Source organism: Lynx canadensis, chromosome B2 (assembly GCF_007474595.2).
Source record: "Lynx canadensis isolate LIC74 chromosome B2, mLynCan4.pri.v2, whole genome shotgun sequence".
NCBI lineage: Eukaryota > Metazoa > Chordata > Mammalia > Carnivora > Felidae > Lynx > Lynx canadensis.
This window is the reverse complement of record NC_044307.1, coordinates 132,797,352-132,869,440: the sequence shown is the minus strand read 5'-3', so window position 1 is coordinate 132,869,440 and position 72,089 is coordinate 132,797,352. Positions and strand designations below refer to the sequence as shown.

At 39.3% G+C, this 72,089-nt stretch overlaps 1 protein-coding gene and 1 long non-coding RNA gene across 2 annotated transcripts; both read right to left on the bottom strand.

Moving 5' to 3' along the window:
- Positions 1–11,639: 11,639 nt before the first annotated feature.
- On the bottom strand, positions 11,640–14,878 carry LOC115514496. The gene is made up of 2 exons (XR_003968998.1): positions 13,530–14,878; positions 11,640–13,441 (listed from the first exon to the last, which is right to left on the bottom strand). It is a non-coding gene; the product is annotated as an uncharacterized LOC115514496 (long non-coding RNA).
- A 2,635-nt stretch (positions 14,879–17,513) lies between these two features.
- On the bottom strand, positions 17,514–37,670 carry RAB32 (RAB32, member RAS oncogene family). Its single transcript, XM_030316534.1, has 3 exons — positions 37,406–37,670; positions 23,009–23,286; positions 17,514–18,653 (listed from the first exon to the last, which is right to left on the bottom strand). Exons 1-3 carry the CDS (start codon positions 37,653–37,655, stop codon positions 18,504–18,506), a joined length of 678 nt encoding a protein of 225 aa, XP_030172394.1. The 5' UTR covers positions 37,656–37,670; the 3' UTR covers positions 17,514–18,503.
- Between the last annotated feature and the right edge of the window lie 34,419 nt (positions 37,671–72,089).

The window sequence follows — 72,089 nt, the reverse complement described above, 5'->3', positions numbered from 1 at the left end:
AACTAATTTTTGTATATTGTGCATTGATCTTCTATACTGCCATTTTGCTGAGCTAGTTGATTAAAAACTAAAGCTACTAGTTTTTACTGGGTTCCTTAGCATTTTCTATGTATAAGATAAGGTGTTTTACAAACAGAGATAATTTTACTTCTTTTGTTTTTCCAATCTGATACCTTTCGGTCTTTTTCTTGACTAATTGCCCTGGCTAGATCTTCCAGTATAGTGTTGAGGAGAAGTGGCAAGAGCAGACATCCTTGTCTTGTTTCCTAAAAGCTTTTAGCTTTCACCATAAATACGACATTTGCTCTAACCACTTTGGAAAACAATATGGAGGTTCCCCAAAAAGCTAAAAATAGATCTAGCATAGGATTCAGCAGTTCCACATCTGGATATTTGCCCACAGGAAACGAACACAGGAGATCAATGAGGTATACGCATCCCTCATGTTTATCGCAGCATTATTCCCAATAGCCAAGATATGGAAACAATCCAAATGTCCAACAAGAGATTAATGGATAAAAAAGATGTGGTACATACATCTAATGGAATATTATTCAGCCAGGAGAAAGGAGGATATCCAGCCATTTGCAGAATGGACCTTCCATGAATGGACCTTAAGCACATTATGCTAAGCAAAGGAAGCCAGACAGTGAAAGGTAAGTACTGTATGATATCACCTGTATGTGTAATCTAAAAAGTTAAACTTATAAAAAACAACAACAACAACAACAACAACAGCAACAACAATGCAGAGTAAAATGGTGGTTACCTGGGGATGGGGTAGGGAGTTAAGATTGATGATGTTTAAGGGTACAGACTTGTAATGAGTACTAATGAGCCACAGAGAGCTAATGTATAGTATATTAAATGTATGTGAAAATACCTTAAGTATGTAATGTAATCAATATTGTTACAGTGGCAACCATATTGCAATGTATAAATGTATTAAAGTAATACTGTACAAGAAAAAAAAACATGATGCTTGTTTGCTATGGATTTTCTTTCTTTTTTTAATTTTTTAATGCTTATTTATTTTGAGAGAGAGAGGGAGAGCCTGCCAGCAGGGAAGGGGCAGAGAGAGAGGGAGAGAGAGAATCCCAAGTAGGCTCCACACTGTCAGGGCTGAGACCTATGCAGGGCTCAAACTTACAAACCTCGAGATCATGACCTGAGCCAAAATAAAGAGTTGGATGCTTAACCAACTGAGCCACCCAGGTGCCCCACTGTGGATTTTCAACAGATGACCTTCTGTTCCCAAATACACTTTGTTGAGTATATTTATTAAGAAACGGTGTTGAATTTTGTCAAATGCTTTTTCTGCATATATTTAGATGATCGTGTATCTTGTTCTTTGTAGTCTATTAATATTGTGCATTATATTGATTATTTGTGTAGGTTGAACCAGTCTTGCATTCCTAGGGAAAATTCCACTTTTCATGGTGTCTAATTATTTTTATATACTGCTGGACTTGGTTGGCTAGTATTTTCTTGAGAATCTTTGCATTTATATAAAGGATACCATAAAAGATAGTGGTTTGTAGTTTTCACTTCTTGTGCTACCTTTTACTGCCTTTAACATTGGTGTAACATTGGCTGCATAGAGTAAGTTGAGAAGTGTTCCCTTTCCTCTGTTTTTCGGAAGGGTTAGTGAAAATTGGCATTAATTCTTTTTTAAATGTTTGGTAGAATTCACCAGGGAAGCCATCTGGTCCTATACTTTTTTTTTTTTTTTTTTTTTTTTGAAGTTGATTACTAATTCAATCTCTCTACACTTGTTTTAAAGTCTGCTCAGATTTTATATTTCTCCTTTAGTTGAGAATAATGCCAACTTGATTTCAATAATATATAAAAATGCTCCTGTATATCTCTGCCCCCCCCACTTTCATGCTGATATCATCAGAAATTACACCTTTATATACTGTGTGTCAGTTAACACAGATTTGTAATAATTGATTTGTTCAACTATCTTTAAAATCAGACAGAAAGAAATGAATCAAACAAGAAATACATTTATACTGTGTTTATGTTTACCTAGGTAGTCAGTTATCTCAATAGTGTTCTTTATTTCTTCGTGTGGATTTGTATTACTGTGTGATATCTTTTTATTTCAGCCTGAATGGCTCTAGCAAACAAATGACCAGCACTTGTTATAGGCTAAGACTGCTGGTGACAAACTCTTGAGGTTTCGTTTATCTGGGAATGTGTAAATTTCTTCCTTATTTTTGAAGGATAATTTTGTCAGATGTAGAATTCTTGGTTAAAGTATTCACTACTCGTGCAACTTACTGAAGTTCCCTTGTAAGTGAGATCACTTCTCTCTTGCTGCTTTCAAGATTCTCTGGTTGCTACAAGTCTTTGCTTAGTTTTCAGGGTTCCAAAAAAGGTAAATTCTCATAGTTTTGCCAGGTTTTTGTTCCTTTTGTGGAGAGGTGGAACTTTGGAGTTCCTTACTAGGTTGTTTTGGCTGACTGTAACTTTTTAATGTTAGTAGTTAGTATTTCACAAATTACTACTTGGCCTAATCTAAATCCTTATTATTTTTACTTGGATTTAAAAAAAAAATTAATGTTTATTCATCTTTGAGAGACAGAGAGAGACAGAGCATGATCGGGGAAGGGGCAGAGAGAGGGACACAGAATCGGAAGCAGGCCCCAAGCTCCGAGCTGTCAGCACAGAGCCCTACGCGGGTCTTGAACTCACGAACTGCGAGATCATGACCTGAGCCAAAGTCAGACGCTCAACCGACTGAGCCACACAGGCACCCCTTTACTTGGATTTTTAAAATAGTTTTCTTAATTGGCCTCTTTCGTCCCAATTACAACTCCCTCTGATCCAACTGTAGCACTCCTCAATCTGTAAGATAGTGTCTAAACTTATTAATAGGGTGGTGGGGGGGACAGGAAGGGTGGGGATGCCTTCCTTCTGACTCTTCCCCATCATCCTATGAGCCACAGTGCCTTCAGTACTCAACTCTGAGTATTCTCCAGGTGTCCCACTCTTCTACCTCTATAGCTGTGCTAATGGAGTGCTATTGCCTACTTTCAATTCTGTCCTTCTCCTATACTACTCACACCTATGCGTACCTCCCATCAAAGCCTTCTGACACACACAGGATAATTTAGATACCCTTCCTGGATATCCATACAGGTTCATACCTCTATCATGTATCTAGCTTGTGGAATTATTATAAAGATCAAATAGGTTAACACACATAAAGTGTATATATAAATAATATATATAATTTTTGTCATCACACTGAATCCTGTTGGCTTACTTGTCTACCCACACTAGACTGTGAGCTGCATGAGGGATAAGACTCTATTACTTCTTGGTATTCCAGTTCCTAGCACTGTGGTGGACACAAACTTTTTTCATGTATTGTAATTTTTTTTTTTTTTTTACATTTTAAGATCCCTGAAATCAAGATGTATCTTATAATTTATGAAGTCTTATAATTAATGTAATTGTAATCACACAATGTGATCGTCATGGTCATTGCCTGAACATAGGAGAACATGATCACAGCTTTCCATGATTTTCTCACTTATATCCAAGTTGTATGGGTCGTTGCTACTAAGTGTGCCGAATTTAACCTCTACTTAATATGTCTTCAGAAAGGTTATAACATAATTAGCTTTGAAATAAAAGTTTACTCTGTATGTAAAAAATGCATTGCAAAAACAACAGGGCATAAGATTGGTATTGATGAAGCAAGATATGTCATTTGAGGACTAATAATTCCTTTGTTTCCTTTTCATTTCTTTTACTTTCTTTCTTTTCTTTTTATCATTGTACCTAAGAAAGGAAGACACTCATAAGGAGTTGAAACTGTGTGGTATGATGTAACTAAAATAAATAAAAAAATGATTGCTTATATAATTGAAGCCTCAGAATAGTAGAAACTCTAAGACAGTAAGAAGCTGGTGTGATCAAATTTTGAAGGATTGTCATCAAGACATCAAACATCAATTTGTCAGAAACATTGTTATCCTTTTATTCACATGCAATTTGGTAGAGGATAATATGGTATAATGTGTATGTTATGGTATGATTTGCAAAGTAATATTTTTTCAGAGGAACATCACACAGTGGTGTGTTTTATATTTCACATTTCACGAAATACTACAACAGCTACAATTGTTTTACCACAATTACACTAGCTGCAATCCTTTATGGGATTTGTAAATGAGTGAGTTCATCAGAACTGTCACATACTGAGTTGCTTTTGACAAATGCCTGAAACTATTTGAGCCTCTGCTTTCTCACCTGTAAGGATGTTTGATGTTACGTATCTTATTAACTAGTAAGGATTAAATACATACAAATACACACACTTAAAAAATAAATAGTGTGCCTGCTATGTAGTTAAGTGCTAAGTGTGTTGGTTTCCTTCCTTCTGCCTATGCAGGAAGCCTGTGCAATGTAATCATGCCTGAGTGATGTGCACCAGTTCATTCACCAGTGGTGAATTATTGACTTATGTACCTATATGTTGTTTTAAAATGCATGAAAATTTAGCTGACATCTGAGAGAATTTCTAAATTATTAAGAGCTATATCACACAAATGAAAGGAGAGGATGCTTAATTCTGTTTTAGTCATTTGCAAGTGTCTGTCTTATAAGTTCTTCAGAAGCAGGAAATTGTTTGTTCATCTTTATAGTGTGGTTTGGGTAGAGCCATGACAGGTACGGGGTAGCACTTGACTGTCCTTGTCTGTTGCTTTGCCAACGTTAGGATGGGGTTGTTTGTTCCACTTGCACGAGAACTGGCAGAGAAAACATCAACCATCTTTTCGGAGCAGAGGAAACTATTTTTACCCAATAGAGTAGAAGGTAGGTTAGCACTTTAGTAACAGGATCATAATCTAGAAAGCAGTTATCCGAGGGTCTGTGTATCTTAAAGGATTTCTTGAAAAAAAAAAAGTACGGAGAGGCACTGGCATTTAAAAAGTCATCTTGTGGGAACATATTATTAAAAGCAGGTTAAATAAATCTTTTAAAATGCTCAGCACAGTGTTTGGCATATAGTCACAACAATGACCATAATGATCACTGAGCCCTCATTGCTAAATCGAGGACACACATTGCATACGATGTCTTATTTCTACCCATGCCAAACAGACTGGAGTTTTAGCACTTAATTTTCAAAGGGCTTTGGATAACTTATGAAATGGTTATGTTCCTATATAAAGGATTTGTACCCTTTCTATATTCACATTTGATTTGATTATGAAAGGAAAGCCACAGCACTGTTCTGCTTCTAATCTGTTCTTTCTAGTAGTTTCTCTCTTCTAAGCATTGCTGGACGGAACATCCTTCCCACGTGAATTATATTTACAAATGTGCAGGCATACCTGTAGAATGAATGTCAATGAGAAAAGGTGATGTAAAATAACATTTATAATTTTCATAGGTATTGTCCATTTGTCCTTTGTATAAATTTTGTCATGTTCCACCCTTTTCAGCAACACGAGACCCTGTTTCACCAAACTGTAACTAATCATTGTAGCAAATACATTTTTGGTCAACCTAATAGATGAAAAATGGTTTCTCAGTGTGGCTTTGAATTCACATTTTTGTGAGTGTGTTTGAGCATCTTCTCATCTGGATAATAATCGTTTGTATTTCCTTCTCGGTGAACTGTTTCTGTTTGTTCTTTGCTCATTTTTCTATTTGGCTGTTGTTTTGTTTGTTTTTTGACTTGTAAGAGTTCTTTAAAAATCAAGGACAATAGCAGTTTAATGATAATATGGGTTACTTTTCCAGAATTATCTTTTGAGTTTATTTATGGTGGGTTTTGGCAATGTATTTACTTTTCCGTAGTTGAGTGTATCAGAGTTTATGGTTTTTGTGTCAACCTTAGAGAGATTTCTCCAATTTTAAGGTTCTTTTAAAAATCCCATGCTTGGGGCGCCTGGGTGGCTCAGTCGGTTAAGCGTCCGACTTCAGCTCAGGTCACAATCTCGCCGTCTGTGAGTTCGAGCCCTGCGTCGGGCTCTGGGCTGATGGCTCAGAGCCTGGAACCTGCTTCTGATTCTGTGTCTCCCTCTCTCTCTGCCCCTTCCCCGTTCATGCTCTGTCTCTCTCTGTCTCAAAAATAAATAAAAACTTAAAAAAAAATTTTTAAAAATCCCATGCTTTACCATAATTGTTAAATATAAATTATTACTCATCTGAAATTAGTTTGAATAAATAACGAGAGGTAGGGAGTCAACATCTTTCCCTGTATAACTATTCACTTTTCTCAACATGTCTTATTAGATAATCAAATTTTGTTTGCTGATTTGAAATAAAACCTCTTCATATTCTACACTTTCAAATTCCCTCACATTCAATTTTTGATTTTTTGATCCTTTAATCTGTCTAGCTATTCTTAAGCTAATACGAAATTGTTTTACACGTAGAGGTACACAAATACTTACCTCAGCAGAATGTTGAATGACTTAAGCCTATTTAATCATCACAGAAGGAATTTTTTGCTTTACAGAAGCAAATAGAAAGCTGCATCAAAAATTTACTGGTCACAATTAAATTATTATTTTCCTAAAAAAATTGTAATGTTTATTTTATTTTTGAGAGACAGAGAGAGACAGCGCGTGAGTGGGGGAGGAGTGGAGAGAGGGAGACACAGAACCCGAAGCAGGGTCCAGGCTCTGAACTGTAAACACAGAGCCGATGTAGGGTCCCAATGCACAAACCACAGATCATGACATGAGCCGAAGTTGGACGCTCAACTGACTGAGCCACCCAGGCCCCAAGGTCACAATTAAATTATTAAAAAATATTTAAGTATCCGAATTTAGAAGTTTAATGTAGAAGTTTATATACGTTCCCTGTCAAAGTCCCTGGAATTGAATGATGAAATTCTATTATAGCAAATATTGCTTAAGAAATATATGCACTCTGGGATGTATTCATTGGTTACTTCATTAACAGGTTCCAGCAAACTAATTACATCCTATACAAGCAATGACTGATGATCAAAAGAACTTACATTATTTAATAATGAAAGATTTTTGTAGTTTTTATTTAGAGTCTCTTTTATATAGAATGGGCTTCTGTTCTACATGTTTAAACATCTATGTTCAGAACAGACAGTTCCAAAATGAAGAGTGTTAACAGTATTAAAACTCTCGTAGTCTCCAACATACTTGTTCTGTTGTTGTCAATGATAATTTTATGGCACTTTTCCTTATAGTTTTCCATTGCCTAAACATATCTTCATTCCCTCCCACTGTGATGATTTCGGAGTGAGACCTAGAAATCTCTCTGCAATTAAGTAAAACGAAACAAGCATTATTAAATTTATTATTAATCTGTCATGCTGTTAAACTTACTATTCCCGCATGTCCAAATGCCTGAAATAAGACTCAGAAGGGTACACTTAACATCACTAACATTAAAAATATATATTGTTTGAACAGCAAAATGTAATTCAGGAAAAAACTGTTTTTCAACTTCTAAAAGGAATTTTTACTACAATTCATAACTTGGGAAAAATCTAAAAAATTCTCTTCATCTATTAAAAATTACTATAAACCCATAGCAATCTTCTTCTCAATGACATTGTCCTTTAAATTCCTAGTTTCCATAGACCCCCAAACAGAAAATTGTCTCATTAGAATACCCTAACCAAGTCTTTTGTTTTGAAGTTTGCGCAATGGAAGGAAATATGTTTTGAATACTTTGCTTTTCTCTAAGATTTATTTTTTCTTATTGTTGCTTAGATGGGTCATTATGTCTGGCTGGAGGGTAATTTGTCACAGATCTTGTACATGATTTTGAAGTTTTTGTCACCTCGATTACAGGAGAAGCAAAATTAACCTTCTTGTTTTTAATTTATCTTAACCAGATTTGAAGATTTCTCAAGAGGAACTTTTTCTTGAAGGACCCTTGTCCTAAAGGGAATTAAACAACTAAAAGTAAAATTCAACCTTTACAGGATAGTTGGTTAATGTTATGAACACTAACCAGTTGGTTAAACAATTCCACAATGACCAGAAGTCTACAGTTGAGAAACCCGCTCTCTTATTAACAGCAATGTTCTTGGGTCCAAATAGAGAAATTGTGAGACAGAATAGGTTTTGAATAACATTAAGTTTCTGTAGCATTAAAAAGGATGTAGGATAAGTAAGCACACAGAGTGCTTGTAAGGTCAAGACCATGGTCGTGTAACTCCCAGGAAGTCTTTGCTATCCCGGTCACTCAGCACTCATAGGATCGTAAGAGAGGAGGTTAGGTGAATCTACTCCATCTTATCTCAGAAAGCCCTTCAGCCTTGATTGCTACCTAGTCATATGGCCCCCTCCAGAGCTACTTTACTAGACCCCATGCTTCCCTGTGGCTGCTTGATCAATATTGGTTACTCTTTACAAAGAATATTGACAATGAAATCTGGTTGCTTGGCCTCCTACATGGTCCTCAGTCTGAGTCTGATTTATCTTGGATCCAGTATAGGCACACATTCTAACAATTTTTCGAGTTAATGTTTCAAGGAGGAAATGACCAAGAGTAAAATCAGGCATCACCGAGGCTAGACAAAAAACTACCAAACCAGAGGTTAACACTTTCCTTCCAATAATCTGCTCAGTTTTATACTAAATTTGTATAAACGTTACATTAATAATTTTTCTGCCTTACATTTCTATAAATACTCATTACTTTAAAAGGACACAACCCTGCTATCGAAACATACCCTCTTAATATTGGTATTAGCTGTCAATGTATTTCTGTATTTAAATAACATTTATTAATAATTGTTTTTCCACATAAAATTGTTCTTATGGTTTTTTATACACTATCTATGAGATGTTTAAACAAGATAAAATGGAAGCTAGTACATGCTAAGAAGGAATCAAGGAAATCACAAAAAACCCTTAAGTATTAAGTAACCTATTTTGTATTAATAGCCAATGCTTGCTTGCAGAGAATATAATTAGTTTGCTGGAACCTTCTGAAAAAGTAAGCAAATATACCAGAGTGCCTATATTTTGTTTATGATATTTAACAATCATTTATCTCTTAACTCCAGGAAAAATACCGTTTTTCAAAATAATAAAATTATCTCAATTTGTATCTGCAGCTCAGGTATACTGGATCCTCACAAATGTTAGTATTTTCCTTGGATGTTAACTTTTGGGCACAATGGATTAACTTTAAAAAAATCATATTCAGGAAATAATAGCCACTTATCCCAAAGTTTGCAAGTCACAATCAATTTTTGTGAAATTGTTTTGTTCAGCATTTATGGAAAAATTACATGGTCCTCTTGATTTGTTTTCATGCGACATTTTTCTCGGCTTTCCTAACAAATCTTAATAGTAAACAACTTTAGAAGCCCCTATTGGGCATCTTACATTGATCTTTATTGTGCTATTGGCTTCATCTGCTAATTATTCATATGGGGTTTTTGCATAGCTATAAGGTTGGGGGCTAGTTTACTATTTTTATGCAGCCTTGCCAGGTTACAATATAAATAGCATGCTAACTTCCTTTAGCATGTTTTTAAATCCTAGAAAAACCTTACCATTTGGCCATTTTTTATTATAAAGGTTCTTTTTTTCCCCAGCAAATAGCATTTCTTTTATGGTTAAGAATTTCAGTGCAATCATTGACTCACTGAACAGTGTGTTGTTTCATTCTTGATAGTAAGCCTGGGATGATGATGAGACACCAGCTAGACAGAGGTCATGGAATTCCGTTTGCTTCTTTTTCCCCTCATTATGGAAAGTCCACTCCCTTCTTATGCCCCCAACATGGTGATACCCTGTGGGTGTGCACAGATCATTGTTCCCTGGAGGCCTTGGGATTCACCTTCTTTGCGTTCCCCAAATTACTCCACAGCACTTCTCAGATCCCTAATCGTGAGTAACTAGCCTTCCTTTAGACAGTATGACAGACCCTATCCATGAACTGGCTGGTTAAGTCAGTCATCAGCTGTGCGACTTGCCAAGCAAGGAGGTGTCTGTTCTACTTCAAGCTAACTTCCTTGAAACAGAGACCTTCCTATTCTCCACGTTTGAAACCATTTAAATAGTATTGGGAAGATCAACTCCTTAAATATTTTTATTGAGTTCCCTGTAATCTATTCCAGATCTCGTGTGTTTTTGATGATTGTGGTTACAAAGAGGGCTGAGCTTGGTAAAGGTGAGATTTTTGACCACTTATTTCTCAGATATAACAATTAGATGATTTTCTCCCTGGAGCAGTTTAAGAAATTTAGGTTTTCCTTTGAATTCATTTGCATGGTGTTGAGTGAAGTTTTCAATTAGGATTTTTTAACTTTCTCATGTAACAGTGATTATGTTCTTTTCACCATAATTCTCAAGTTTATCTGTTGCATCTTCTCCCTCCAAAAAATTTACAATAGTTAATATGTTTTCTAGTAAAGAAACTTCTGCTAGCATTGATTTTTTTTTCCTTCATTGGTCTTTTAAATTCTTATATTGAAGGTTTATTCCATTCCCTTTTATTCTTTAATCATTTAGAAGTAAGTGTTTTGATTTTGGCATTGCTATTTGCAGCTCAGTGGTTTCTATATATGGCATCTTCTTCATAGTGATTTTCCAGACATTCTGTAATTTTAGGTTTGATTTTCTCTTTGGCCTAAGGTACGCATCCAGGTTAGTTTTTCTTTAGTTGGCTTGGTTGTGTGCCTTCTGCTATTTTTTTGAGCTTATTCCTTTGTTATAAATGTTGTCAACTCTTTTTTTTTTCTTTTTAGGAATTTGAGGCTTCTTTATGGCTAGGCCAGGTGACTTGTGATTGATTTTCCCATGATTTCTGGAAAACAAGCTATTTCCTTTGGGAGGGGGGAGGAATCTGTGCATGTTTACAGAGGGCTGTCGTAGACTCTGGGTCTGGAGTTCTCTCTTGTCCAGCAAGAGAGCAGATGCAGGATTAAAATGCGAGAGAGGCTAATGTCCAGGAGGCGACAAGAGCCCCAAGTATGGGTCCTTGCTCCGATTTTGTTAGGATCAAAAGGCTTACAAGCGTGATGGGCGTGCACAAAGAGACAACGAAACTGTGAACATGAACTCATGGGCATGAGGGAAAGGGAGTTTCAAAGATATGCAGTGTTAGGGGTTTGGGTCAGTACGAAACAAAATTCTGGTGCTGGGCAGAAGGTTGTGTACAGCAAACATGAGGCACCACCTGTTTACCTGAACTGACCTAGGGGACTAGAAAGACAGAGCATGCTACCTCAGGGTCAATAAGCACCTTTCTTTTGCTAATTAGCTCAGCTCTGGGCAACTTCACCCTGCTGAGGTCTCAAGTCCCATTTTCCTGTTTTTTGTCCTTCCTTCCTGTGAAAGCAGCTTTCTGCTATTGTACTAAATTGGAGGGCATTTCCGCCCCAACACCTAATCTAGTTTACCTCATTTTTGATGTTTTTCTTCCTGAGGCTTTTCTATTCCTGTATCTTTGTCCTATACTGGGGCCTTTGCCCTGTTTTCCTAATCTTGGATGCGTACATTCTGTGGCTTTCTATTTCTTTATGCCTTGTTAACCCATCGGTGCAAGCTCAGGGAGTTCCTAAACGTATTCCCCAGAGAGGGTCTATCTTATGTTATTCCACATTTGATTGAGGAAAGCTCAACTGAAATCTTATCCTACAATTTTTCTTCCCTGACCTATAAAAGAAGCAGAGCTGATGTTGGGGTGTGTATTCATTTCCTTCAATTACCAGAACTCCAAACGGAGTGGCATAACATAGCAGGAATGTATTGTTTCACAGTCCGGAGGCCGGAAGTCTGCAAAGAAGGGGTCAGCAGGGCCACGCTCCCTCCGAAAACTGTAGAAGAATCCTTCCCTCTTTCTAGTTTCCAGTGGTTTGCTGGCCATCTGTGGTGTTCCTTGACTTGTAGATCCATCACTCAATCCTTTGTCTTCACATGGCATTCTCCCTGTGTCTTCACAAGGCCACCTTCTTATAAGGACATCGGTCCTATTGTTGTAGGAGCCCATCTTATCCAGTATGACCTCATCTTCACTAATTGCATCTGCTACCAATCTATTTCCAAATAAGGTCACATTCTGAAGTGCGGGGGGCGGGTAGGACTTCAACATGCCTTTTCAGAACACCATTCAACCCATGACAGGGTGCATCCACCCTACATTCCTTATTCTGACTATCTCCTGTATTTTAACAATTGTTTCATTTAAAAACAAAGATCTTGGAAATATGGTTGTTTATATAGCCACTCCTTGGTAAAAGTTCTCTTATGAAGTGTTTGTCACTTTTGGTTCCTGTTCCTTTTTTTTTTTTTCTGTTATCTTTGTATAAATTCTGATCTGGTTATAAAGTTGAAATATAGGTAACGATCTCATTTCTTGTGAAGTGTTTGTCACTTTGGGTTCCTGTTCCTTTTTTTTTTTTTTTCTTTCTGTTATCTTTGTATACATTCTGATCTGGTTATAAAGTTGAAATAGAGGTACCAATGTCATTTCTCATAAAAATTGTAAGAGATCTCATTATACACCACAATGCTTTTTAAGAAGCAAATGGTCATTTTTGTTCAATAGGAAACTGATTTTGAACTCAGTGTATGAAACCTCATCTTTACTTCAAGCTTCTTTTTTTTAAGAGGTAATGTTAATTGTGCAATATTTAGGGTAAATACTAATGCTGCCTTAGAAATAATGAACTCCAACATTTTAAAGTGACTTCTAAAACCAATGTTAGAACAGAATTAGCCAACCATGATATATTGGTTATTTTATTTAAACTTGGGGATGGGAACAGAATAAAACATCACATGTAAGGACCTGGTGGGAGTTAGCTAAAATTTCTTTTCTAATCTAAGCATACTGAGTGGGCCAAGAAGCTCATAGGTAATTCCATTGGACAGACCTGCTTCATCCTCTTATCAAGTTCACCATCAACTTTGGTTTGAAAAGAACAAAAAGGCTTCAAAAATAGACTTACAAATACGTTATTGAGTAAAGGTTAAAAGACAGACTCACTCTCTTATAATAAGGAGTTCCATAAATATCACTACTAGAAGTAGCCATTTGGAAGCTTCTCCAATTGGTTAAGGAGGAAATAAAGTCTCAGCTTTCTTTATGTGTTGACTAATACATGACATGGGGAATTAAAGAAGGGAGAAAGCCTTTACTTGTCTCCCTTGAATTGTAGGGACAGGAGTTTGGTGTTGACCTTTCAATGGTAGTTCATGCCTATGCATGGCCACCATTTTGAGTAAAGGGTTAGTTATCACATCACATCAGAGTCTGGCACCCACAAATCAGGACAGGCTTAAATCATAATGAGTTCAAGGAATAGAGTACGGGAGTGGATTTCATATACTCTCAGCTGAGTTTGATTCAGCCTAGATCTATCTTAAAATTTACATGAAGTCAATTCTTCTTTATGGTCTTTCGTTGAGTTATAAAGTGCCTTAAAAGCCTGCTACAGAGTGAAGTATTCATTTCACATTCCCTATATAAATAGAAATGGATGGTAAGAAAATATTGGAATATTTTCATACATAAGTTTAAACTATCAGAACACAGTATTTTCAACTTACCATCAATTTAGCATTCAGTCTTCATGTTATACTGTGACAGGTCTCTGAATGTTTGAACATAAGCTGATTTCTGGTTAGCAGCGACTATTATTTCAGAACAGGATACACAGTATTATGAATGCCTGAAGAATGGCTATTAGCAACATGTATTGCATTTATATTAAATCATCTTCTTGTTAAATAGGACTGGATGGACATATGCTCAAATAGTACCACAAAAGGAGTCTAGAGTAAAAGAATATATTCGATTTTTAGAAGTGTTATATTCTGAAAAATTAGATTCCACTCCCAGCTGTTAAAATCATTCTGAAGCAAACCAGAATGAAAGTCCTATAGCACTTTACCACATTTCCATACGAGAAAAGTTTTTGGATATTACCTCAGTTTGCAATCAATAAAAGAAAAGAAATCCACGAAATTTCATCCTTAAACCTCAGATGGAGAGAGGAGTGGTATGTTGAATTGAAATTGAAGCCGGGTTATTACAAGACTTTACTTAAAGCAATTATTGTATTTCTTTAAAGTTCTGCAAGCTCTCAAATCACAATTTAACTGCATGACTAAAGCTATATTAAAGACTCAAAAGCAAAGTTTTCATAAAGGGAGGAAAATGGCAGCTAGAAATTTAGTGGGGTTCAAAAATACCAGCTAGATAATCATGCCACTAAAAGGTAGCATTTCATGTTAACTTAGAATGAACATAAACAAAACTTATTTAAATTATAATCTGTAAACACTTAAACCTCTAGAGCGGGTTTGGCAACGGGAAGATTGAAAGATGACGGGTTTGGTTTGGGAAACGCCGATAGACTGTCAGGACAATACCACATGGCATTCGGGTGACTTTGGGGAGGCAGTGGATTGAATTAGTAGCATATACACAGTTCCAGCAGTATTTTATATGCAAGTCAAACCTTTATCACCCACATTCCTCCCTCCTTTCCCACCATACACACAGAACTTGGAGAAACAGAAAAAAGAATGGTGGCTTCACAAATTCATCTTTCAGAACAAAATCCTGGGTAAAAGAAATGGGTAGTTGATATGATTTCACATGCCTATGAAGCCTGTTCTTGTCTATTCTTGCACACTGGCTAGAACGAATACCAACAAAAATCCACCCATCACAAATGTACATTTTTAACTGAGATGAATAGTTCCAGCTATTAATCTTAGGAAAGTTAAGTGATTTAGGGAGTAAACAAATACATGTAAGCTCTGACAAGGGGGAGGTCATCATAGATGAGGTTATTAAATGTAGTAAAGATAATCCAAAGCATTTTTTTTACTTTATTTTTTCTTTCTTTCTTTCTTTCTTTCTTTCTTTCTTTCTTTCTTTTTCTTTTTCTTTTTTTTTTTTGTGAAAGAGAAGGAGTATGAGTGGGGGAAGGGAAGAGAGAGAGGGAGAGGAAGAATCTTTTTTTTTTTTTTTTTTAAGTTTATTTTTGAGAGAGAGACAGAGTGAGAGCAGGGGAGGAGCAGAGAGAGGGAGACACAGAATCCGAAGCAGGCTCCAGGCTCTGATCTGTCAGCACAGAGCCCGAGGCAGGGCTCGAACCGAAAGATTGCGAGATTATGACCTGAGCTGAAGTCGTACACCCAACCGACTGAGCCACCCAGGCGCCCCGGAGAGGGACAATCTTAACCAAGTTCCACAACCAGGGTGGAGCAAAAGATCATGACTCTGAGATCGTGACCTGAGCTGAAATCAAAAGTCTGATTCTTAACTGACTGAGCTACCCAGGCGCCCTTATTATCTTTTAAAGTATTGTGTTCCAAATGGGAATGTTCCTTGATTTCAGTGTTAGGGTAAGAAACATACTGACTGCAGGAAAATGAATTGCACCATAAAAATGTAGACATTATCTAAAAAGCTCAAGTCAGCCTTAACTGACATCCACAATTCTTACTATCAGGAATTACAATTAGGAACTTGGTATTTACTTTTCTGAATGGCTCACACAGCATTTAAATTCTTAATACATTTATTTTTCTTATTTAAAATTTTTTTAATGTTTATTTATTTTTGAGAGAGATACAGCATGAGCAGGGGAGGGACAGAGAGAGAGGGGGACACAGCATCCGAAGCAGGTTCCAGGCTCTGAGCTGTCAGCAGAGCCCAACGCGGGGCTCGAACTCACTGGCCTTGAGATTGTGACCTGAGCCAAAGTCAGATGCTTAACCTCCTGAGCCACCCAGGTGCTCCAGGTGTGCAGACTTTTTAATAATACTGATGTATAAATGGAAATAAAAGTGCTGTATTTTTAAAATGTTCATGTTTTAGGTAATGCTATAGATTTCAATCTCAATAACGTTTTATTATTTAAATAGAAAACTATTTAAATAAGTCTGAAGGTTCAGGAATTTTCACTAAGCAATTAAGTGAATAAGGAAATCAAAATATTCTCTTCTTTCCTTTGGCCATTTATGTAGCTAACCTTAAATTCAAATTTTATGTTCATGTTACAAAAACAAATTGCAGTGAGAATTTAGAGTAAAGTGAAATCCTCAGTTTTACTTCTAAAATGTAAAAAATGATAAATAGAATACATTGTCACACACAACATATGGAACCCTGAGTGTCTATCAAGAAACCATTATGTAAGGTACTCTCAATCCTTAAAATTATCCTAAGAAAACAAATACGACAAAGAAAGCCCAATACTCCTGATTTTCAATCCACTGCTCAATTTAAACAGGATGAATACCTTATACAAATGAAAATCAATATGTAAAAAAAGAAAATTCCAAGACTTGTTGCTTTCAGCCATCATCCAGAATGAGTTTTACATTTTTTTTTTTTTTAACGTTTATTTATTATTTAGAGACAGAGAGAGACAGACCATGAACAGGGAAGGGGCAGAGAGAGGAGGAGACACAATCCAAAGCAGGCTCCAGGCTCTGAGCTGTCAGCACAGAGCCCGGCCCGGGGCTGGAACTCACAAACCATGAGATCATGACCTGAGCCAAAGTCAGACGCTTAACCGACTGAGCCACCCAGGTGCCCCGTGAACTTTATATTTCTAATGTTTAGGTCTGGCACCAACTTTTCATACTACTTACATTATTGGACTTTGGAATTAAAGAAAAATTAAGAAGTTGTACTTTGTATTGAGACCAGAAAACATTTTAGAGTACAGAGTATAGGTTTAAACATTTTAGACACGGGGCACCTGGGTGGCTCAGTCGGTTGAGCATCGGACTTCGGCTCAGGTCACGATCTCGCAGTCCGTGAGTTCGAGCCCCGTGTCGGGCTCTGTGCTGACTGCTCAGAGCCTGGAGCCTGTTTCCGATTCTGTGTCTCCCTCTCTCTCTGACCCTCCCCCGATCATGCTCTGTCTCTCTGTGTCTCAAAAATAAATAAACGTTAAAAAAAAAAATTAAACATTTTAGACACATAGGTTTCTTAGAAAGATTTAATGCAATACCTTTTTAAAAATTAAGAGGGACTGTATTAACTATATGAGAAGTAATATTTAAATAAGGGTGTTCTTTATATTCCTTAACTTTGGAAAATCTGATTCTATATAGAATACATGTCCCAAAAGATCAAAGAGCTTATTGACTTAAGTGCAGAACATATAAACACCTTTGTGATTCCTAAGCAAAACTTAGACTTAATGAGAAGAGCAAACTATGTTTTATGGCCCATGTCAACTATTTATTCCCAGAATACACCTGTCAGAGCAAAGGCAATTCTTGCTGATTTTTTATTTCCTGCTCTCAATAAATACATGGATCTTTTCCTATCCCATGTTCATAATAATGTATAAGACAATTTGGTCAATGCCTCATTCGCATTAGCATTGGATTATGGCACAAACACCTTTAAAATTCCTTTGAAAAGTAAGTTGGACCTTTCAGAAGGTATCAACTCCCTTAAAAACAACAGGAAAATGTGAGCAGACACGAAGTTTTCTAAGGCGGAAAAGTATACCCCATTTACCTTTCTAGAACCACATTAGTTAAAGAAAACAAAAGAGGTTTCAGTCATAATATTTATTCTTTTCCTTAACTGGGTTAAATGGTAATACAAATATTACGAGGCTGTCCTAAGTTTCTCATGTGTTTTACTTTAAATGTCCAAAACTTTACATACAAACTACGCATGACCTAGTTTCCTTCACAATTCATACTTAGAGAATCTCAGATTTAATTGTATATGCTTTCAAGTAGCTTCTCTGTTACCGTTACTAATACAGATTTGAAAAGACTAGCTCCAGTTAGAGAGAACTCCAACAGTAATAGCAGCCAGGCTCTCAGGTACAAAAATAAACACACAGGAGGAAGAGGAAAGCAGGAATGTTCATTTATATTGTTTCCAACTGGCAGCAACCAGAAGCCAGGACACCAGTGCACCTGCATTGTTAGCAAGGGCACACCACGCTGGCCAGGACTAATGACATAACGTGTGATGATAACAATTTTATAGAAGTATCAAAGTTTTAAGTAGGAAAAGAACTGCAAAACAGCCTTCTGTGACTAACAGAGATGACAGCCTCCCTGGAGAGAACGTAATGTGGAGATAAAAACACAGGCCCATAAAATTACTGGAAGACCTCAGGTCAGGTTTCATGACCATCCCAGTGCTTCCACTAAAAGGCACAACTTGAAAATCTTACCAAATCCTGAGGACCATCATTTTTAAAAAATGTTAAAGAGGACGTAAACATTATCCTGAATTCACGGTGACCACCCTAGAGGCCTAAGTGTGCCTGCGTTAAAGTGTGGGGTCGCGGGCAGAACCACTTTACCACACGCCCCGTGTCGGCGTAGGCTCCCTGGGGGTGCCACCACGGCCATTCTGTACAAGGAGAAAGATCTACACAACCTGAAGAAAAACTGGAGCATTCGTCTGAAGTGCAGCCCTGTGAAGACTCACAGAGCAGCACAGCCGCCCCCTTATCCATTCTCGGGCTTGGATCCAGCCCGGTCAGGCTGCACTCTGCACACAGGCCAGAAGCAGAAGCCATGTCAGCAACATTGGGACTTGCCCTCTGCTCTCAAGGTCTCCTGATCCAGTTTAATTTTGTCCTCGTTGTTTTCTTCACCAGGAAAGCTTTGGTGGTTTGCGAGAATATTCTCCACTAGGAACCGGGCGGCTTCATCTATGTTTATATTATCCTGTAATGCAGAAATGACGAACACGATGAATTCTTCAGATTAATGCTTGGAAGTAAGCATTAAGAGTATTAACGGGGGGCGCCTGGGTGGCGCAGTCGGTTAAGCGTCCGACTTCAGCCAGGTCACGATCTCGCGGTCCGGGAGTTCGAGCCCCGCGTCGGGCTCTGGGCTGATGGCTCAGAGTCTGGAGCCTGTTTCCGATTCTGTGTCTCCCTCTCTCTCTGCCCCTCCCCCGTTCATGCTCTGTCTCTCTGTCCCAAAAATAAATAAACGTTGAAAAAAAAAATTTAAAAAAAAAAAAAAAAAAAAAGAGTATTAACGGGACTGGCCGAGTTTGTCAGAGGGGACATTATAACACACGAGCTACCGTCTTCTTCTCCCATACTAAAGGGTTAAACCCTAAGAGTTTAATGCCATTGAGTATAATGTGGCTAGGGAACTCTTTTCTTTTCACAAATCATCGCCCTTTCTGATGCTCCTGTTTCAAACTTCTTGCCGCTGAGATTCAATGAACTATCTCAATGGTTGAAAAGGAATCTTCATTCTCACAGTGGGTTCCCACTCACATAAATGAAGGCACTAAGATGAAAACCTTCTGCCCTAGAACATCTAAGTCAATTGTTCAGGACACATTATAAAGAAGAATGTCAACGGGCTCATACCACATTAAAATAAACGCATTATGTCGTCCCCCATCTCTGAGTGCAGATTATTACTTTTAATTGTCATGTGTAAATTAACCTGAAACAATGTGGTGGGTGCAACGGCCATTAAAAATATTCTAATGAATCACAAGCTATCACAACATTTGTGCGACAGATTTATTAGCTGTCACTCACTACACGAGTAACAACACAGAGCAAAATCTGGGCTTATTTTATTTAAGTACTTAACTTCATTTTTAAATAATTTCAGGTTTACAAAACCATTGCAAAAATAGTAAAAATTCCTACATACCCTTCACTCATCTTCCTAAAATATTAACAGCTTGGAAATCCAGATTTTCAGATAAAACCAGGAAATTAGATAATAGTGTGGGCATTAATTATGAGCCTTATTCAAATTTTACCATCATCCCAATGTCCTGTTTGCCATCCAGGTGACCAGCTGTATTTCGTGCTCATGTCTCCTTGGTCTCCTTTAACCTGGGACAGTTTTTCAGTCACCTTCCCTTCCACGACTTTGACACTCTTGTAGAGTACTGGCCAGAAAATATCCCTTAGTCTGGGCTTGTTTGGTGTTTCGTATCATTAAACTCAAGTTATGCATTATTGGCAGAAGAAGGGATGTGTCCTTCTCAGTGTACAAGGAGGAACTTGCTTAGAGTCACGTCTGCCAGGCTTCTCCACTGAACAATTACTATTTATCCTTTGCCCTTAGTAAGTTCCAATATATAAATCACCTGGGTTTTTTTTTTTTTTTTTACCAGTTTTACCCATTAACTTTACCATTAATTAATTTCTCCCTGAAACATTTACTACCATGGTGATTAAAGGTGACTTTCTATTTCCATCATTCCTTCTACATATATTAGTTAGAATTCTACCGTCAGGAAAAGTTTTCTCTTCTCCCTTGCTTATTAATTGGTTTATTCATGTCATGGATTATTATTTCATTCCACAGATTAGATCCATTACAATAGTTATTTACTTCATTCCTCAAACTGTGTTACATTTTTGGAGCTTCTGTAAGTACGGTTCTGTTTCTTTTTGACACATCTCCATCATTTTGTGCTCCCTTAGTTTCTGGCACCGCAAAATATCTCTGGCGCATCTTTATTTGTCCCACTAGTCCTGGAATCAATCATTTCTCCACAAAACCCCTGTTCTTTTTACAGGAGAACAGTATTTAAAAAACAAATTCTGGGGACCAGTAAGCTCACTGGATCTGTGGTATCATTGCTCCTAAGCCCTCTGAGCAGAGAGAGGTAATAAACATATATATATATATGTATATATATATATACATATATATATATATATGCATCCACAGACATCTATTTCTACATTTATCTCTCTGTTTATGCAAATGTGTATATATACAAACACATATATACACAAACATATATATATATTTATATGTACATATGAAACATTAAGTTCATACTGATCTCTCCAATTTCAGTCTAACAACATGAGGTTCATTCCAGCTTTCTTCCTTATTTGCTATAATTTTCTCAGACAGTGAGAAACCTGTAAGACCTGTGCTATTTATTCAGGTATCTTTTCCAGCATCAACACAAGTTTTCTTTAATTAAAGTACTGATCTCCGAATGTCTAAATGTCACTCGGTCCCCACCCTTCCCATTATCCCAAAGAACTACAACGCTCTCTAACTGCATTTAGCAGCAATTGACTAGGAACAGAAATTCCCATATTGTAATTAGTCACACATTTTCATACTACAAATCCATTGTTTGTCATAAAGGTGAAAAGATGAAGTTCACAAATTCAAAACTGTCTTTTGGCTGTGTTCCCATTAAAATTCAGATCACTGGGATTCAAGCAGGAATCAGATGTGAAGTTAGCGCAGGCCGGCTCAGAAATACAGACGTTAGTGACATGTGGGCAGTACTTTTAAGGCTTGCCTAAAATTTTTAACCTAAATTTTATGCTACTGTTATTCTCTTGGGCCATTCCTGGTTTACTACTAAGGAAATTCTGCAGAAGGTGTTGCTAATATATTTGTAGGAAAGCACAGAACATATCTGACACTTCTACTGCTAACCAGTGTGTCCCTTCTCACCTCCACATGTAACGCTGTCTATAAATTTAACAAAGCTGATGACTTGCACAGTCTCAAGCTGCAGGCCACATGACACTATCATTTGTGAATCTCCCATCTAGACTCTGGGGACAAATTTGGATTTATTACCTGAGTGATTAATTCACATAAAACTTAGAGAAGAAATTTTATCTGTAATACGTGCCATCTCTTCCAACATATCTCATGCTCTAATAAACATTACACATACCACTAATTATTTCCCAACAAAGCTGGGAAATAAAGCAAATTACCCGACGGACACGCCACAGGAAGGGGGACGGGTTCCAGGACAAGGGCCTCCAGGAGCAGCCTCCCCCTTCTGCCATTTCTTCCGTCCTGCCTGGCTAAGTGCTCTTGCCGCACCCACCCCTGCACTGCAGCTTTCTGCTGCTGCTACTTTTTACTCATGAAACGAAATTTTAAGATTCTGGAATGTCTTTCTTTCAACAGATAGCCTTTAGCTTAAGAGTAAAAACCTCTGCCTCCAGCGGACACTAGTTCTGCCGATGACCCCAACATCACTCAATAGCTTTCCTTTCATTATTCTGATTGTCGGTGGCACCCAAAGGTCTTCTGCGATGAGGGTGGGTTTCTGGTAAAGCTAAAAGTAACCTAGTGGTAAGCAGGTACTCAGACCAGTAGATAAATCCGGTCACATTTGTTACCTAAGAGGAAAAATTCTTTTAAAAACAAAAAACAAAAAAACGTCTGCAAGAAATCCACAGAAGGCATTCCAAATGCTGGGACTGTGTTAAGATACGCCAGTCTTCTGGTTTCGGATTTTGTTTGTCATTGAGAATTTCTCAAACATTTCACCATTCTTATCTAAGTCCAATTGTTATTTGACCTCTAATGTGAAATTCCCAATGTGCATAAACAAGTTCTCTCCCCACCGATACTTTGTGCCTGTGAATTTCACCTTCGGTCTCTTGTGTATCTAGACTGGTACGATTTTTAACAGCTGACTTAAGTGTTTTTGTTTTTCTTCAAAAAATATTTATCCCATAATCGGTGAAAGAAAGAATTCTCACTCCACTATTCATGAAGAAGCATGTCACAAATGTTGACACTTGCCTCTTGTTCAAATTCTTTCATACACAATTAATCTGAAACTCTTCAAACATCACCTGAATACATTGTCGCTCTGACAGTTTCTGGTCCATTTTTGTTAGTACTGCACGTGACCCACATATTCGCCAGGGTCATCTCTGTCCCTATGTTTTGTCAAGCCTTCAGTAAAAATTAAAAAATCCTTGTGCTTGACAAGATCCCTAAATCCCCCATAAACTCCAGTTGCAGAAGTGCTCCATTTAAAGGCTCAAACTCAGAGAATGTCATTGTTCTTTATTCTAAGTAACAGCTAATTTTTACTCTGATGGAAAACCTGCCCTTCTAGTCACCTCCCCACTAGCCAATTTTGAAAGCATTTCTGCTGCCCACTGAAGGAAACTATTACATATCCATGCTATGTTTTGCTTTTTATTAGGCTCCCAAAACCCACTCACATAAACCTGTCTAAATGTTTTATAGCTATAGCTCAGATTTAGGACTTAAGAGCAGAGCAGATACAAACACGAAGCAGACCTCACCTTTGCCGAGGTTTCAAACCATCCAGTGAAACCATGTTCTTTGCAGAACTGGTCCAACTGGGAAGGATTCTGGCCACCATCCTTTTTCTGGTCACATTTATTAGCTAAGAGGACAGCAGGAATAGGGCTGCCATTTGGAAGATGGACTTTACTATCCAGATCACTTTTCCATTTTAAGACGGCCTCAAACGTGGAACCTCTCGATATATCAAAGACTACAAAAGCACCAACAGCTTCTTTGTAGTATACTCGGGTCATGTTGCCAAACCGCTCCTGCCCTAGAAGTAAATATAAAAAGAGATTAAGAACTCATAATTCAGACTGAGTCTATATTTAGATATAAGGCCTCTGACTCTAGAACAGTGCTGTAAACACGGGTTTCCCATTCCATAGCAAAGAAACTGGTGGGATGCACAGAACCATGTGGCCGATCGTGTGGTCTCAGTACGGAACTAACTAGCGTTGTGTTCTGTGAATGTACAACATATGCTCCATAAACATCCAGATGACGGTGCTTGAATCTACAGAGCCCAGCATTTCCCCCTGCATTTCCCCAGTCTAAGAGAAAGGTACTAAAGGGAAAAAGAAAGCCAGGAGCAGAGGGGAGAAGAGACAGAACAGAAGAAAATGAAGCTTGCACGAAGAAGATAAGTATGGTGGGTAAAACGCAGTCGAAAAAACTAAGACTGGATAAGAGATAAAGGAGTTCATCTTTCGTCCCTGTCTCTATCTAGGCTGTACCCGCTTTGGACGCTGCTTGCAAGATTGCTGTCTTCTAAGAAGGCAGACGCGTGCAAACCTACTAGCAAAAAGTGGCACAATTATCTGTGTGATTGAAAGAAGGACCAACTGCAGAGTTCTTCAAATATCATACTTTTAAAATAACTTACCGTGTTCAATAGTTTGGGGAAAATTCTACTGCTTCGCATACCACATGGACTTTGCAAAGCGTTCTCTTTCCGTCTGGTATCACACTGTTCTTTGACATAGGAAGGACCCTTATATTCATCTGACAGATGAAAAACCACGCAAAGAGCTGCTTGGCCAGGATTACAGTGGCACTGACTAACTAAGACAGCACTAGAACCCAGGTCTTCTGAGTCCCATGCACCCCTGTTGCCAGCCATTCTGAACTATCTTACAGTTACCCTGACTTCTAAGACATTTACCTTCCGTCTGTCGAGTTACTGACTAGAGTACTAAGGAAATATGACTGGCAATCAATGTAAATCGAAGATGTGAAACTCTGATCAATGATAAAAACAAAGCTGACAGGACACTTTCCTGTTAAAACATATGATGAAAAAACACTCTATCTACATCTCATTGATAGTAACAAATGCAAAGCTGCCCACAAAAAATATTTTCTTTCTCCTCCAAATTCTACTAGAGCATCATACAATGTTAGATATTGCTTAATGAAATAATGGGAAAAGAACACAATAGGCAAGCTTAAATGGATAAACCTGAAGTTCATTTGTGGTTTGTCGTAACTCCTCATATGGGCTTACCTGAAGTTGTACTATGACAGTTCAGATGTCTGAACTTTATTATAACAGTCACATATGAAACCCCACTATCATATTTATATTTTACTGGTAATGTAAATCTGCCCAGCCAACTATATAGTTACTGGATCACAATGCTGACAATTATAAGAAATTAACATTGTACCTTTTCCTTAAACTTATACTTCATAACTACACACAGCATGTTCACAGAGGATATACCAACTGATCAAAGTCAATATCACTAATCTGCAAAAAGACTATGTAGATGCATTAAAGTGGTTCTGAGTTCAATTTTAACTAGAGAACACATACTACCAATTTTTGTTTTTATAAAATTTAATTATTAAATATAAAATGACTATGACAAAAAAGGAAATTAGCCTCATTAAGATAGTCCAGATTACATGATTATTTCATATTAGAAGAAAGTACTCTTTAGAACTATCCCTTCAATTTAGAAAAGAGGATAGGGTGCCAAACTAGTAAAAGTATAGAAATCCAGAAGTAATAAAGAACGATTAAGCTTTAGTGAGTGTTGCTTTGTTTACTGAATCATCTATAAATCCCTAAAAAGATTTCTTTCAACCAATCATACTAAGTCATATACAAATTTGTATTCACATAAACTTTATGATAAAATATAAGAAAATCAGAAATGTATATGACAAGGAATTTTCGAGATGGACCTGTGGATTAGAAATATCAGGTTACTGGCGCACCTGGGTGACTCAGTCGGTTAAGCATCTGACTTGGCTCAGGTCATGATCTCACGGTTCATGAGTTCGAGCCCCGCATCGGGCTCTGTGCTGACAGCTCAGAGCCTGGATGAAGCCTGCTTTGGATTCTGTGTCTCCCTCTCTGCTCCTCCCCCACTCACATTCTGTCTCTCAAAAATAAATAAACATTAAAAAAAAAATCTTTAAAAGAAAAAAAAGAAATAATCAGGTTACGTTCCCTAGGTTCCAAGGTTAGTATTCAAAACTCTCTGATAGTCTCAGAGTGTGCTTTCTAAAAACCACACTATATGGCAATTCAAAATAGTGTCAATTATGCTATTAAGCAAATGAAAAGGAAAAGTACAAACTGGGAGAAAAAAATGCAAACCCTCTATCTGGTAAAGGACTTATACCCTCCAAACTCCAGAGTAAGAAGATAAAAAATCTAATTAATAAAGTAAGCAAAAGACTGGAACAGATGCTTTATCAAAGAATGCATACAATGACAAGCAAAGGAAAAGATGCCTAGCATCATTAATTACTGGAGAAATGCAAATTTAAATCACAACTAGGGTGCCTGGGTGGCTCAGTCGGTTGAGCATCTGACTCTTGATTTCAGCTCAGGGTTGTGGGATTGAGCCCCATACCAGGTTCGGTGCTAAACATATAGTCTGCTTAAGATTTTCTCTGTCTCTCTCTCCCTGCCCCTCGTCTCTGCTCATGCTCTCTCTAAAAAATTAAAAAGAAAAATAAATTTTTAAATCATAACCAGCTTCCCCTTCATGCCTATGAGAATGGCTAAAATAAAAAGTCTGGTTTTACCAAGTATTGGTGAAGAAATGGAGCAATCAGAACTCTTACATACTACTGGTAAGAATAAGAATCTAGAATAGTACATCCATTTGGGAAACGATTTGACAGTTTCTTCAAAATTTAAACATATACCTACTATACAACCAACACATTCCACTCCTAGGTATTTGCTCAAACAAAATGGAAGCACATGTCTACACAAAGTCATGTTCATGAATGCTCATAGGTGCTTTATTTTTAATAGTCGAAAATGGTAATCAATAAAATATGGTATATTCATACAATGGAATATAACAACAGAAAGGAAAGGAGTAGATTATGGATGAAAATAACAAAATAGATGAATCTCAAAATAATTAAGCTAAGTGAAAGAAACTAGACCAGAGAGGGAATAGGTAATACTATATGAATGCATTTATATCAAATCCTTAAAAATAAAAACTATAGTGACTTAATAAGAGGAAGCCCATCAGTGATTATCTTGGGCAAGGCAGCGAGACAGGTTCGGAAATAATTTTGCAATCTTGATCATAGTGATGTTTCACTACTGTTTACATGTCAAACATCAAATTGTACTGTTTGTTGTATTGTCGATTATGTATCAATAAAGCTATAAAAAAATAATACCTACAGATGGTCACTGGGAAGGTTTAATGCAGAATGTCTGCCTGAGAGTCTTTTAGGGCAGAGTACAACAAACTATAATTCATGGTCAAACCTCGCTAAATAAAGTTTTACTGGAATACTTTCACCTTCATCTGTTTATGGGTTTCTTCATCGGTTTTCATTCTACAATGGCAGAGTTGAGTAGTCGCAACAAAGAGTAAATGGCCCGTAAAACCTAAAGTATTTGCTACTTCTATTCTAGAGGGTTAGGGGATAGTCTATACCTTGAACTGACACTGGTATATAAAAATTCATGAAGGACTTAAGATCTGTGTATGTAAATTATACTTTAAGTTCAAAAAAGTAAAATGTCAGGCTCATGGTAAGCACTGTGTAAATGTTAGCTAGTATTAAGTGCTCAATAAATGTATTACATGATGAAAGCCTAAGTATCCTTTTTAAAATGGTACAATTAAACATAGCAAAACCTTAAACTATTAGCTAGTTGTATGCTGTAAACTGTAGTGGTGAAAACAGTTGGCAGAGGAAAATGAACTTGAGGAAAGTACAAATGTACTAGAGAATCAAAATACCAAGCACCCAGGGACGCTTCAGTCAGTTAAGTAAACATCCAACTTTGGCTCAGGTCGTGATCTCACAGTTTGTAGGTTCAAGCTCCACACTGGGGTCTGTGCTGACAGCTCAGAGTCTGGAGCCTGCTTTGGATTCTGTGTTTCCCTCTCTCTCTGCTCCTCTCCTGCTCATGCTCTGTCCCTCAAAAAATGAATAAACATTAAAAAAAAATTTAAATACCAAGCACCCAAAGGTCAAGCAATCCTAGGCAAGTAACTCTGTTGGCCTCAGTAAGTCATGTGTCTTTAGAGGATTTTAGGGATCTTCTAAGCCCTCCCAGCTCTTCCTTCTGATGTTTTAGGTTTGTGTGTGATAACTTTAATGTTATAATGATTTGCTAAAGATTCTTCAATCACTGAATCCAGACAGCAATGGGGATCAAATATAAATAATCCAGCATGAAAAGGCCAAGCCATGCATTTAGGGAAATTGCTTACTTTCCAACAGAGTAGTGAAATATACTTCCTATTTTACTGAGTTCATTATCTTTTTAATTCTGAAGTAATTCTGAAAAATTCTGAAGTAATCCATTAGTGCTTCAGAGATATTCTTGAACTGGTCAAAAAACCTAAAAAGCACAAATTTCTAAAATATGTAACATTTAATTAGAAAATAGGGGCGCCTGGGTGGCTCAGTTAAGTGTCTGACTCGGTTTTCGCTCAGGTCATGATCTCACAGTTCGTGAGTTCTAATCCCACATTGAGTCCTACACTGGGCTCCACGCTGGCAGTATGGAGCCTGCTTGGGTTCTCTCTTTCTCCTTCTCTCTCTCTCAAAATAGATGAACTTAAAAAAAAAAAATCTTTAATTAGAGAATAAAGAGACAATGAATTAATTTAAAATAATAATCTTAACATGAAATTGAGAGCTGTTCTCCCAAAAAACCTAACAAGGCAAAACCTAGATTTAACTATTTTGGTTTCAAAGGTTTAAATACATGGATATATCAAGTTCTTCCAGTCGTTAAACCGGAAAATAACATAAAGTTTGCCACTGGAGTAAGAGCTGCATCCTATAACTTCGTTATTATTTCTCCTTGGGTAATTTTATCTATTCTCTTGTTATTGTCTAAAAGAAAGAACCACAGTGGAAAACAAAACTAATGTTCATGAATATTCCATTCTCCTCCATTTCTAAGTGTGTGAAGGATCACACTCTTCTGCCCCCACTGAGTCAGGAGTGGCTACGAACTCGTCTTGGCCAATGAAAGGTGAACAGAAGTGTCACTTTTAAGCAGAATCACTTGGCTGACAGTGTCCCTGTCCTGCTGCAGCAGGCTCGAACCCTAATTTTGAGAGGAGAGTATCATGAGATAGTAGAGCCACCATTAGTCTGAGTCTTCAGGTAGTTTCAATGAAAAATGCCTTCACATCTCTACCACTGCCCCAACCTCTGCCCTCACCGTGGGCATGAAGAAAGAGTGAGGAATAATTATTTTAAGCCATTGATGTTTTTAATGTGGTTGGAACTCCAACATAACCTAATCTATCCTGACTAATACAGCCCCCAAATCGTGTCTAGATTTGATCTCCACTAAAAAACGTGCATTAAGTTCCTTGCATGTATCAGGCACTGTGCTAGATACTGGTGAACAGCATGGAACAATCAATATGATTTCCTCTCCTGAGGAGCTCACAATCTATTTGAGGAAATAGACAAACTGCACCACAGGGTGTTAGGTGTCATCAGAGATATGAAAAGTATATCATGGTATCAAACAAAGGGATGCTCTTCATTGAGGTACGTAAGCTAATCTTAGTAGTTCTGAAAGACACATTATCAAGAAATGCCATTCAAATGCTTACCTGTCATGAAAATCAGTTGTCTTTATTCCTTTGTCTCTATACTGTAGATGCGGCAATGCCCAAAACCCACCAGCAGTCACCCTAGTCAGAGCCAGGCTCACCATCAAGGGACTAAACAGATTCAGGTATTTAATCTCTAGATACAGTCTCCAGCAGTGCTGAGTCTTTCTCATGGGAATGATGCATTCTAGTACTTACCTTTCACAACACTTCAGGAGTTAGCCCTTTCTAAGTTTAAAAAGGGGGTAAGGACCAAACCTACCAACAGGGCAGACTTTCACATTTACATTAGAATTGCACTGGAATTCTGTAGAATCCTGGACTTTTTTTTTTTTTTTTCCTTAATTTTAGACAAGAAATATAAAGAACGCGCCCTGGGAAGTAGTCAATCAACCATTCTAAGTTCAGTCCAAGCAAATTTTATTGTTCTCGATCCTACTTTCCACAAATGCATAAATAAAATGCAGGAAATTCCCACTATGCTGAGTGCCCCTGGGTTGTATCATAGGACAGGAGAGGATGGGGTAGAGAAGTCTGCAGTTATTAAATACAAAGACAGATGTATGAGTTTTGTTTCATGGGGTGTGTGTGTGTGTGTGTGTGTGTGTGTGTAGAGTTAAAGGTTATGGCAATATAAAAATTCAGCACGACCTGGGAGATCTTCCTGTCACGAGATCTGTAGAAGTAGCTCAAAGAGTGTGATGGGGAATCAGCAACACCATCTTCCTTAACGGGTGTTGTAGTCATTTCTTAATGGGGGGGGGGGGGGGGGAAGGACCACTTTCATGCCTTCCTGACCAACACTTAAATGGACAACATTGTAACTGGCAGATGCCACCTCACATCACCTAATCCAACCTCTCCTATTTTACAGATGAGAAAATAAAATCCCGGGGAGACAGAATTACTCAAATTGCCCAGGTTGATTTGTTATCTGATGTGCTGTCCAATCTGTTAGCCAAATACTTTCTGGAGGACACATTGTTCCACATGTCCCATACTTCTGAATAGACCCAAGGCAGTGCCATCAGCCTACAGTGACTTTCTTTAAGGATAGCAGAGCCCTATTACACAAGGTAATCCCTTTCTCATAGTCTCTTAGGGCTTTACCACCGCAGCTACGAGAAATGCCCCACTGCTGAGTGCTTTAGTGACCCCAATACTAGTGGCAGCCTCTTTTATCCATATTGCTGTAGGCATATTTCCAGAATATTCCAAATGACTCTAAATGCTTTCTTTTAAAAAAGTGTGTTTATCTTGGCAATGAGAATGAAGAAAATGAACACAGTGCTAGTCATCTAGGGTGAAGCCCTAGATTTCCCAGCTGCCCTTGCAGCAAGACATGCGTATTTGACTAGAGCGCAAAGACGAAGAATATGACGGTATGACGAAGGAATGGTTGTGTGATGCAGTGTCAGCTTTGGCCCATGGAGACTTTAAGGTTCTGCTCAGCAGCTGTGGACTGCCCAACCATGGACTTACCAGGTGAGAGAATTAACCTCTTTGTTAAAATCACGATGCATAGTGGTGTCAGAGGAAGGCAGATCTATCGAAACAGTTGATCCTAACGAATCTGCATTTTAAGCACCGCAGGTGAGCCTGATGGAGGAGTCTCCATATAATCACACTAAAATAGAACAATGTATTCAGCTTAATTTCAAAAAGCAACAAAAAAAGTCACTACAGAGGATGCTTAAGGAAAATATCTGGACAGAAGTGAATGGAAAGAAGGCAGAAGAGGAGAATGTAAGGCCGTGTGTCAGCTAGAAAGACCAACCAAGATCCATAAACTAACCCCTACTGTCCATTTATTTTTATGTGGTTCATCTTTCTCAAAACAAGACTGAAGAAATTACATGTTTCTAGCTTCCTTGATTGCAAAAAGTGAGAAAAGCACTTTTGAAAATACAACTGAGTAGAATTCTAAAGCATTTTTACCTCATCTTGCAGAAATCTGCAACCCCTATCATTTATGTCTGTACTGTTCTCACCATCCAGATCTCTGCAACCAAAACACAACCTAAACTTGTTCACTTAGCCTACCCTCTCCTTTTTTTTTATTTTTGAGAGACAGAGAGACAGTGAGAGAGAGAGAGAGAGAGAGAGAGAGAGAGAGAATCCCAAGCAAGCGCCATGCTCAGCACAGAGCCTGACATGGGACTCAATCCCAGGACCATGAGATCATGACCTGAGCCAAAATCAAGAGTCGGATGCTCAACCAACTAAGCCATGCAGGTGCCCCAGCCCACTCTCTACTTCTTAAGTGTTGATTAAGTGTGAAATCATCACTAGTTTCAGGATATGCTGTTCTTGAACTACAAATCTGAGGCCTTCAAAGTTTTCTTCTTTGGAAGAGCACTTTATCTCTCAGTCTTTTCTAACAAATGCCTAGAAGTATGTATTCATGATGGTTTTTTTTTCTATATTATAATTCTTTGATGTCTTGGGGCCTTGTGGACCAGCAGAGAGCCTGCCTCTCCCAGGGTTAGCTAGTTCTGAGAGACTGCAAACAACCTGCTGAAAGCACATCTTGGATAGGGAAACAAACCAATTCGGAATTCTCACCATCCCTTTTTGCAGGCATTTTTAAGGCTCCTGCAGTCTAAGTCACTATCTTCCTGCCCTAAATCACCCATGGCCAGGTACTAAACAAATAGGGACCAGCCCCATAGCCCAACGCCCACTGAAATAGGTCAAACTAACCAATCCTAAACTTGCTCTGCTTGCCTGTACTGCCTTGGCCATTCCTTCTTGCAAAAACCACAATAAAGGCTCTAGCCCATGCTTATCCCTTGCTCCTTCTGCCTCTTGACCAACCCTGGGGTTCCCCATGTGGTCCTGCATGGGGTGGATGCTCCCTCCTCTTGGGATCTATGAGTAACAAACCATCTTTTCAATGGTGATCATCTTCTGGTGTATTGGCCTAACCATACCTGATAAAAACAAAAATCTTGGGTACACTTTAAAATAGAATATGAACGAATCACTGAAATTTCCATATCAGAAGCTTAAGAAAATCAGAAGGTCAAGAAAACAAATTCATAATGGATAAAATTTCTCCTATGATATATCTGAAAGTAATACTGCCTCTCAAAAATAACGCATGGCTTGTAGGTTTGATCAGTGAGATCACAGAGTAGACCATGCAATCATCTATAATTATTACCTTGCTTTTCCAGGTGTGCTCTACAAGCGTATATCAATAAAACAGCTTTGTTATCTTCAGAAAGTCCAGTGTGGAAAGTCTTTCAAAATGCCCTCCAAAAATGATGGAGCCGACCAAAGAGTATCTACATTGGAAGTTCAGTGTTTTATAATTAAGAAGAGTATAATAACTGGAAATTCTGGACTGATAATATAAAGAGATGATAATTATTGCAAAGGGGTTTAACATATGAATCATGTGCACTACTATACAGATGACCAGAACATTTGCTAATTTAGACAAGAGTCTGCTAGACTCTCAGATGACATTCTTTGGAGTGTTTTGACACCAGTGAACCAAAAATTCACTGAACAATTAAAAGCTTATTTTCATATTTCAGCATCAGAAGACATGTCTTTGTATAGTGCCATCGATTATTTGTGTTTCCTTGGTCAAGTTATTATACTTCTCTGTATTTAGACTATGGGATCTCTAAAAGCCTATATAGTTCAACTCAAATAGTAGAATGATTAGGAAAATGGGGGAAAAGTCAAACTTTAGTACTTTTATCAATGTCCCACTCCCTCTACTACTAACCTGGGCACTTTTCAGTTTATGTGGGCCAATTGAGGCAACTGAAAATGGTAACATATTAAAAAAAAAAAAAGGCAATAGGCATATGTTAATATGTTGTTACACTGACCATTCTGCCTGGGCAATTGGGGATACAAAATCCAGACTGGAGCACCCAAAGTGTCTCAGGATTCACAAACTGAGGAAAATTTAAAGACGTAAAATGGGGGCACCTAGGTGGCTCAGTGGGTTGAGTGTCCGACTCTTGATTTCAGCTCAGGTCATGACAATCCCAGGGTCATGGGATAGAGCCCCATATCGGGGCTCCGTGCAGCCGGGAGCCTGCTTGGGATTCTCTCTCCTCCCCTCCCTCTCTTTCTCTCTCTTAAAATAAATAAATTTTTTAAAAAGAGATGTAAAATGGAACAGTAGGTTTTGTTTGTAATTCAACACAGCATTTTAGTCTGTATAAGGCTAAGGACAGGAAGACTGTACGGAAGTCAGATATAAGGAAGATTTTAAAAATCCCTTTAAGTGAGTTATCAAGTAATTGGAAAGTCATTGTAAATTCAGTGTTGAAGAGGGAGACTACAAATAACTATAGACTAATTCCTCAGAGCACTTCTTCTGCATATTTAGAAAAAAACTGAATTTTAATAATTTTTGACTAATAGATACTTTGAAGGTCAAGAAAGCGCTGGAGATAATATTTAAGATTCTTGCTCATGAGGGTTAAAGGAGAGTTATGAAAGACAAGAAGAGGCCACGAGGTACAGTGATCAGTGACTGCCACTGTGGAAAATGGGATAAGAAAAGCAGGATCAACATTCTAATTTAGGCTGGGGATCAAAAAAAAAATAAAAAGTGAATCTAAGTATAGTTTATATAATTGATAATGTCTTCCAACCATGCATTTTATACTTTGGTAAATACTATTTACATGAACTTCAGAGTAGAATGTTCCTGATTGGTTCGTTGGTCCAAAGTTTTTTTTACAGAAGATTTTTACTCAGATTTTTATACAGAAATACTAATCCTAAAAAGTGAAGCGTGGCAGAAGAGACCAGGCCCCCAGAAAATGCCACTTTGGCATAAGGATTAATTTGAACTAAAGGGACTTTAAAAAGAGCAGGTGCCCGAAAGGTACTCTAATCTCTCTTTTTTCTTCCTGAAAGCAGACGAGAAAACCCCCATAGGAGAGATGTCCTCTCTCTACCAGGAGGAAAGAAACATTCCTATCACCACGGACAGGAATTGAAGCTGGGAGAATTCTCTATAAACAGACCATACAAAATAACTCTTATTTTCCTTTAGCCTCCCCATATATTTTAGTTATTTTCCCACAATTCCCTCCCTTTGTCCAACCTGCTATAAAAGCACTTAGGTTTTGTCACTTCTTTGGGTGTTCATTTTCTTATGAGGACTCCTGTGTCAGGTAAAACTTAGGTGACATAAATTTCTGCTGTTAATCTGTCTCGGATTGATTTCTTTTTTTTTTTTTTTTTTTTCTTTTTTTAATTTTCAGGCTCTGCTGAAAACTCTAAGAAGGCAGAGATAAAGTTTTGCCTCCCCTACAAAAGCAATCACTTCAGTGAATACGGGAAGACTAAATTATATTAGTCCTAAATGGACAAACTTGTTTTTACTTTCTTTTTTTTTAAATGTTTATTTAGTTATTTTGAGGGGGAGCAAGGGGAGGGGCAGGGAGAGGGAGAGAGAGAATCCCAAGCAGGCTCCACAGAGCCCCAGGTAGGGCCTGAACTCACAAACCATGAGATCATGACCTGAACGAAACCAAGAGTTTGATGCTTAACTGACTGAGCCACCCAAGCGCCCCAAGAGACCACTATTTAAAACATTGCTGTCCTACAATAAATGGGTTCACTTATGTAACAACAACAAAAAGAAGATCAGAGACATCTCTTGCTACCTCTTAATTTAGTAGTATTTATTAAACTTTTTGAAAAGCTTACTTAAGACTTCAGTGTCTTAGTATATATTTCAGTCCTGTGTTAAGAGCCATCTTCAAACAGGTATGGGGTAAGAGACGGTTGCCCAACACAAAAATTATATTGAGGTGCATCGGTATTTTGTAGCTACATTCATTTGATGCAATAAGAAAGCATTTGGAAGGCCTATACCCAAGAATCACTGTAGTTCCTAATCTGAAGAGTTTAGCTTAAACTGCCCGGCCACATTTATGGAAAACATTTGGCCAACTCCTCCCTGTTACCCCTGCCAAAGTTTCCAAGTATAGAGACCCAACAAAATTCCTTGACCATCTTTCTCATCTCTAACACAACAGTAAAAAACTAGTCACAGGGCCACACCTTAAGTTAGTCATATCAACTGGCCAGCCCTACCTACTGTTTTGCAATCAAGGAGTATTTCTAAACTTTCACAATTAAAGATCATTCAATGTTGTAACTACATAAGGCAAATATGTTTAGCCATGGGGAACTTTTTGGAGTGGCCTTCAGTTTGCTTCATTACATCATGACCACTTAACTCAAATGGTATGAGCTAGGATTCACTAAGAGGTCAAATATTCAAAGCAAACATAGTTAATGATGTAGCTCCCTAAGCCCCAAGTGAAAGCCAAATTATTTCTGTGTTAACTTCCTTATATATTAAGACTCCATCTCTGGAAATCTTATTTATAAGGTGAGACTAGTAATTTTCAACTACCTCATTAATTTACCCCTAATCTTTTTAACAGCTCGTGTGTACTTGCTGAATGGTACTGAACATCCAGGAATCCCTTTTAGAGATCTTAAAACTCTGCTTTCTGTCCCGGCAAAGCTCAACCTTTGCATTTAGGGAAAAGTGCAAGCACATTCCATCTAGGCCAATGTGTACCAGAGTCTGACAAGACTGATTATGTCTCTTTCCTGGCTGCATAGGTCTGTTACAGCTGGACAAAAAAATAAGAGGTGATACCCAGGGAGAAAATTACTCATGACTTTGCTCTCCCAAGCCTCCAAATACCAGCATTTTTGCTGGAAGCTTAAAAACACAAACGTGCCAATAAAATCTTTTATTTACCTGCAGTGAAATCCAATCAAAATAGCTAAATATGATATTATTTAACAAGAAGAATAAGGCAAAGTCAACAACCCTCCTAGGTGAGGGGTGTAAAATCTTCACGGAAATCTGTAGCGACAATGAAGATTCCTGCAGAATGACTATCACATGGTAAGGCAACCTTTAGAATTTATGACTTTGTCAAGAAGCAATACTACTATTCATAAGTGTCTGTGAAACAGCAGGAAGTATTTCAAAAGAAGCCTGACTTCAAAAGATGACTTTTCAAACGAACTTTTGGTTTTCTGTAACCAAAAGGGAAAAAAGAAAAAAAAAAAAAAAGCTGAGCCCAGGGCAGATTATCCTCCTTTCTGTGAGGGACTGACATACATAAATTTATTTGCATATCTGAGGCAGAAAAGTCTGTTCTTGAATAAGTGAGTATTTAGGTTAATATACACAGGTTAATTCTTCAATACTTTTTCATATGTAATAAGCTGTTGGTGAAAAAAACACTGCCTAGCAGACAGACCTGTGTCCCCCCCACTCATTTGCCAGCTGGGTGACCATACCTTCTACAGTTGACGCATCTGTAGCGTGAAGGATGGTCTCTCGCTCTGAACATTCTCCCATCCAGATTCTCTACTGCAGACTGAGCTTCTTACCAGCAATGATTGAAGAGGGTAACTTTTGCTATCACTTCCATATTTAAACTTTCCAAAAGTCACCATCTTTTTAAATGCCCACACTCCACCCACCCCACCAGACAGAGCTCAAACTTTCATAAATTAGAGCGAGGAGAATATGCACCCCCTTCAAAGAGGGGCATTATGCTCCCAAATTGTCAACTGAAAGCAAATGCCAGGGAAACAATCTATTGTGGTGTGGAGTGGGGCAGGGCCAGGAGTGGGGTTAGGCCTTGGCTTAAGGAGGGAGGCAGGATTCAAGAGTAGCTTTCCCAAATCTTCCCCGGGGTGCAGGGGTTGTTAAGGACTCACCTAGGAGATCACCCTACCTGAAGAATAGAATTTCACTCAGAAAGAAGGGTCTCAGATCCAAGGTGGGTGATGAAAAACATTCTGAAAAGGCACCTGGTTGCTAGCCTTGGTTGTGTCACTATCTAGGAGGGTCACTTGGGGGCAATCATTCAGCTTCTGTGCTCCTCTGTGAAATGTTAAAGCTGGTTGAGAGGAGCTGGCCCCTGCCCCACCCCCCCCTTCCTCGTGTATTATAACTTGTCATCATTCAGAGTTAAAACTCCAGGAAAAGCCCCCATGGCTGTTTCACCTCTGGTCAGGGAGGGAGGGAAAGACAGAGAGCACGTTGGAGTGAAGAGGGCCACCTTTCCATCTCTTAAAAATGAGATGCTTTCTGCAGACTTAGTAGAGGCATCTAACCAGGGTTATTTATTTACGCATTTCTCGATCTTGTCCTGCTTTTAAACCCTTCAACTACTACTGCCCCTTACCGTTGTCGTGATCCCAACTGGGGTCCACCCAGCCACGTCCCTTTCCGTGTGGCTACCTGAGTTAGCCGCCGGCTCTCGACGGAGGCCGCAGCCCGCCACTTACCGGCGATGTCCCATAGCTGCAGGCGCACCAGCGTCCGGCTGTCCCAGTTGAGGACCTTGAGGGCGAAATCCACCCCGATGGTGGCCCGGTAGTGCTGGGAGAAGAGCTGGTGGACGTAGCGTTTGATGATGCTAGTCTTCCCCACGCCGAGCTCGCCGATGACCAGCACCTTGAAGAGGTGCTCGCGGGTCTCGGGCGCGGCGGCCGCCGCCGTCCCCAGGACCGGGTCCCCGGCTGCCCCGCCAGCCATGAGCGCCCCCGGCCCCGCTCCAGCTGCCCGGCTGCCCCCCGCGAGCTCGGGCTCCGCGCCGGGGTCGCCGCCCTGCCGCGTCTTCCCCGCGCGCCCGCGGAGCCCCCGTCGGCCGTCGCAACGTCCCGAAGCCCGCCGCCCTGCGCCCGCGCCACCGCCCGACGGGTCACAGGACCCGGAACCTGCCGCGGCGGCAGCCGAGCGGGGCGGGGAAAGGGCCGGGGACTGGCCGGCGGGGGAGGACCCGGAGGGGAGGCTGCTTCCCTCCGCCGCCTGCGCTCTGGGCGGGCGGCCGGGCGGGAGCCGGGAACTTCCTTTCCCGGGGCGTCCCCTCCTCGCAGGGGCGCGCGGAGCCCGGCCGCCCCCTGCTGGCCCTGGGCGGTTCGAGGTGGGCCTGAAAAAGTGCGGAGGCCACGGAGCCGGCTCGCGAACGCCGGGGTCGGGGCGCGCAGGCGCGGGGGTAGTGGTCCGGGGGCGCGGCTCTGGCCGGGGGTTAAACCTCCTTCCAGCCTCTGCCCCGAGAGGGTTTAACACCTGGAGTTCCCGCCTGCGATTTCTCTCTTGCGGCCCCTTGGGAAAGGGAATGGCAGATTGACTCTGAACTTGGCAAAGGACTTATAACGCTTTAGTATTTAAATGAAGGAGTGGGTCTGAAGAAGAAGACCGAGGATCTGTAAAACAATCCTATTTAAGCCTTCAGCTACCAGAGGCTGTGACATAAACCCCAGGAATCGATTGAGAAGTAATAGGTAGTTTTGAGAGCTTTTATTTAAAGAACAAAGATAGGAAGCTTTGCCTTGCTGTGTTTATAAAAGCGAGGGAAACCCCCCACCCGTAATATTTAGAAACACCTGGAGCCGACAATGCTCTGGCAGCGTCCTTAAATAAACTAAAGAAGCTGTTCACTCTGCTATAATCTGACAATCTTTGAAAAATGTTTTTCAGAGGTGGAGGCGTCTTAAAATTTAGACATCAAGGTGGGAGTAAAACCTTTACTAAAATAGCTATTGAAAAAAGCATAGATATGTCTTTAAACAAGTTTTATGGCCTGCCAGCATATGGCTTGTATGTTCACCCAACTAGAGAGTCCTTTCAATATGTCTCCAGCTTGAGGAAAGAGGAAATCCTCTATTTATTGCCATAAGTGCAGCATATTGTTCCATACATACATATCACCATAGATTTTTACAGGTTCCTCCTTCTCTAACTCTCTTAGGTTCCCACTGACATTAGAAATAGAATTGTGGTGCTAAAACTCATAGGCGGCAAATGGCTTAAAGTTAAAAATGGTCACAGCTAAAAGCAGGAAAATGGCTCGAATCCAGTGCTTCTCAAACTTGAGTGTTAAGAGTTTGTTAAGACAAATGACTATGCCTACCCCCAGAGGGGTTCTGGTCCCCCAGAACTGGGGTGCAGTCAGCTAATTTGCATTCGAACAAGTTCCCGGGTGATGCTGACGCCTTAAGTGTAGGAGCACAGTGGTTTAGATCGGTGCATGCCTCTCAAACTTAAAAGTGCATATGAATCATCTAGGATCTTACGAAAGCAGATTCTGATTGAGTACATGTGGGGTGGGGGCCGAGATTCAGAATTTCAAGTAAGTTCCCAGGTGATGTGAATGGTTTGAGTGGACCACATTTTGGTTAGCAGGATTTAGATGAGAATTTAGTCGTTAGCACACTTGCTCTGCATTCCTGAAGTTATAAACTACATGTAATCCCCGACATTTGTATGTTGAAATCCTAACCCCCAAAATAATGGTGTTAGGAGGTGGACCGAAGGTGATTTGGTCATGCAGGTAGAGCTCTCATGAATGAGATCAGTGCCCTTATGAAAGGGGCTTCAGAAAGCTCTCTCCCCTTCCACCCAGTGAGGACACAGAAAGAAAACACAGGCCTGTAACCCAGGAAGTGGATTTCACCGGAAACTGAATCTGCTGACACCTTGAACTTGGACTTCTCAGATTCCAGAACTGTGAGAAATGTTTGTTGTTTAAGCCACTCACTCTAGGTTAATGTTGTAGTAATTATGATAGTAATTTGTTGTATCGGCCCAGACTAAGACATCTAGGGAGCTGGCTCGTGAGCTTACTCAGACATTCTGGCTTAATCTTTCAGAAGGAGAGCCCAGGAAGCTATATTTAAAAACAAACAAACAAAAAAAATGAGATGACCGTGGCATGCTCTTGACTTGCAGAACTACTGACTTAAAAATAATACAAGGTAATGTAAATAAGTGCCGAATAACATCCGCTCATGCAACCCCAAACTGGAAAAGGCTGAGAGTTGGGTTGGGCAAATGGAGAAGTCTTCAGAATCCCGGGCTGGTATTTCAGTGTGGAAGCAAGTGTTTTTCATCTATCAAATGAAAAGAAAATAATACAAGTAATCTGAGACTTGTGACTGAATAAATGACTCTTTAACATTTCCATTTGCTACACAGAGGAATGGCCTGCTTGGAAAATCCCCCAGTGATGCTCTCACACATTCATCGTACCTTTCATCCTTACTACGCTCTTTATCTGGAATATGTTCCAAACCATTACCTCATCCAAGACTCTCCCAGGTAAACTCCTCCTCATCATTCAAATGCTGGATCAGCGGATTACCTGCTCTTTTCACTCCAGATTTCCCTGGCAGATTTACACATTCGTTTATTTAGAAAAGCTTTTTATATAGAAAGCTTTTGATCGTGCCAAGAAATGTTCTAGATACTCCAAGTACAACAGTGAGTAGAATGGACAAGATTCTTACTCTCAAGGACTTTATATTGTAGTGGAAGCTAGGTAGAATATTAAAAAGCAATCAAATGAGATAATTTCAGATAGATGCAGATTTTACAAAGAAAACTAGAGAAAAATGCCATGTAGTGAGTGATCATTGAATGAAGAATAAAAGCTACACTAATCAGCAGGACTGTTCTAAAGGAAATATTGAAAGTAGATATCAAGTGTCATTTGTTTCCCCCACACAAATAACCAACTGATGCAGAAATATTCACCTCCTTGGTCTTAATTCAAGTGCTCCTATGAGAATGGGTCTGTTCTGGGTTCCCGGGTGGCTCAGTGGGTTAAGCATCTGACTCTTGGTTTGGGTTCAGCTCATGATCTCACAGTTCGTGAGTTCTAGCCCCACGTGTGGCTCTGTGCTGACAGCACGGAGCCTGCTTGGGATCCTCTCTCTCCCTCTCACTCTCTGCCCTTCCTCTGCCCTGTCTCTCTCAAAATAAATAAATAAACATTAAAAAGAAAAGAAAGAAAAGGTCTGTTTTCACTCTCTCCTTCCATCAGTCTATGTGTCTATACTTGGACCCATTCTTACGTGTGTTAACTATTATAGCTTTATTATAAATCTTTTCAGGCAAGTCAAATCCTCTCATTTTGTAATTCTTTTTCAAGTTTGCTATAGCCATTCTTGTTCCTTTACATTTCCAGATAAATCTTAGCATTGACATCTCAGTTTTCACAAACACACCTGCTGAGACTTTTATTGGAATTACATTGAATTCATAGATTAATTTGAGAAGAATTGAAAATACTCAGTCTTCAAAAATATTGATGTGGTATATCTAGCATTAATGTATGTCTTAATATCTTACAATAATATGTCAAGTTCTTGAATTGTTTATAGTTGGTTTATAACAATGAAAATAAAACATTTGTGGAGAATGAATTTACTTCAATGACTATGATAATTCTAAAAATTAACTTACAGAGTTGGCATTTTTTTAATGTATAGAAACATATTGTTTTTTTCTGACTTTCCAACTCATATATTTTATTCCTTTTTCATATTTCAATTCACAGGCTAGGGCTTCCAATATGATTTTGAATAAAAATGGAGATAGTAAGCAACCCAATTTTTGAGAGAAAGTTTTCAGCATATCCCCACTAATTTAGTTTAATGGGCTTTTTGTTTTAGAATAGTATTAGATTTACAAAAAAGTTCAAAGATAGTACAGAGAGTTCCTATATACCTCATATCTGGTTTCCCTTGTTGCAAATATCTTATATTAGTTATGGTACGCTTGTCACAATTAATGAACCAACATTTATACAATTAATAAAGTCCCTGCTTTATTCAGATGTCCTACTTTTGACCTAATGCCCTTTTTCTGTTCTGGGATCCCAGCCAGGGTACCACATTGCACTTAGCCTTCTTCAGCTTTGACAGTTTCTCAGACTTTCCATGTTTCTAATGGCCTCGATTGACAATTTTGAGGAGTCCTGGCTAGGTATTTTGTAGACTGTGCCTCAGTTGGGCTTCTCTGACATGTTCCTCATGATAACAGTTATGGGTCTGGGGAGGAAGACCACAGAGAAGTGCCACTCTCATGTCATCTCAAGGGTATATACAATCAACATGTCAACGCTGTCGATGTTGACCTAGACCACTTGGCTGAGGTAACATGTCAAATTTCTCCACTCTAAAGCTGTTTGTTCCCCACCCCCTCCCTTTCCATAGTGTTCTTTTTGGAATGAAATCACTGTGAACAGCCAGCACTTAGGGAGTGGGGAGTTCCGTGCCACAGCCTTTAGGGTACAATCGCTACATAAATCCTTTGGAATTCTTCCACATGGTAGATTTGTCTCTTCTCTCTCATTTATTTATTCAGTAATTTCTTTTTTTTTTTTTTTTAACGTTTATTTATTTTTGAGACGGAGACAGAGCGCGAGTGGGAGAGGAGCATAGAGAGAGGGAGACAGAATCGGAAACAGGTTCTGGGTTCTGAGCTGTCAGCACAAAGCCCGATGCTGGGCTCGAACCCACGAACCATGAGATCATGACCTGAGCCGAAGTCAGATGCTCAACCGACTGAGCCGCCCAGGTGCCCTTATTCAATTATTTCTTTATATCAGTTTATCTGGATTGGTATTAGGATAATTCTGAATTTATAGGAAGGGATAGGAAGTGTTCCTTCTGCTGCTATTTTCTGTAAAAGATTGTGAAGACCTTGCATTATTTTTTCTTTAAACATTTAGTGGAATTCACCAGTGAAATTACATAGGTCTGGTGCTCTATTTTTTGGAAGTTTATGAACTATTGATTCAATTTCTTTAATAGATAGACAGATATTCAGGTTATCCAATTATCCCTGTGAGGGTTGGTATAAGGAAATGGTCCATTTCATTTAAGCTATCAAATTTGTAGCCATAAAGTTGTTTATAATATTCTTTTCTTATTCTTTTCATGGGCTCTGTAGTGATAGTGATGACTCCTTTTTCATTTTGCATATTAGCCATTTGTCTACTTTTTCCTTGGTTAATGAGGCTCTATGTATGGATTTTGTTGTTTGTTCGTTTTAAGAAAACAACTTGGTTTTATTAACTTTTCTCCTTTGATTTCATTGTTTTCCACTATAATTTTTATTTTTAAGTTTTTTTTTTATTTACCTTAGGCTTCATTTACTTTACCTAGCTTGCTGAGGTAAAAGATTATGTTTTATTTTTTTTTGATTATTATTTTTTTATTTTTTTAATATATGAAATTTATTGTCAAATTGGTTTCCATACAACACCCAGTGCTCATCCCAAAAGGTGCCCTCCTCAATACCCATCACCCACCCTCCCCTCCCTCCCACCCCCCCATCAACCCTCAGTTTGTTCTCGGTCTTTAAGAGTCTCTTATGCTTTGGCTCTCTCCCGCTCTACCTCTTTTTTTTTTTTTCCCTTGCCCTCCCCCATGCGTTTCTGTTAAGTTTCTCAGGATCCACATCAGAGTGAAAACATATGGTATCTGTCTTTCTCTGTATGGCTTATTTCACTTAGCATCACACTCTCCAGTTCCATCCACGTTGCTACAAAGGGCCATATTTCATTCTTTCTCATTGCCATGTAGTATTCCCTTGTGTATATAAACCACAATTTCTTTATCCATTCATCAGTTGATGGACATTTAGGCTCTTTCCATAGTTTGGCTATTGTTGAGAGTGCTGCTATAAACATTGGGGTACAAGTGCCCCTATGCATCAGTACTCCTATATCCCTTGGGTAAATTCCTAGCAGTGCTACTGCTGGGTCATAGGGTAGGTCTATTTTTAATTTTTTGAGGAACCTCCACACTGTTTTCCAGAGCGGCTGCACCAGTTTGCATTTCCACCAACAGTGCAAGAGGGTTCCCGTTTCTCCACATCCTCTCCAGCATCTATAGTCTCCTGATTTGTTCATTTTGGCCACTCTGACTGGCGTGAGGTGATATCTGAGTGTGGTTTTGATTTGTATTTCCCTGATGAGGAGCGACATTGAGCATCTTTTCATGTGCCTGTTGGCCATCTGGATGTCTTCTCTAGAGAAGTGTCTATTCATGTTTTCTGCCCATTTCTTCACTGGATTATTTGTTTTTCGGGTGTGGAGTTTGGTGACCTCTTTATAGATTTTGGATGCTAGCCCTTTGTCCGATATGTCATTTGCAAATATCTTTTCCTATTCTGTTGGTTGCCTTTTAGTTTTGTTGATTGTTTCCTTTGCTGTGCAGAAGCTTTTTAAGATTAGGTTTTAGAACTTTCTTCTTTTCAAACATGAATTTAGTGCTATACATTTACTTCTAAGCCCACCTTTCATTGCATTCCATAGTTTGATAAACTGGAGTTTCTTTAATTTAGTTCGAAGTAAATTTTAAGTTTATCTTGATACTCCTTGACCCATGTATTATTAGGAATTATGTTAATTTCCAAATATTTTGGGATTTCCCAGATATCTTTATGTTACTGGTTTCTAGTTTAATCCTACTGTAGTCCAAGGACATAACTGAGTGATTTCTATTCAGTACGGCAGCCACTGGCCACATGTAGCAACTTAAATTTCAATTAATTAAAGTTAAAGTTTGAAAGTATTCCCTCAGTCACTAGCTACACTTCCAGGGCTCAACAGCCAGTGTGTTTAATGGCTATGGTAATGGTTTGACGTAGATAAAGATCATTTCTATCACTGCAGCAATTCCCCCACTTTTACAGAGATAAAGTTAACATATAACATTGTGGCATCTGAGCCTCCAGTTAAAACAAAAATAGGCAAAAAAAAAAAAAAACCCATATAACATTGTGTAGGTTTAAGATATATGGCGTGCTGAGCTGATAAACTTATATATTGAAAAAGGATTACTTCTGTAGCATTAGGAACATCTCCATCATTTCACATAATTACCATTTCTTTTTCTGTGGTGAGAACAATTTAGGATTTACTCTCTTAGCAACTTGCAAGTATATAATACAGAATTGTTAATGATAGTCATCATGCTGTACATTAGATCCCCAAGACTTATTCTTCTTATAGCTGGGAGTTTATACCTTTTGAGTTTATACCTTTATACTCCCTCATAACTACTATTCTACTCTGTTTCTAGGAGTTTGGCTTTTTTAGAATTCACATATAAACGATACCAAGCAGTATTTGTCTCTTCCTGCCTGACTTATTTCACTTAACATAATGCCCCCAAGATCCAACCATATTGTCTCAAATGGCAAGATTTCCTTCTTTCTCATGGCTGAATGTGTGTGTAGTGTGTGTGGTGTGTGTGTGTGTGTTGTGCGCGCGTGTGTGACATTATCTTTATCCAATCATCCATTGATGGACACTTAGATTATGTCCACATTTGGCCTATTCTGAATAATACTACAATAAATGTAGGTATTTCTTTTCATTTCCTTTTAGAAATATCCCTGAAACGGAATTGCTAGATTCATATGGTAGTTCTATTTCAGACAATACCATTATAGAACATGACAAAAGAGGATATCTTTATGATTTCAGGATAAGTTAGGATTTTTTAAACAATAACAAAACTGACAGTTATAAAGGAAATTATTGCTAAGTTAAACTACATAACATTTAAATTTTTATCTTAAATAAGCCAGTAAGAGAGTTAAAACGTAAGTTAACAGAGTAGGGAAATATATTTACTACACAATAAAACAAAAAAACTCAAATTTGAAATATGTAAATAATTATAAAACTCATTAAGAACATACATATGACAAAATAGAAGAATGGGAGAACAAGACTTGTAAAGATACTTCATAAAAACAGGCTCCAAATAGGGGTGCCTGGGTGGCTCGATTGGGTGAGTTTCTCACTCTTGATTTCTGCTCAGGTCATGATCTCACAGTTTGTGAGATTGAGCCCAGCATCTGGCCTCTGTGCTGATAGCGAGGGGCCTGCTTGGGATTCTTGCTCTCCCTCTCTGCCTCTCCCCTTCCCCTGCCCCTTCATGTGCTGCTCATGCTTTCTTTCTCTTTCAAATAAATAAACAGAAACAAAGAGGATCCAAATAGCCAACAAACATATGCAAATGTGATCAGTCTCATCACGTCAGCAGGGAAGTGATCATTTAGACCACAAATCAATCTTTTCATACTTCATAGATGGCTAAAATTAAAAAGTGTCAGGGCACCTGGGTGGCTCAGTCAATAAGCATCCAACTTCAGCTCAGGTCATGATCTCATGGTTCATGGGTTCAAGCCCGCATCAGGCTCTTTGCTGACAGCTTGGAGTCTGGAGCCTGCTTCCGATTCTGTGTCTTCCTCTCTCTGCTCCTCCCCTGCTTGTTCTCTCTCTCTCTGTCTCTCTCAAAAATAAATAAACATTAAAAAAAAAGCGCTGACGGTACCAATTGTTGGCAAAACTATAGAGGCCCCAGAGCTCACATGTATTGCAGTTGGGAGTGAAAAACTTGTACAACTATATGGAGAAGTTTTTTTCCTTGTTTTTTTTTTTTTTTTAAGTCCATTTATTTTTGAGATGAGAGAGAGAAAGCAAGCAGGGCAGGGAAGAAGCGAAAGAGGAAAGAGAGAGAGAGAGAGAGATGGAGAGGAGAGAGAAGGAGAGAGAGAGAGAGAGAAGAAAGAGAAAGAGAAAAGAGGAAAGAGGAAAGAGAGAGAAGAAAGAAAGAAAGAGGAAAGAAAGAGAGAAAGAAAGAGAAAGAGGGAAAGAGGAGAAAGAGGGGAGGAAAGAGGAAAGAGAAAGAGGGGAAAGAGAAGAGAAAGAGAGAGAAAAGAGAAAGAGAAAGAGAGAGGGGATCCCCAGCAAACTCCACCTTGTGAGTGCACAGTGCAATTCAGGGCTCAAACTCAGGGACCAGGAGATCATGACCTAAGCCCAAATCAAGAGTCACTGAACTGACTGAGCCATCCAGGCACCCCCCATATGGAGAACTTTTATCTGCTGAAGTAAAGGTACACATTTCTACTCCTAGGTACGCACTTATGTGCACTGAAAAAACATGCAATAAGTTTTCTGATATCATCCTATGTTAAGCAACAACAGATTAGAGAAATACATTTTTGTGTAGTTATGCAATGAACGATGCAGCAGCAGTGAAAATGATCACCTATCACTCTGTTCTGCAGCATGGACTGACCTCACAGACAGGTTGAGGAAAGGAAACCAGACTCAATCTAGTTCGTGTGGTCTGGTTCCACTTCTATAAAATAGTAAGACTAAACAATAAGATTAGCATTCAGGATAGTGTTTATTATTTGGCGAAAAGAAAGGGTGGAGTATTTAGAAGGAACATTCTAGGTTTTGGCAGTGTTTGATTTTTTAAAATCTAGAATCTAAATCCTAGATGATAGTTGTGGTGGAATTGTTTAGTGATAATTCATCCAATTCTACACTTTTCACTTGTGTAATTTTTTCTTTGTAAATCAAAACACTAATGAAAGTTTATTTTAAAAAATTAATGTGTTTTTTTAAAGAAGCTTATATACGAATGACCAAATGGGATATATGAAAAGCTTCTAAATCAAGAAATAATAGCAATGAAAAAAATACAAAATAAAATAACAAGATAATATTTCACAATCATCACATTGGTCAAAACTATTATAGTGTGACAAAGTTAAATGCTGGTAGTAATGTGAAGAAATGATCCTTCTCCTAACTGATGATGAGAATGTAAAAATCCTAGAATATTTGTAGAACATTTTGGCAATATCTGGTAAAGTTCTATGTGTACTCACTAGACGTATTAGAAGAGTTCTCTGAAGAAACAGACTCAGTAGGATGTGCATGTGTTATAGGGGCCCACGGCAGGCTGCCCCAAGATGGGCCGCTTTGGCATGAAGATGATTTTGAGTTAAGAAGCAATCAAAACCCAGGAGTTTCAGGAAAAATTCTTTGCCTTTCCCACAATAGCCTAAAAAGAATTTAGATAGAGGACCTGCTCCAAAAAGAGCACTATCACCATAGATAACTACATTATCCTATGAACTAGGATAGACAAAGAGGGACCTAGCAAGGTCGGTTTTGTTCAAGTTCTCTCTGTCCCATTGTTTCTGAGGGACCCAGCAAACATTTGTTTAACAAGCATTTATTTTTTCATCTTCCTGTGAGTTGCATTCCTTCCCTTTGAAGTTCCAGACCCCTGCCCCACTCTCCTTCATTCAGAATGACATATATATCTCATTTTGCCTGACTGTCTTTGACAGTCTTTGGAATTTCCAGATCTTTGTGGATTCCCCATACATATAAGAGCGAACTTGATTTTCTAATGTCTCATGTCAATTTGATTCTTAGTCTGGCTAGAAGGAACCTGAAGGGGACAGAAAATGTTTGCTTTCTGACAGTGTTTACATAAGTATAAAGACACACATATCTCTAATCTCTAATTTGTAGATCTAAAGAGGAATTCCTTTATTTTAAAGAGATGGCTTATACAATGATTATAAACACTAGCAAGTCAGAAATATGCAGGGTAGGCTAGCAGGATAGAGACCAGGAAAGAATTAAGGGTTGCTGCTCAACTCTGAAGGCCAGCTGCTGATGGCAAGTAGGGCTTTTTCTTAAGGTTTTCAACTGCTTGGATGAGGCTCAACTACCTTATGGAGAGTAATCTGCTTTACTCAAAGTCTACTGATTTCAATGTCCATCTCATCCAAAAAATACCTTCACAGCAGCATCTGGATATCTGGGTATCGTATCCTAGACGAGCTGACTCAAAATTAACCATCACATCTATGGGGCACCTGGTGGATCAGTCAGTTGGGCATCTGACTCTTGATCTCAGGATCTTGAGTTCAAGCCCCGTGTTGGGCTCTGCGCTGGGTGTGAAGCCTACCTATCTACCTAAGTACATACATACATACATACATACATACATAAAAATTAACCTATCACACCTAAAACCCAACATCAGTGCTAAAAACATAAAACAAAACCCAATCTTTTACAAATATTCACAAGGAGTCGTGGGCAAAAATATTGCATCATTCAGTGTAATCGGGAAAGGTAGGAACAAGAAGAATGAGTAAATAAGCTATGATTTATTAATTTTTGTAACATTTTTAAAGTTTATTATTTTGAAAGAGAGAGAGGAAGCAAGAGAGGGAGAGAGTGAATCCCAAGCAGGCTCTGCACTGACAACAGGGCTCCAACTCAGGAACCATGAGATCATGACCTGAGCTGAAACCAAGAGTTGGGTGATCAACACACTGAGCCACTCAGACACCCCAGCTATGATTTATTTAGATAGTGGGATAACATACAGGAGATAAAGGTAAGTGAAATACTACATGGATATGTAGAGATAGCTTAAAAATACAAGGTTGAGTGAAAAAACTAGGTTTCAAAATTATTTTTATGGGTACGGAGAACAATTTGCAGTTGCCTTTGGTTTCCCTCTTACTTTGTGAGCTTCTTTTCCTTCCTCTCACCTCCCCTTTCTCCTCCCAGTGTTTCCTTTACTTCCCAAATAAGCTACTTACATTTGAAACATTATCTTTGAGTCAGCTTCTGAGGAAATCCAAACAAAGGCATGCAGTACATATAATTCAAATATGCAGTAAAAAAATACTGTATGCGTACAAAGGTACTTTATGGAAACTTCAATCCTTCAAAGGGATCTTGTGTTTTACTATAAAAGTAACGTCTCATTTCACGTTTTCTGCCTTATGTTTCTGCTTTATGTCCTCCAAGCTCTCAAAAAGACCTATAAAATCTCTAGTAAGATTGTCAAGTATATTAGGTAAACTATTAGGCTGTTGGCTGTATTATTTTCCATGAAGATATTCCTCCTAAAGCCTTTCATTGTCTTTCTCTAATTGGGACTGAAATCTTGGGCTGGCTGCACAGCTGTTGTTCTAGAACTTTCTCTTGCCATAATTCTGAATTTTTTTCTTCTAATATGTTGGAGCTCTCATTCTTTGATCTCAAGTCTACCTCATCTTATTCTCATATTCTTTAATAACTTTCTGGAAAAAAGGTTTTGAAAGTAAATAATTTTGAGTGCTTACATGACTGAAAATACTATTACTTTACCCTCATATTTGATTTAATGTTTGAATAGTTCCATGATTCTAGCTTAGAATCTTTACCTTCTCAATTTTAATTTCAAAAGCATTTGTTTATTGAGTTTTTGCTTTCAGTATTACCTTATTAAGACCAATTCCATTGTGGTTGACTGTTTTTCATATGTAGCCTATATATTTTGTCTGGAAGTTTTAATCCTTCTCTTTATCCATGATATTCTGAAATTTCATCAGATCTTCCTTGGTGTAGATCTGTTTGTATTCATTGGGCTCTTTTATTTTATTTTTTAAAAAAATTTAAATGTTTATTATTTATTTTTGAGAGAGACAGAGACAGAGTGCAAATGGGGGAGGGGCAGAGAGAGGGAGCACAGAATCTAATGCAGATTCCAGGCTCTCAGCTGTAAGAGCAGAGCCTGATGCAGAGCTTGAACTCACAAACCGTGAGATCATGACCTGAGCCCAAGTCCCACGCTTAACCGATTGAGCCAGCCAGGAGTCCCCATTGGGCTCTTTGAATATAGAAATTTATGTCATTCAATCCTGGGAATTTTTCATGTATTGTTTCTTTCCTATGTTCTCCCCTAAAATGTTTTTGGTTCTCTCTTTGTGAAATATCTATTATCTGGCTGTTTAAACTCTTGGATTGAGTCATGTTTGTTTGTTTTGACTTTTATATTTTTGTCTTATATTATTTTAGTTATTACCGCAATAATGCTGTGTAACAAAATTCTCTAGAGCTCAGTGTCACAAAAAAGCATTTATTTGTTTGTTTGTTTGTTTATTGCTCACTGGTCTCTAGTTGACTGGGGCTCTGCAAGGTTTGGCTAGAGTCACTTGGGCTTGGCAGATCAGGGTTATTTGCCATGTGTATTTCTCATCTTCCTTGGACCAGTGGCTTCTCCACAGGCAGATGTTCAAGAAGCCAAATAGAAACTCATGTGCCACTTAAGACTTTCGTTTAGAAACAGCACACTGTCACTTCTACGTACATCTTTCGGCCTTGTGGTTCTAACTCAACATCAATAGAGTGGGAGAATATCCTCTACTCTGTGGGGGAGAGGAGGAGATATTTTCTGAAAAATAATCCAACTTCTCACACTTATATTTCATTTTTTAGTGAGGTTATTCTTTCTCAATGATTTCCTATTGATTTTTTTGTAATTATATATGTTACCTCCAAGAATTCTTCTGGTTCTTTATTCTTTTTTTCTAATAGCACCATTTTTTTTCTAATAGCACCATTTATTTTAAACAAAAAAATATTTTCTCATACCTGCCTGAAAAATTGATCTTTTTTTTGTCTCTATTTTTCTCCCAAATTTTTTCCAAATTTTCTACATTTCTCTTGGAGTGTTTTTAATCTTTATTATGTCTCTGGCTTACATATTGGAGGCTATATTTCAATGTCTCCTGATATTTCATTGATTCAAGAGTGAGACACCATCATTAGTGGAATTCATTGAGCATGGATAGGGATTATTGACTGGTGAGTTTCACCATTGGATGATTGGATGGGAGACCCAGCTACTACTTTGTTGACCCTCTCCAACTCAGTGTCTGCAGTGCTTTTCTCTTTGGTTGCTCACATTTTCCAGAAAATAATTTCTCAGTCTCCTTTCTGAGAGCTATAAGCCTCATTGCTAGTTAGAGAGCACAGAAGTCTCCATGTTCAGCCTGCAGATGTTCACCCACCCACCTTGTCACTTTGCCCTTCATTACACCATGCTTGGTATCCCCTTCCATGTAATTCCTCCTGATAGTAAACCCTATGTATTCTATAGACATGTGAATGGTAACATGTTGTACAGACTTGCAGAGAGGATCTCATCAAGTAACTGAACTTTGAAGTGATATAAAACTAACTTTAAACTGCTCAGAGTTTACCTCATTGCCCTCAAAAGAATCTTTACCTGCAGGTTCCTAAGTCTTTCCAGGTCTACCTTCTACATTGCATAGTTTCTTATAAGCATCTCTCTTACAAGTGCCTAGATTTCTGCATTCTCACTCTGTTATGTCAATTGCCACTTCTGGTATGCTTTCCATTTTCAAAATATTTGTAGCCATGTCTCATTTCCTCTTGTCTCCTTTTTCAGTCTATTTGATTTGGGTTTTTTAACTTTTTTTTTTTTAATGTTTGTTTACCTTTGAGACAGGGAGACAGAGCGTGAGCAGAAGAGGGGCAGAGAGATAGACGGAGATGCAGAATCCAAAGCAGGTTCTAGACTCTGAGCTGTCATCACAGAGCCTGACACAGGGCTCAAACTAAGGAACCATGAGATCATGACCTGAGCCAAAGTCACATGCTTAACTGACTGAGCCACCCAGGCACCACTTAGCTTTTAAATTCATCTGTTGTCATGTTACTGGACTTTTAGGAGCAAATGGAGGTAAATACATGCACTCAATATGCCATGTTTAACCAGAATTCAAACTAAATTGTGTCTCAACCCTGTTTAAAAATCATGAGTGTTTCTGGGGCGCCTGGGTGGCTCAGTCGGTTGAGTGTCCGACTTCAGCTCAGGTCATGATCTCGCGGTTTGTGAGTTCAATCCCCAAGTCGGGCTGTGTGCTGACAGCTCGGAGCCTGGAGCCTGCTTCGGATTCTGTGTCTCGCTCTCTCTCTGCCCCTCTCCTGCTCACGCTCTGTCTCCCTCTGTCTCAAAAATAAAACATTTAAAAAAATCATGAGTGTTTCCACACGAAGTTCAGTTTGTAAGATGACATTTGTTGCTTCTCAACATCTTGACTTCCACTCATACTGTCTGTCTCTTTCAGTCATTGCTGAAATCCATCCTTTTTTCCTAAGATGCCATGTCTCTTTTTTCTTGGGGTGCTTACTCTGAATTCCCCTTCCCCTTCGTCTCCCTTCCTTTGTCTAGTTCCTAACAGCCTTCAGCTTTCAACTTAAACCACACTTCCTCTTTTCCCTTCTCCCAGTCTAGGAAGGAAGCCCCTTATTTCCTCTGCAATAGCATCCTGTGTTACCCCACTCACTTTGGCACTGCATTATAATGTACATTTAGTACTTTGTGTCTCATTCTGCATTATAAAGTCTAATCAGGGACTTGGGCTTGGTCACTCTAAGAATATCAACATTAAATATCTATGTAGCAGGTACTCATTAAAAATTTGATGAATGAATATCGATTGAGCACTAGACTCTAATCAAAGATCTGAGCTCACATCCTAGTTTCTTCCATTGACTAACTCTGTGATCTTTGAATAGATAAAGAGCATATCTAGTACGGTTAGGTCAATTTCTGCCTCTGCCGTTTCTTATGTGACCTCAGGAGATCATCAACTCTCCAATCTCCGTTTTTGCAGCTCTAAATGGAGCTCAAATATATGCCCTGCTGTCCGCACAAAGTGATATATAGATAATATTCATAAATATGCAGTTCATTTTATCAATGCATAAAATATGCTAAAAATCAATCATGCTTTAAGTGGCTATTGAGTAGCTCGTACTGTGGTCCCTGGCAAGTCCTTTGCTATGCATGTCGAAGTGGATTTTCTGTGTGTCTTTCTGATTAAATTATCAGCCTCTCATTTTTCTTAAGTGTCTATAGTAACATGATATGATTAAGATCAAAAGCACAAAGTGCCCCATTATCAATATAATCTTAAGTAATCATAAATGTATTAATTTTTAAAGTATCAGACAATTAAATTTCCCAATATTTTTCCATAGGTTATGTATTCCTACTTAACCATCATAATTTTAATTCCACATTTCATTTTTATATAATTTTCAACAGTTGATGCAGAACAGCTTGGCAAAACATAAATGAAATTCTAGCCAATTTTGACAATTCTCTTCATGGCCTTCTGTTTCCACATTGTGCAGGATAATCTAATATTCATGAGATCAAAGAGCCAAAAACAATGATAACATCTTAGTTTGTAGGAGATTGTATTTTGTGTGGCAGACTTAGTGTGGAGGTCCCACTATTGTGTGGGAGCAGGATATACTTTTAACTATTTCTTCACGGAGCCAACTGACACCATCTTCCAGAAAATGTACGGTAATCAATTTTATGACTAATTCCTATATTGAATTGAAAATCCTCTTTGAATCCACCAAAGGCCATTTTTTAAAGTAAATTTATCTGCTTTTTTTATCTGCAGTATGATTTTCAACGTTTTTTTTTGTTTTTTTTTTTTTCAACGTTTTTTTTTATTTATTTTTGGGACAGAGACAGACAGAGCATGAACGGGGGAGGGGCAGAGAGAGAGGGAGACACAGAATCGGAAACAGGCTCCAGGCTCTGAGCCATCAGCCCAGAGCCCGACGCGGGGCTCGAACTCACGGACCGCGAGATCGTGACCTGGCTGAAGTCGGACGCTTAACCGACTGCGCCACCCAGGCGCCCCTGATTTTCATGTCTAAACTAGTCATTGCAATGTTGGTTCGATTGCCCGGAAACTTTAAAAGGAAATAAAAAAGAGAAAGAACACTTAACAAATACCTCTTTTCTCAGAACCATTTAAGAACATCACTTGTGAAGATATATTTACAAATCTTAATGTTTCAAACAAAATCCAAATGTCTTCATGGGAATGTCTTCATGGTTTGATGGAGATCTTGTGGAAGATAGGACATTTCAACATAGATTATGTCATATTTCTAAACTGTTGAATGTATCTGTTTTGAATATATTTTGAAATGTTCAGTTGGTGCCCCTCAAAGAATAGTAACTTGTTGTCTAGTTCATGTATGTAACACTCTGAGGAAATTGTGTGCAGATACTAGTTCAGAGTCACTACAGACAATGTAAATTTACTTTATTTGAACACTTGCTCTGTAGTAAATATTATTTTGAGTCCTACACATGTGCCAACACCTTTAACTGAACATCTCCATAATATGGGTACTTTTACTATTCATATTTTACAGATGAAGGATTGGGCCTCAGATGTCACAGATAAGAGGTGGTAGGTCCCAGACACAAAGCCGGACAACTGGTTCCAGACTCCATACTCTTCACTCTGCATTGCTGCCTATTCCAGAACTCAGCAGTTAGTAGCTTCAAGAGCAAGTAGACTATTCGCTATCATCCAGGTATAATAATTTGTCGATTGGAACTGTTTGGCCTCAAGAGGGCAAGCTTTGCAAATTCAATCCAGCTGAATTGACAGAAAAAGTCCTGGAATTCAAGACTAATTTGCGTAGGAGTTTCCTTGAAGCAAAAGCCATGAAGTCTCAGTCAGCAATGTGTTGTCCGATGTATATGGTTATGGCATTTTGAGTCAGTGAGAATATCAAGAGGGTTTCAAGATTTGCTACATATTAATTAAATACGTGTTAGTGGTTGAAGGATGATCTATCAACAAAACGACTTAGTCAAAATTTCCAGACTCTGGCCCTTTGAAAACAAAACCGTGAGGCCAGACCCAGAATAGTTGTCATAATTACATAGAGATACTCTGAAAAGCAAGATACTGGGTCAATCATTTCCTTTTCCCATCTCCCACCAATTCTACATTAATGTATTTATTGATTCCATCTTAGGAATTGTTCAGGTTAAATATGAAATGTCAATGCAACCAATACTGTTTTTACTTTCATTAGTGTGCTGGTCAAGTAAGTCTAAGTTAAACTTCATTAACAAAAACCCTCAAGCTGCCGTGTCTTAACCTAGAACACGTTTTTTGCTCATGTGGAATCCTATGTGGATCTGGGCGAGGCTCTAGGCAGCTGCCCACCACATGATGATTGGGATCCATGCTGTTTCCATGTGGTGGTGTCATCGCCATATAAACTTCTGCATCTGAAATCGCTACACCCGAGTAAGAGAAGACTGAACAGTCTTGCACCAGCTATTAAACGCTTAACCCTGAAGTGACACACGTATCTTCTGTTTACGGGGCATTGGTGAGTGCTAGTCATGAAAGCCTGTCTACATCCACAGGGTTAGAAAAGTAGAAGTCTACCATATGGCTGGAAGGAGAAGACACCAGAAATTTCTCCCATATGTTAGATTACTGTTTCTAGATTACACAGAGAATAAGCAAACGCATTTATATTGTGAAAGACAAGGAGTTATTCCAATAGTTATAAGTGTGTTATAAATGATCCCTATTGAAGTATAAAAAGCTAAAACTGAGACAATTGTCTAGTGGCAAATATATTACGGGAAGTGTTTTGCCCATTATATGTGCTTAAGCTTGGACCAGGGTTGAACCTTGGTTTATTGACAATTTGAGGTGGAGAATTCTTTGTTGTAGGGGGCTTTTCAGTGCACTGTATGATGTACAGTAGCATTCCTGGTCATTATCCACAAGATGCCAGTAACCAAGACCCCTCACCACCCAGATGTGACGACCGAATATGCCTCCAGACATTGCCAAATGTCCTCCAGAGGGCAAATCACTCTAGGTTGAGAACCACTGGTTTGAAACACTCTCCCTCTAATTGTCAACCCCAAACCTTTGAGTAACGCAGTAACTTGTGCTATGCGTATATACTTTGAAACCTATAAAACACATTACATGGCTTCATCTCCATTCATACGATAATTAGAAGAGAATGGTATTGTTATATTTAACACAAGGAAACAAGCTGGAAAAGGTGAAATGCTCTGGTCCATTTCAGAAGGTGAGTAAATGGCAGAGAGACAACTCATTCTAAACCTCTCACTCTGGACTCATAAATAGTCATAAGTCTATTGAATACCTTCTGTACAACAGGCACTGTTGTAGCTATAGAGGATACCTACATAAAAGGTCCAGTCTCTCGGAGACTCCGAGTTCTAGTGGATGAAGAGGTAAATTAACGTAAAATTACATTGGCGGTAATTAAGTGCTGATAGAAAGGTTTCCAGCAGTTCAGAGGGAGGCACTTCCCTGCAGGAGTCTCAGGCAAGCAGTGGAGATACTGCAGGAGAAGGGAAGGAATGATAGGACGCAAGGGAACAACGAGAATGTGAATTCCATTTCTGACTCACGCAGAGAAAAGGAGCTGAAATAGACAGCACTCCTGAGCAGATCAAAAAGAAAGGAAAGCATGATAGTCTGAGCTGTGAGAGGGAAGGAATTGTGAAAAAATGGTAAGCCCCAAACCTGCAGGCAGGTGTTGTCCTGAACAGTTGCCAGAGACACAAACACCCAGCACGTCACAGCTGTTCTGTTTGATGATTCAAATGAATCCCATTGAGCATTACAGAAAAGCATTAAAAATTTAAAAAAAAAAAAAAAAAGCTCAAACCTCTATGTCTTTGAAGTAGAAGAAAAGTAAATAGCAAGAATAGGTTAAAAGAAGGGATCTCGCATATAAATGACAGACACTATAATTTCTAGAAAGTGTGACCTGCTGGAAGCTCAGCGGACAGTTCATTTACCCAAGGGTTGAACTGCAGTCACTTGGAACAAACTCGTCTTGCCTTTCGTGTTGACTATGTCTTGATATTTAAATATTCACTCCGTTTGCAGCTGAGAAGATTTCAAAAACTGTGGCGATTCATTAGCTAAGGGTGACTATCTGTCAATGCGTAATTTAACAATGTGGTCAACTACATGACGGCACACTACCTCAAGTGTACCAGACCGGCTGGCACTTAAACTCTCACTCGGGATCCTGGGGGTTGTTATTGAGTAAAACGTGTTTTAGGTTCCTTGTTTGAAACCAGAGAGGGTACAAGGCTATTTTCCCACACAGGAGCATCTAGGTCCTCCGTGCTCTTTTCAGTATGAATCCGTTCACTTCTCTCTTGCCTTTACCCATATTGCTGTGTTTCCTTAGGTCACCTGCCTTCACAACTAGCAAAGAGTGACTCATTCCTTTTCCTGTGCCACTATTATCTCACCATGTCAGGCTGCACTTACCCTCCTGGGCAGGTCCTGCCTGGCCTCTTGTTTGAAATCCACCTCTTTTCCTGATCTTGGGCATTAAAATTAGTCCTCACTTTCTGCATTCGGCTCTTTCTGCATGGGTCACTGTTGGCAGCTCTAAGCAGGACCTGGTGTTGGTGGAGGGCAAGAATTCCTCACTCAGACTCACCCCCACCCAATCTCCCCAGGTGCTCCCTGCAAGGAAAAACCGACAGTGGGAGGGACAGCTTCTGTAAACTCGCTTTGATAAAACCTTGGCAAGAGTAAAAATTGGAGAGATCTATGGGCAGGGAGTAGTGTAAAGAGAGGTGGAGAATCATGGGAAAGAGCTCAGGGAGGAAGCTTCGGTGTCTTTGTGACTTGGGTAGGGAGGGGTGAAGGTGTGCAGTGCGGGAGGGACAGCCTCCTCTGGGCTGAATCCCCCAGAGGTTCATCCGTGGGTGCCTGGGAAGTCACTGGAAGACAGGTTCCCTCTGCATCCAGAGAAGGGAAACCCCGGGGCTACTGAAAAGGAGTCAGCGATGAAGGAGCTACAGCTTACAGACATAGGATCGGAAAAACATGCTTTTCTAAGAAGTGCAAAGTGGGAAGAGAGCACAGGAAGTGGCATCAGGAGCAGTAAAAATAATCTAGGAAAGCAAAGGGGGCTTGCTGAGCAATGGGGAGTCTGGCATAACTCTTTTAGTGTCTAAAAGGTTTATCACAGTGTCCTCGTTAGGGGCAGAGCCCAGGGCAGGATCTCAGCTCTGCTGCGTCTAGCCATGCTATCTTGGGAAATGTACTTACATTCTCTAAGCCTCTTTAAGTCATTCCCACGGAAGTTTGTGAGCATCTAATGAAATGAAACACATGCAATTGTGTGATGCCTGGCACAGGGGAGTTTTCAGTAATTGACCAGCTCCTCCTGTCTGTCAGAATGATGGGGCGGGGGGTGCCGATGGCTGTGGGGTGAAGCTGGGACAGTTTGAGTAGTAGATAAAAGCCCAGACTTTGAGTCAGACAAAAGTAGATTCAAGTCTAGTTTGATTTAGACCTAGACGAGATTCAGACCTGCCCCTTGCAAGCATGCTGTCTTGATCACTCTAGGTAACCTTTATGACCTTCAGTTTTCTCATCTTTAAATGAGGCTTAATAAAAATATTTCAAAGAGATAAGGACTAAAGTGAGGATTAGACATAATGTATTAGACATACACACACACATACACACACACACACACACACACACACACAGTTTCTGGCATAGACTAAGTCCAATAAATTCTAGCCAATTTTATCAACACTCCAGCAAGTATGTTGGCTTTTTGTCTTTGAGTGAGCTTTCTCAGGGTGATGATCTATGAAATAATTTATCCACAAAAATTTATCACATTCTTATTACGGTCAAGGCACTAGTCTAGATGCTGAGGGAAAGGCACTTAGAAATAATAAAAAATAAGTCCTGTCTTCAAAGTGGTCACAGTCTGATGGACTGAGGAGACATATATTAGTAGGCAAATGGTCCATTTGCAAAGTGGGGAGGAAAGGACTGAGCAGACATAGATATATTGGCAAGAAAATGGTCCAGTTGCAAAATGGGGAGGAAGGGTTAATTCTTATTATAAAGACCCACAAGTCCCCAGGAAGCTGATCTTGAAGGGTGATGATTTCAAAGGCAGAGAACTGGAAGAAGGATGCCTTAGGGAGTTGGAATAACTATGCAGAAAGACTAAATATGAAAATGCTTGATGTGTTTGGAGAGGAAATTGGGGGCTGTATGTGTTGCAGGTTGCTATAATTATAACTTGATACTTGATTTTGGTCTTTCCTTTTTTAATGATGGAGCTATTTCTTATTCAACAAGACTTCATAGTGCCTTGCACAAGGTAAGCTTCAGTGAAATAAATTAAATTGAAGATGCTCTCTCATTAGATTCTAATTTTCCAAATATCCTAAGGTTTATTGCTTTTTTTGCATGATAAGTTTATTTTGTAGAGCCATTCCAATTAATATGCTTAGGTATCTCTGCTGACAGTGTTTCAGAAATAATAATAGCATGACTTTTGAAATTTTCATAGCAATTTTCTTGGCTTTAAATAATTCATCCTTCATACTAGATTCTGTAAAACTGTGTAACAATTTAGCCACCACCACCTTTTGATTCTGGCTGATAATTATGAGGTTTCTTTTTGTCAAGTAGTAGCAACAAAGAAAAGCCTCTCTGCGTCTTTGAGGGAAAGGGCTTGGAGGTGGAGGTCCAGAGGACAGGTCACTTCCCAGCAAAAGAGGCAGCCAATCCAAAGATGCGCTGGTGCTAAACAGGAATGAGCGCAAGACTGGTGAATCAATGTCATCATCAAATGCATCATTAATGCACTCACCTGGATCATTCAGTTCTGACCTACCTATTAATGAAGAGGAAGAGGGAGGAAGGAGACAGAAGGTGTTGCACAGGCAAGAAACACTCTTCAGAATCAGAAGCATTGCTGGAGGAATCCAGTCATCAGTATATTTGAGTCCGTTTAGTTTCAGTAAGAACATGAGAAGTAAAGAAGGATTATGAGATTCAAGGACTATTATTTCAATGTTTCTATTGCTCGTGAATTATTGCATTGCCAGATGACCTTGAATTTATCTAGCTCATTCCTTAGATCACCAGGTGTTTCCTCATGACCGGACCATTCCCTTGACCCCACATTCTCCTACAGCTACAACCTTGCTTCTTCCTCCCCGTCCCCCCACCCCCGCCAACTCCCAATGACAGAAGTTGTCTATACTCAATTCTTCCCTTTCTCCATTGTAGGGATAACAGTGATCTCCCCAGGACTAGTGCAGAGTCAGTCCTGAGCATTCCCCACTGGCCCCTTGGCTGCATTTCCATAGGGGAGGAGCCCCATTATCCACACAACCTCTTGGTGTTCCCCCTGCCTCCCCTCCTTCTTCTTTGGCTGCTCTCTCTTGGACTCTCTCTGTGATTCTCCATCATCCTCAAGACTGTGAGATGTGGGTGTTCCCAAAGTGTCCCACCTCTGATCTGTGCTCTGAATTTCCGACTTTTATACCTGCCGCCTACTTACCACAGCCTAAGCAGAGTCTCAATCCCCAACCCACAGCATGTTCTCTCAATGTTTTCACCATCTCAACAAGTGTCATCCCACTTTCCTATTGTTCAGCCCCCAATCTTGGAGCCATCCTTGATCTGTTCTTTCTCTCACTCCCATCTATATCCACCAGCCGCCGTTACTTTCACTCAGTGTTTTTAAATATTTCAAATGGACCACTGTGTGTCTGGTACTGATCTAAAGCTGTAGATGCAGAGAGAATAAAGCAGACAAAAGTCCTGTGCTCAGGTCCTGGAGAGACTTTAAGCAGATGACAATCGGGGCACCTGGGTGGCTCAGGCGGTTAAGATCTGACTTTGGTTTCAGGTCGTGATCTTATGGTTCGTGAGTTCAAGCCCGTGTTGAGCACAGCACAGGGCCCTGGAGCCTCCTTTGGATTCTGTTCTCCCTCTCTCTCTTGCCCGTCCCCACTCATTCTCTTATTCTCTCTCTCTCTCTCTCTTCTCTCTCTCTCTCTCTCTCTCTCAAAAATAATAAACATAAAAGAAATTAAAAAAACAGATCGACAATCAAGTCACCTTTCATCTCCTACATATCACAGCTGTTACCACTAGAGACAATGCCACCCACCTCTCCCCAGGTGTGCAGGAGCTCAGGCTTCCACTCTGCACCCCTATAGTCTCTTCTGTCCACATCAGCCAGATGATCATTTTTTTAAAAATGTTTATTTCTTTTGAGAGGGAATGCAAGTGGAGGAGAGGGGCAGACAGAGAGGGAAAAGAGAATCCCAAGCAGGTGGAGCCTGATGTGGGGCTCAAGGGGCTCGATCTCACAACCGTGGGATCATGACCTGAGCCCAAATCAAGAGTTGGATGCTCAACCGACTGAGCCGCCCAGGCACCCCCAGAGTGATCATTTTTAAAACATAACTCAGACCACGCCTTTTCTCTGCACATAACTCTCCGATGGTCTCAACTCACTGTGAGCAAAATCCAGAGTCTGTAACCAAACCTACAAGGCTCTCTATGGTCTGGGCCCATGCTATTGCTCTGATTCCTTCGCTAGCGCCCTGCCCTCTCTGACTTGGCTGTGGCCACACCAGCCTCCTTGCTATTGCCCAAACACCCTAAACAGCTCACCGCACACGACCTTAGTTCTTGGGACTTGGCATATCACCTGACTGAGGAGGGCTTCTCTGATGTTCAGCATACAACAGCACTGGTATCAATGTCACTCTCTGTTCCCCTTCCCTCTGTGACACATGCATGTCTGTATGTACATCTGGCCCGTCTCTTCCATCTAAAAGGTAAGCCTGCGAAGGCTGGGACGCCGTTTTGCTCACTGCTGTATCTCTGTCTCCTACCGCAGTGCCCAGAAAAAATTATGCACTCAGTAAATATTTACTGAATTATCTTCAGTCCTGGAATTCTATAATTTAATTTCCAAGTGTGTTGACATAGAGTCCTTTTGACGAAGGATTTGTGTTTGTGGGCCAGCTAATACTAGATGTGCGTGCCCTTTGTGGCTCGAGAGCAGGGAAGCCCAGCTCCCTGTGACCTCATTGCGTTCTGTTCTATCCAGATTAAGTGTAAACTTTCAAGTCTGAGATTAAGCACCTGTCTCTTCATTGTGACTAGTTTTCCATAGTTGCTAAACTGTTAAACAGAGAGCCGAAATAGACAGTTACAAGGCCTCCGGGAGGTAGGACAAGACTCAGCATTCGGTGGTTTGTGGCTCTGTGTCAATTAATCACCTCAAAGTTAGCATGTGGATAAACTATGAAGTCAGGTGAACTATGTACAGAGAAATAACTACATGTACGTTAATCCTTAGATAGTGAACTTCGTAGGACACCATATCAATCCAGCAGAAAGCTAGAGCAGTTGAGGAATTGTGGGGGTTTTTTTTAATGTAATTTATTGTCAAATGGCTTATATACAATCCCCACCGCTCATCCCAAAAAGTGCCCTCCTCAATGCCCAGCACCCACTTTCTGCTCTCCCCCACCCCCCATCCACCTTCAGTTGGTCTCTTATGGTTTGCCTCCCTCCCTCTCTGCTTGTAACTATTTTTCCCCCTCCCCTTCCCCATGGTCTTCTGTTAAGTCTGTCAAGAGGCCACATATGATAGTGAAAACATAGGATATCTGCCTTTCTCTGACTGGCTTATTTCACTTAGCATAATACCCTTCCAGTCCCATCCACATTACTGCAAATGGCATGATTGAGGAATCGTGGCTTAAAGGAGTCCATATACAGATCTTTTTCAGAAAAAAAAAAGATGAGTTGGCAGCCCTGAAAAAAATAAGTAAATAAAAGCAAGGTATTATGCAATAAGAGCGGTGAGCTCTTATTTAGCTACCACTACCCGACTCCCCCCCACCTCAGCTCCAGCCACAAAGAGCACTTTACCATTATGGTCTTCTTTGATAGATCTGAACCTTTACACGTCCTTCATATGCTTGATCTGCCCTTGCTCTGTCACCTTAACTGCAAATCTGCTGTGTGATCCAGTTCCAATAATGCCTTCTTGGTCAACTCTTTTCTGAACCCTTTGATGGTTTTAGTTGCTTTTTCTTCCCTGTTGTTGTATCCACTGTACCTATGTCTACTATAGACCTGACTGCATTAACTAGCTTGTGACTTTACCTCATTTCTGGGGCTCCTTGAGGATAAGAAATATCTTCATTATTGTTATACCTCCAGCACCTAACCTAATGTCTTCTCATAGTGTAATATCTTCTCATCGCTTGTCTATTGAAATTAAGAGAACAGCCTTTAAGTATTATCACTTCTATAAGTGTATTTTAAACTTCCAAAGATTCCTAGAATCTCACATAATGCCAACTTGTTCATGTGAAACAGGGTACATCAGAGTAATGTCTTTTTCCCATCTCAGATGCACAGACCAGTGTAATATAGCATTCTGTGTGTGTTAGTGCCCCCTTAAGCACCTTGTTTACATAATACAATTCGGTCTCTTTCTCTGCTGAAGAGCTCAAAACATCGTGTTGGGATCAATCATACATCCTCATAGATTCTCCATCAAATAGGAAGGAAATGGTTATTTCCAGCTTGTTTTCCATCATATGTTGGGCTTACAGATGAGCGAACAAAGCTTTACTCAGTTATTCACTAAGATGTAGCTAGAAAATAACCTGACTAGTTTATATTGTTTTTATTCCCTCTTAGAACTGCATTCCTAGTTTTTGCACTTCTCTTGGTAATATGTAAGTATAACCAAAAAAAAAAAAATCTTAATTTCAGTATCCGGTGATCATTGATCATCCTTCGAACGTCTTCGAAATAATTTCTCTTTTCTTTTCTTCTAAAAACATGGTGTACTTCTTTTCCTTTTTCCTTTTCTTAACAGTGATCAAATATGGCTATTAATTACTAGATTTTTCAGCTCTTATGTATCTCTCAGCCTTACTGTTAGATGTTTATTGACTTTGTCCCTGAGAAAGGAAGAGCCTTAAGGACAAGGACTGAATTTTGTAAATCCCTGATCCAGAAGACGCTTCATCATGGGAAGTGCTGCCTGTGGGTGAGACCCTCCTTGAATTCCTTGAATCTTGATAATACAGAAATTGCAGGACATGAAAGGCAAAACTATAGAAGGCTTATACTCTCCCTTTAGTCCCCTTTAACCACAATGCTATATTCCACATAGCTAGTCCTCACCATGTTTGCCACCCCCACTGCAATTCTTCAAGATCCTAGGCTTCTGGGACCTCAAGGGGGGTGGAGCTGCTTTGGAAAATGCAGCATTGTTTTGTCCCCGCTCTGTAGCTGAATCCCACAGGGAAACCCATTAGGAGTTCCAGCAGAGAGAGGGGTTCTCCTCACTTCTATTCACACTCCCCTGGATAGAGTCTGGTGTCCTTGATGGCAAGCAATTATAATTTCCTACTGCTTGATCTGAGCTACAGAGAAACAAGCTTTTCTTTAATATTAAAAAAAATTTCAACACCAGCAGGCATGATTTCTCAACAAAGATCTTTACATAGCGTTGCAGACATTCCTTTTTTCTTCCCTCACTGCAGATGGGCAGGCTGGCTCCCAGAGGGGGCATGTGGGCAGTACTATTTCCCTCCGTGTTCCTGTGAAAGGGACACCATACATGGCCCATCAGGGGCTCAGGCCCCTCATAGGGTGTTCCCACAGCATCTCCTGATGTGCCACTGTTAAATATTGATAGAATTAAGTTATTATTCTTTCATGCCCTTGCTCTGTCTGCTTCTCAGCTTACCACAGTATACAGCTCAGGTGCTTAAACAGGTTTGTAGAATAAAATTGGGTTAGCCTCTTTAAAGAGGTGCTGAAATTAATTCTAGAATTTACATTTGCTCCATCTGATTTCTTTCTCTTCTCCCTCCCTCCCTCCGTCCTTCCTTCCTCCTTTCCTTCCTTCCTTCTTTTATTCCTTCTCTCTCTCTCCCTCCCTCCTTTCTTTCTCTTTCTTCCTTTCTCTCTCCTCTCTCTTTCTTTTCTTTTCTTTCTTTCTCTCTCTCTATTTTGGCACAATGGATCATAGAGTCTAACTTTTATTGTGATTTGTATTTCAGCCTAAGCAAAAAATAACCTATCCTTCTCCTGCAGATCCACTAGAAGCCACTGTTGTGTCTCAGGGCACTGAGAATCCTCCAGAGATCCACATCTCCTTACCAGAATATCTGGCATTTTGATAAACTTTTAGCCTTTTGATTTGTGCTTGTGTCCACAGCAGGTATAATTGTTTGGAGCCAGTCTCCAAAATCTTAAATAGTCTAGAGATTAGGTGAAACAAGACAACTCTTATCTCATGGGACACAATTTTAGGGAGAACTAGGTTCTTTTTAAATGGAAAAAAATCACACTGGATTCACCATTAAATAGAATTTATATCATTACTTTAGACAAGTGCTCTAGATTATGTCAGAGTTAGCCCTTCTCTTGTTACCAGAATTCATGAGAAGGTCATCTTGGACTATATAGAAAATGGGTTTTTTTCCCAAAATTAACTTTTAACAGAGTGCCTTCTCAACCTGTTTGTACCCCTAAGTCTACTGTTGAAATGAGATTATAGAGGTGACTACATTTGGATGAGGCCATCAAAATCTGTCAGTTATTTATTGCTCCGTGATGATCTCCGAAACTCTCACTTGATACTTGGAGAGAAGTATTCATCACTTCCTTACCAGTAGATCATTGATTTAAAAATCAATCTTCAGTGTTTGGGGAAATGTGGGTCTCTCCCTGTCTATAAATAGTAATAATAATAATAATAGTGTTGGATAGGTGATTCATGAGTATCATTTGAAGTTGAAGGCAGAGTTCCTACAATTATATCAAAATTATGTCTTAATACAATGTAAAAATGAATTAATAAATCCTTATTGAATGTTCTGAGATAGCTGCCACAATAATCACAGTAGGGTTTTGGTGAAAGCTTTAAAGCATAAAATAACAATTGATTTATGGGGTGGGATGGGAGGCACTTACTTTTCCATTTTGAAGTCTGAAGACAACCGCCCTCAAAGTCATTGTCGTTCACTTGGGTAGAAAAGACTGCTTTTTTTCCTGTACTTTTCTGAACTATAAAAATTAAATTGACTTTTTATGAAGACTATTTAACTTGCAAAATTATCTGAATCACATTAACTTCAAAAATCATTTGAGGGGTGCCTGGGTGGCTTGGTTGGTTGGGCGTCCGACTTTGGCTCAAGTCATGATCTCCGCATCCGTGGGTTCCAGCCCCACACGGGAGCCTGGAGCCTGCTTCGGATTTTGTGTCTCCCTCTCTCTGTCCCTCCCCCATTTGCACTCTGTCTCTCCCTCTCTCAAAAATAAACATTAAAAAAATTGTCTGAATTGATAAAGTATCATCTGAATTAGTCGCTGTTGAAGAATTTAGGAATTGATACCAAAGCACCCTCAGGTTAAGGATCTAACATCTTATGCTAATTGCCAAAATAATCCCATCTATTTTAATTGATTTGAGGTATGCCTGATTAATGATGGTTCCTATTCTTTATTTAGAGCTTAACTTGGAATTACACAAAGGTACAAAACTAGAGTTTTTCAACTGTCCCAATGTGATGAAAAGGCAAGGGCTTTGTTTCATGGCTCTGTGCTAAGAAGAATCTAGGCTGGGGTATGATTAGATTGTTCCTCTTTCTCCGAAAGAGTGAAACTAGGTCCCAGGGTAAGCTTTTGTGTATGTATATTTATGGCACTGACATTATCAAGTTGTTCAAATTAGAACTAAACCTTTTGCAATTAATATGTGTTTCTGATTTACAAGAATAAATTGTGGTTTAATCAATAAGGTCGTGTACATCTCCCCTGGATATCATGTTTGTTTTAAGAATCATTTCACATTGCTCTTTCTTGAACTACCCAAGGGCAACTCTCAGAGGATGTCTTCAATATCTTTGAGTGTTTCTGAAACTCATTTGTTTTATCCGTGGGAGCAGATGGAACAAGACAACTGGACGGGACCTGAGTGTCTTGTATCTCAGGTCTGGCAGTCATTTTGAATCTCTCTCCCTCACTGATACTTCTTTTCCAAATCTCAGCTGCAAGCATTCTCCTCCTTCTCCTATGGCTGTGTTGAGTATTATTCATTATTTGTCTCGGGAGTCATACTATTTTTAGTAGCTCAGTCAGGGGTTTAGGGACACAGTTTGAACAAATGCAACAATTCAAATAAATAAAACTCTAAGTATCTCAGGCTTCCTGGTTCTGACACTGCAGGAGAGCGTCAGGTGAGAGGAAAGCAATTCACTGTCACCATCATTTGTGACATATGGCTTATCTTCTGTCAAACAGGACCCGCAATGTATGTCTTCCCAAGAGTGTTCTGGCACAGACCCCTCATCTCCTTTTTTTTATGGGAAGTTGACCACTCCTCACACACTGTACCCTTAGAAAAGAACATTCTTCAGTACAGGGGTTTTCTCCCACAACTGTCTTCCAGATACTCTGGCCGGTGGCAGGAACCATAGATTTGCTTTCTAAGCATCAGTTTGTCAGAAGGAGTAACATAGAGCCAGCAGAATCTTGTTTTTCTTTTAAAATAGAAGCATTTTCTCTGGCAACCTATTATAATCTATTCCAGGAATGCCCCCTCAAATCTTCTATCTAAGAAAAAGAATAGGAGCACCTGAGTGGCTCAATCAGTTAAGCATCCAACTCTTGATTTCCTGGTCATGATTCCCTGGTTCGTGAGATCAATTCCACATAGGATTCTCTCTCCTCTCTCTCTTTGCCCCTTCCTTGCTCATGCACATGCACTCTCTCTCTCTCTCTCTCTCTCAAAATAAGTAAATAAGCATTTTATAAGAAAAAGAAAAGGGAAAGGGAAAGCATTTATAAGAAAAAGCTTATAAGCATTTTATAAGAAAAAGCAAAGGGAAAGCATTTTATAAGAAAAAGAAAAGAAAGAAAAGGGCTTACTAGTGGAGCAGAGGCAATATGAGAGTGACAGAGAGGGCAGGGGCAAGGAGACTGATGTTGAGTCCCTTAGGGAAGATAACACATGCTCTGTAGCCAGAACACAGAGCCTCCCCTACAATCTGACACATGTTGGCTGTTGCGTTTGCTGGGGAAACGACTGTTATGAAGCAAGTGTTTATGGCTCCCCTACAATTTATGTGTTAAAACCTAACCCCAATGTGATGAGTTGGGAGGCAGGGCCTTTGGGGGCTGATTAGTGCCCTTCTGAAAGAGGCCCCGGGGAGCTCTCTCACCTATTTCCACCAGGTGAGGACACTTCAGAGAAGTTACTTGTTTATGAACCAGGAAGTGGGCTCTCACCAGATGCCCAATCTGCCGACACCTTGATCTTGGACTTCCCAGCCCACAGAAGTGTGAGAAGTAAATTTCTTTTGTTTATAAGCCACCCAGTCTGTGGCACTTTGTGATAGCAAATGTTTAGACTAAGATAGAAATGACTTCATATGGTGCAGAATCTCATTATTACTCCCAGAGCTAAGCTCCTATATAGTTTGATACTAGCATGACGGTGGGTGAAATCCCCCTCTCCTTTTGCCTTCTCCCTCTCTGTGTAAGTAGACCCACACCCATCTACACCCATGCTCACACTCTATTCCAGGGCTTTCTATTCAGAAACTCTTGTCTTTAATAACAAACCCTTTGACTACTGGCAAGGTGCAACCAAATTTCTTCAGCGGTTTCCCCTGTTTATGTGATGAATACATGCTTCCTTTAGGGAATCTTGCTGCGAGGAATCCTGTTTATTTTCCATCCATTTAATTATGCCCGAAGTTTCTAGTCATGGTTTGGTAATGTGGCCACGTGAAAATCTTAATGAGGAATGAGATTCTTCCTCCTCCCAACCCATTCATATTGCTAAGACAATAAAAATGATAGATGATGGGGCACCTAGGTGTCTCAGTCAGTTGAGGGTCCGATTCCTGATTTCAGCTCAGGTCATGATCTCACAGTTGGTGGGATCAAGCCCCATGTCGGGCTCCTCAGTGACAGCACTGGAGGCTGTTCTCTCTCTCTCTCTCTCTCTCTCTGCCCTTCCTCCTCTCTCTCTCTTTCTCTCAAAATAAATTATTTTTTTAAAAAAGGAAATGGCAGACTATTATACAACCTCAAGTCAGATTTAAATAAAGAATATGTCAATATGCCATCTTAGCAACTGGCATGGGTTCTAAGTAAAAGGCAGGAAAGTGTTAAGTTTCTCATTCTACTTCAAAGTTTTCTGGTTCAAAATAATAATTTAGTAATAAAAAATCTTAGTTTTTCCAGTGGGTATAAATGATCAAATATAGCTGTTCAGTTTAATAAGTGAGGAAGGATAGTATGCAATTTTGAAGATATGTTGATAATTACTTCCCTTTTTAATAACCTAATTAAGGTGTATCTAGCACCTAGATGTGCACTTTACCATCTTTCTAGCATGATTTTTCTTCCAATTATTGCATTGAATCATTGGTTTCTCTTCCTTCTTTATTTATTCCTCTATAGATCTCTTTGGGAAAAAAACAATGAATGGTATAATCATTCGTCTTGCTTACTATTTCAATAGAAAATGGGAAAAATGGGTTTCATAAAAAACAAATACTGGATACTCTCCTGTGACATGTTAAATGTTGAGGCCAATTGTACCTGAACACTGCATGTGGGCAAGTAATAAGACTGGAGCATTGTTAATTTTTTAAAACATAACACAAAAATTAGAGAAATGTTTTCAGAATTAAAATATCTCATATCGTGGGCATTTTGGGGTATGTGTACACACATGCATTTTCAAAAGATCTAGGCAATATATGTTTAGTTAAGTCTCCTTTTCATGGAACAGTTAGCATGATATACATTGTTAGGGGATACAATGATCATTTTGACCATTAATATTTTTGTTCACCTATACTCTCTAGTAAAGTCTATTTCTTTGAAGCTATATTTAGCATTATGTTTTCATATCAATATTTGCCATTTTAAGTTAAATATGGATAAATTCTTAACAGATAAATATTTTTCAAGTGCTTCTTCTGTGCCAGGCACACTTCTTAAATGCAAAATGATTTAAGGAAATGGGAAGACCCAGCCTATGGCAGACAAGATTGATGCAGACCTCTCTCTATAACATTGTTCCCATATTTGAAAAACCGACTGTGGATAAGAGATTCACCGTACACAGTATAGTTCCAAAGGCATAATATTCATTTTTATTCAGCAGACATTTATAAGAACCTTCTATGTGCCAGTCACTGTCAATGATGTTGGAGATACCAAAGTGAATAAGATATCTCTCTACTTTCAAGGAGCAAACTGTACTGAAACTCAAATAGGTCAAAGCTTCAGGGAAGACAATTTCAGTCTAACACAAAATTCCCTAACAATTAGAACTACCCACAAATGTAACAGGGAATCTGGGAGCTCTCGTCAGTTTAGCTGTGATCCTCCAAGGGTAGAGTATAGGAGAGGCAGAGTCCAGGGCAATAGACTTAGTAGCATAATGGTAGACATGAGTGAATGAAAAAAATGTCATCAGGATGCATTCACTAGTTCATGGTCAGTAGTGGGAAATAAGCGGGCACAGGAGCTATGTAAGGAAAAACCCAGAAGCTAAGTCAGTAATAAAGTTGGAGGTCAGCCAGAGGAAGAGCCTCAGCAGTTCAGATAGTACATTTTGAAAGTTATTGGCAAATAATTTTGACCACCTCTGAAGCCTGTGGGAGATGCATTTTTGGTGTGGGGAAAAAAAGACCTGCAAAACCCCTGAAAAAGGAGCAGGCAAATGCCAAAATTAATGGGCTAGTCATATTTAACAAATAAAAATACCAGTCACCAAGTTACGTTTGAATTTCAGATAAACAACATATATATTTTTAGTATAAGTATGTCCCATGCAATAGTTAGGACATACACCATAATTTTTTTCATTGTTTATCTGAAATTCATAGTTAACGGGGCAAACTGTATTTTATCTGGCAATCCCAAACAAGTTAGCATCAGTCAGGCTTGTGTAAAGGCGATCCATTCATAGGACTGAGTTAGATTTATTCATTCAACAGAATTAATGGATACCTAACATTTGCCAGACACTCTGCTCAACATTGGGAGTACAAGAGTGACCAAGACAGAGGTGACCTTGCTGTTCAATATATTACTGCCTAGTGGGAGAATAAGACCATTGTATATAAGTGCTGTGGTGGAGGAAACACGGAGTATTATGCGAGCACATTGGAAGAATATCCAACTTATTCCAGAGGGGTCAAAACAACTTCCCTGAGCATCTGACTAAATCCGAATCCGAAGCATTTGTAGGAGTCAGTCAGAGGAAGGAGCAGGGTAAGTGCTACCGGTAGAGGAAATAACAAATGTATGAGATTGAACAGGAAGATGCGAATGGTTCACTGAGACTGGAGTTTGGAGTTACAAAAGATGAGTCTGAAGCAGGAACCAGATTACGAAGGGCCTTGGAAGCAGGAAATTTGGATGCTATCCTAAAGGAAATGGGAATCTCCAGAAAGCTCAACAAGCCAAAGATAGATATGGAGGAGATCATGTGATCAAATTTGCATAAAAGATATAAGTAGGTCATCAGGGTAGTGACATAGAACATCCTTGAGTTCAGTGCCCTCTTATAAGACCAACTAACAACTATCATAGACAAGGTGCCATTGTGAAAATTCCAGACTCAGGATGAGGCTGAAGCACCCTTCTCTGCACTGCGGGGACCAGGAAGGACCACATTATATGGGTAAGAGGAATGGCTACACTCCAACCAGATAGTCCCTTTCCCCAGCTGGCACAAAGCTGCACTGAGAGGACCCCTTGGGTCTGTGGATTCTCCAGTGGGAA

Excerpts from the sequence above, each read along its gene's own strand:
- RAB32 (XM_030316534.1), bottom strand. The coding sequence starts at position 37,655 with ATGGCTGGCGGGGCAGCCGGGGACCCGGTCCTGGGGACGGCGGCGGCC. Across the intron at positions 23,287-37,405 it reads GCAGCTATGGGACATCGCCG|GGCAGGAGCGGTTTGGCAAC; the intron begins GTAAGTGGCGGG and ends ATTTACTTCTAG. Across the intron at positions 18,654-23,008 it reads GGTTTGAAACCTCGGCAAAG|GATAATATAAACATAGATGA; the intron begins GTGAGGTCTGCT and ends TCTGCATTACAG.